The sequence below is a fragment of the Poecilia latipinna genome, unplaced genomic scaffold, assembly GCF_001443285.1.
Source record: "Poecilia latipinna isolate Pla-1442-1.1 unplaced genomic scaffold, P_latipinna-1.0 Scaffold603, whole genome shotgun sequence".
Classification (NCBI taxonomy): Eukaryota; Metazoa; Chordata; class Actinopteri; order Cyprinodontiformes; family Poeciliidae; genus Poecilia; species Poecilia latipinna.
The window spans coordinates 229,022-297,272 of NW_015113219.1; the positions used below are offsets into that span (position 1 = coordinate 229,022).

General features: G+C 39.0%; 7 protein-coding genes and 1 long non-coding RNA gene across 10 annotated transcripts in view; 6 read left to right on the forward strand and 2 right to left on the reverse strand.

Annotated features, from left to right (window-relative positions):
- The window catches only part of ints13 (integrator complex subunit 13), a 10,575-nt gene extending 8,147 nt beyond the window's left edge, over nucleotides 1–2,428 (reverse strand). The window contains exons 1-7 of one of the 3 annotated variants that reach the window (XM_015042835.1): nucleotides 2,042–2,428; nucleotides 1,549–1,782; nucleotides 1,327–1,401; nucleotides 1,027–1,229; nucleotides 609–689; nucleotides 412–502; nucleotides 144–272 (exon numbers count right to left, since the gene is read on the reverse strand). In XM_015042835.1, coding sequence (XP_014898321.1) covers nucleotides 144–272; nucleotides 412–502; nucleotides 609–689; nucleotides 1,027–1,229; nucleotides 1,327–1,401; nucleotides 1,549–1,773 — 804 coding nt within the window. In that variant the 5' untranslated portion in view covers nucleotides 1,774–1,782; nucleotides 2,042–2,428. Of the gene's footprint in view, nucleotides 1–143; nucleotides 273–411; nucleotides 503–608; nucleotides 690–1,026; nucleotides 1,230–1,326; nucleotides 1,402–1,548; nucleotides 1,791–2,039 lie in introns of all 3 variants that reach the window. The other 2 variants (XM_015042836.1, XM_015042837.1) reach the window with 2 other exon arrangements.
- A 2,102-nt stretch (nucleotides 2,429–4,530) lies between these two features.
- ano6 (anoctamin 6) lies at nucleotides 4,531–18,767 on the forward strand. Its single transcript, XM_015042834.1, has 20 exons — nucleotides 4,531–4,838; nucleotides 8,834–8,904; nucleotides 9,652–9,780; nucleotides 11,474–11,539; nucleotides 11,614–11,901; nucleotides 12,764–12,877; nucleotides 12,993–13,108; nucleotides 13,675–13,809; nucleotides 13,942–14,044; nucleotides 14,777–14,837; nucleotides 14,949–15,094; nucleotides 15,192–15,269; nucleotides 15,448–15,679; nucleotides 15,764–15,933; nucleotides 16,087–16,184; nucleotides 16,418–16,551; nucleotides 16,670–16,875; nucleotides 17,016–17,212; nucleotides 17,659–17,764; nucleotides 17,851–18,767. Exons 1-20 carry the CDS (start codon nucleotides 4,757–4,759, stop codon nucleotides 18,073–18,075), a joined length of 2,757 nt encoding a protein of 918 aa, XP_014898320.1. The 5' UTR covers nucleotides 4,531–4,756; the 3' UTR covers nucleotides 18,076–18,767.
- A 1,476-nt stretch (nucleotides 18,768–20,243) lies between these two features.
- Nucleotides 20,244–24,994, forward strand: pwp1 (PWP1 homolog, endonuclein). Its single transcript, XM_015042838.1, has 15 exons — nucleotides 20,244–20,416; nucleotides 20,678–20,736; nucleotides 20,818–20,993; nucleotides 21,753–21,838; nucleotides 21,931–22,027; nucleotides 22,245–22,355; nucleotides 22,489–22,619; nucleotides 22,774–22,844; nucleotides 23,056–23,152; nucleotides 23,243–23,304; nucleotides 23,383–23,494; nucleotides 23,606–23,696; nucleotides 23,788–23,909; nucleotides 24,032–24,137; nucleotides 24,224–24,994. Exons 1-15 carry the CDS (start codon nucleotides 20,351–20,353, stop codon nucleotides 24,316–24,318), a joined length of 1,482 nt encoding a protein of 493 aa, XP_014898324.1. The 5' UTR covers nucleotides 20,244–20,350; the 3' UTR covers nucleotides 24,319–24,994.
- Nucleotides 24,995–25,300: 306 nt separating this feature from the next.
- mrpl42 (mitochondrial ribosomal protein L42) lies at nucleotides 25,301–27,525 on the forward strand. The gene is made up of 5 exons (XM_015042839.1): nucleotides 25,301–25,449; nucleotides 25,837–25,900; nucleotides 26,170–26,254; nucleotides 26,439–26,602; nucleotides 27,313–27,525. Exons 1-5 carry the CDS (start codon nucleotides 25,371–25,373, stop codon nucleotides 27,356–27,358), a joined length of 438 nt encoding a protein of 145 aa, XP_014898325.1. The 5' UTR covers nucleotides 25,301–25,370; the 3' UTR covers nucleotides 27,359–27,525.
- Nucleotides 27,526–29,114: 1,589 nt separating this feature from the next.
- On the forward strand, nucleotides 29,115–34,586 carry ube2nb (ubiquitin-conjugating enzyme E2Nb). Its single transcript, XM_015042842.1, has 4 exons — nucleotides 29,115–29,253; nucleotides 30,902–31,148; nucleotides 32,255–32,395; nucleotides 34,399–34,586. Exons 1-4 carry the CDS (start codon nucleotides 29,224–29,226, stop codon nucleotides 34,440–34,442), a joined length of 462 nt encoding a protein of 153 aa, XP_014898328.1. The 5' UTR covers nucleotides 29,115–29,223; the 3' UTR covers nucleotides 34,443–34,586.
- A 14,009-nt stretch (nucleotides 34,587–48,595) lies between these two features.
- On the forward strand, nucleotides 48,596–61,514 carry nudt4b (nudix (nucleoside diphosphate linked moiety X)-type motif 4b). The gene is made up of 5 exons (XM_015042840.1): nucleotides 48,596–49,028; nucleotides 55,379–55,489; nucleotides 57,135–57,179; nucleotides 57,357–57,444; nucleotides 57,810–61,514. Exons 1-5 carry the CDS (start codon nucleotides 48,933–48,935, stop codon nucleotides 58,028–58,030), a joined length of 561 nt encoding a protein of 186 aa, XP_014898326.1. The 5' UTR covers nucleotides 48,596–48,932; the 3' UTR covers nucleotides 58,031–61,514.
- Nucleotides 61,515–62,247: 733 nt separating this feature from the next.
- Nucleotides 62,248–68,251, forward strand: part of LOC106953804 (plakophilin-1-like) — a 12,715-nt gene continuing 6,711 nt past the window's right edge. Inside the window, exons 1-7 of the mRNA XM_015042843.1 lie at nucleotides 62,248–62,549; nucleotides 64,297–64,355; nucleotides 65,361–65,845; nucleotides 65,937–66,075; nucleotides 66,208–66,415; nucleotides 66,946–67,123; nucleotides 68,035–68,149. Of these exons, the coding sequence (XP_014898329.1) occupies nucleotides 62,396–62,549; nucleotides 64,297–64,355; nucleotides 65,361–65,845; nucleotides 65,937–66,075; nucleotides 66,208–66,415; nucleotides 66,946–67,123; nucleotides 68,035–68,149 (1,338 nt within the window). The 5' untranslated portion in view covers nucleotides 62,248–62,395. The remainder of the gene's footprint in view (nucleotides 62,550–64,296; nucleotides 64,356–65,360; nucleotides 65,846–65,936; nucleotides 66,076–66,207; nucleotides 66,416–66,945; nucleotides 67,124–68,034; nucleotides 68,150–68,251) is intronic.
- Nucleotides 63,189–63,785, reverse strand: LOC106953805 (uncharacterized). The gene is made up of 2 exons (XR_001426258.1): nucleotides 63,535–63,785; nucleotides 63,189–63,433 (listed from the first exon to the last, which is right to left on the reverse strand). It is a non-coding gene; the product is annotated as an uncharacterized LOC106953805 (long non-coding RNA).

The following is a 68,251-nucleotide window of genomic DNA, read 5'->3' on the forward strand; positions in this document are numbered from 1 at the left end:
AAAAAAAAAACAAGCACAGGGATTTTAAGTTTTTTTTTTTTTTTTTTTTTTTTTTTTTCTAGAAGCAAGAACAAAACACGTCAAAGTTTTATGTTGGTGAACAAAAAGTACACACAAAAAGGAATCAGAAGCAGGTCCCTTACCTTCATGGGGATGTTTGTTATGGTGGTGGAGGCCAAGTCAAAGTGCTGCTGGACCAAAATGTTGAGTTTAGAAGCCAGATGTCTCCCAGCACGCACGCTGTGAACTTCACTTGTGAGAAGTGGGGAGATCTGGAGACACGGTACAGTGTGGTGTTATAATACTAGCAGATGAGCAGTTTGGGTGTGTGTGTGCGTGTGTGTGTGTGTGTGTGTGTGTGTGTGTGCGCGTGTGTGATTTGCACACTTAGCCACCCGGGGTCTCACCCACCTCTTTCTTGGGTCGGTCTGACACCAATGTTTCCTCGCCCTGTGGGTAGATGTGAACTAGCACCAGATCACACTGCTGGATGGCCATCAATCTGAAACCCACACGGATAAAACAGACCAGGATCCCATTTGGGTAAAACTGACTTAACCGCAAATGTAAAGCTAATTTAGCCAAATTAAGCTTGCTGGCTTACAGACCTGTCGGAGCCGGCTGCCAGCTTGTTTTGTTCTGAAATGGTTTCCTGGATGCAGTCCTCCAACATCCGCACATGAGTATCACTGACAGAGCAAGAAACAGAGGTGACAAATGACCAGAAAACTACTTTGTAGCAATTCTGGTCTTCCATGTCTCATTTTTGACTTCCCATCATCATGTTTTGTTTCTTTGCATTTGGCGTTGTTCCAATAGTGAAGATTTTTGCGTTTTTTTGTTTTTTTTTTTCTGATCAAATTTTTTCTTTTTTTAAAAACGCATGTCACATGGGTTGAGGATCATTTGTTATCGAGCACAAACCTTAGTTATTCAGGTAATTATTTGAGTCTGTCCAAATTTAAATGTGCACTTGTACAAGGAAGTAGCTCTATAGAACCTTGGCAGTGTCTACTGCTATTTTACCTTTTAGCATTAGTTAAGCAGATAATTCGCCCTCTGTTGGCCACTCTCTCCGCTGTGTCCATTAAAGCCGTGCGCTTCTCATGCTGCAGCTCCGTGATCTTGCACAACGCCTCCACGGCAGCGACCAGGCCGTGCAAGATGCTGCAGCACTCCGGGTCCTCGCGCGGGTTTGGTGGCCCGACGGCTGCCAGAGCCGACATTAGCTGGAAATCAAAAGAAGAGATTCACTTTTACGTTTTTTTTTTTTTTTTTGAAGATGTGACAATGTTCAAAATAGCCCATTCACGTAGAGATGCCTACTTCGTGGGTGCTCTGATCTTCTCGCCTCCACGTGTTTAATATGTGGAACTCTGAATCGCTCACTATGTAATTCACCTGGAAAAGATAGCAACACGAGTTCTTTAAACATAGTTTGCCTCACCAAATTTCATAAAAGTTTTTCCATCGGGAGAAAGAATTGCTACTGCAGAAAAGAATGGACTCGGCTATTATACAAAATGAACAAATAAGAAAGGGTCCAACCAGCTTGTCCTTCGGGTAAACATCGAAGAGGATCCTGCAGTACTCCATGGAGCACTCCACGGCGCAGGTCCACAGGGACTTGGACACGGGGGCCAGAGGAATGACCCCTTGGGCTCGGCTCTTCGTTAGCACGTCACACTCCACCTGCTGACGACTGGACTCGGCCATGTAGGGACAGTGGTCCACCACGAAAACCGTCTTGTGTGCTACTGAAAACATCTTCATTTTGCAAATCTGAAAAACACAAGACAATTTAGTGAGATAAAAGCGTAAATAAAGCAGAGCCAATTTTACTCTAGTTTATAGAAACCTTAACAAATTGAATGTGTTAGCATGACATTAGAGATTTCTTTTCAGACCCATATCAATCATTTTTCTCATCTTGCTTTGCATAAAAGACGGGAGTTAGTTATCGCATTCAGTACCATAGCATATGTATGTAGTTGAGACTGATAGGTTAAACAAAACATGACCTGTTGCCCAATTATCTCACCTGGTCAGGAAACTGTCTGGTCTGGAAATCAGATGTGTCTATAAATGGTTATAGCTTTCTATTTGGGTGACACTCAGTCTCAGGACATGTTTATAACGGATAACGACGAACTAAATGTCAACCGACGTGCTAAAGCAACCGCTGCGTTAGCATGTAAGCTAACAGCAGGCGGATTGTTTTATAGCGTTCAGCAGTTCAGGCAACTACACATTGGGTCAGTTGTAAAATACTTATATGTGGGTCTTCAGAGCAATCCATTAACATATGGTCCGTTTTTAGATGTTTGCTAAAGCCAAGAACAGACAATACACTTCAGGTCCATTCGGGCTAGCAGTTTTGTTATTAGCGGAAGTAGTTTCACTGGTGTTCCGTCGCTCTTTTGAGTCCCCTCGTTGATGAGATGAACATGTTCCTATTTCCGATCGATGCGATGTCCAAAGTGAATGATCTGAGTGAAAGGAACCCCATTTTCGCCACTTAATTTGTTCACGTTTATGACATTATCGGATTCAACCTTATAGATGTAGAGAAAAATAAATCATATGCTTTTTCTAACGCAACTGGATTTTCAGTTCGTTTATGATGAATGTAAAGACAAAGGTTCGAGGACTATTTCTCAATGAAGTTAATTTACTTCAGTACAACTTTTTTTAAAAAAAAATTACGTAGATTAATTACACAGCAGAATATTTGTTTAAAGTGTTTATTTATTTCTGTTAACTTGGATGACCATGACTTCACTTTTTATTGTGTGAAAGGCAAAAAGTGCTACAGGAAAACATGCAAGCAGACATGGCCACAGCCATTGTAAAGGTTGGGGTTGTCTTTGTTAATTCTGCACTTGCACTCGGTGCTTAAAGACCAACCACACACAGGTGTGTCTGGGACATGCCAGAGCCGTTCCATTCCTGGTCTTAAACCATTACCAAATACGTGACAATATCATAAGGGTCTTCTTACTTGAGTTAAGAAGAAAAAAAAATTGGACTGTTCCCAAGCCTGACTTTCAGAAGAAAGACAGATTTGCATTTATTTGGAAATAAAGGTCTAAGAATCTTGTGGAAGAGTGGAGAGACACATACTCTAAGCTTTTTGAGTTCCAACGATTCGTTTCCCCAGTTGATTTGAGAAGCCACGTCATCTGCTGGTGATCTTCGAAGTTTTTTTTTTTTTTTTTCAAATTATGCAGGAATGTGCAGGAAGCTGAGTCACGCTTTAAACCCGCACTGATGCATCTCTTGCTGTTTCATTTTCCAGCAGGGCTTGGCACCTGCAAAAACAATTAATACCAGTACTAATGTGCATTACACCAGTGTTCTTGATGTGCCAGAAAATCTTAATCTCATTGATAATGTAAAATGAAGGATGCAGAACCAACAACACAGATGAACCAATGGCTGGTATTAAAGAAACCAGAGCTTCCTTTAAACTTTGGAGTGTCACAAACTAGTCTTCCCAAAGTACTGAGTGGTTATACTGTCTAGCACATGGGAAAAAAGCAGGGGACATCATGTATTTCATGTATTTTACAAGCACATAGTGCGATTTTATACCACAATCAAGTAGCTATTAATTTACCTTCAGTTGCTATGAAAATGCTGTATATGTCAGAAATTTGACTTTACACATTATAGCTAAAGCAAAATCAATTTTGCTTAATAATCTCCAGTTAATTTTTTCTTTGTAAATCTCCCCAAAATTCTCAAATGGGCCTTACTTCATATTCCTCTCGAGTCAATGCTGGTGGATCTATGTCCACCACATTTTTTCCTTCCACTCAACTTTCCTATATAACAGTGTGCTTATTCTTAATAAACAAATATAAAAAGTTTAGATCTGCGGTTTGTGTTCAAATTCAAGCATTCATGGAAGACTCTTGAGGTTTGGGGGGTTTTAAGCAGCAGTTTGTCTTTCACTCTATGTGTTTGTGACTTCCACTCTTTATAGGGAGTCTTGCTTGCTGGAAAACTGACAGTCTAGCATAGCCTTTGTGCATTGAAAATATCTCATAATTGTCATATAGTAGCCAGTTCTAGTCTTCTAAGAAACAGCTATTTGGATTTTGTTTTAGCTGTGACAAATTTTTGACAAAAATTGTCATGAATTAAATGCATCTACTAAATCACCCTGTCTCTTTCAGTCAACTTAATATGTAAGTTTTACAGTTTGATTCTAATCATGTTTTCTTAGAATATTTTGGCGAACTTGTATGAGTTATATCGTAATATCCTGAGCTAAGTAACAGTAACCATTACCTTCGAAACCCTTTTCTTACTCAACACATATGGCAGAGTATAACTTGAATTTGGACCTTTTCAAATTCAAGTTGTGCTCTATGTCGAGTAAAAACAAGTAACACTGACGATCCACGGGTTCGGAAACGTTGGGTAAAACTTTAACGTACCTAAAGATTCCCGTCTGACGTGATCAAATCTCGCTTCGACACTCTAACATCCTCCTCCTCCATCGCCGCCGCCTCCTTCTCTACCCCACCCTATTGTATCATTTTCATTTTGTCAAGCTTCAACTTGACCAAGTTTTTTTTTTTTTGTTCAACTGATAGTGTGTTGAAACTATGCAGGAATGTGCAGGAGGCTGAGTCGCGCTTTAAACCCGCACCAGCCCATCTCTTGCTGTTAAAAGAGTACATTTGTGGATTCGTGTTTGTTTCAGCTGTTGTTAAAGGAGGTCCCTCCCGACTCGCTGTTAAGGACCATGGACGACAATATACTCGAGATGGACTCGGACAATGACGACTTCGATGAATCGAGACTGGGCATGATACAAGAGGAAGTTGGTGAGAGCGCCACTTTTTCTTTCGCAAGAGACCTTTTAAGTCCTGGTGTGCTTATTGTGTCTGCCCAGGTTACTTATGGGTTTATCGCGGCCGACATGTGGTATCTTTAATTCTCCATAACTGCCCGGTAATTCTGCTACACTTCAAACAGCATGCTTCTTTTTTTCTTTTGTGGTGTAACTCTAAAACCGCCAAGAGATACCAACATTTCTCCTTATGATTTTTAATCTATTATAACTTTAACTTGATGACATTCAAGTTATAACTTATTTTATTGTTACTCAAGTTTTTACGTGCTTATTTGAAACCCACTGTGTTGTCACTAGCTAGTTGATAATAATGTAAAAACTTAGTGTTAATGTTCAAAATATGCAAACTGGGTTCAGTGGAAACAACTGTTCAGCTGTGGGCGTGACGTTCCCACATCTCGGAAAAGCCCCTTTGCACCATTCCATCTGGACTACATAAAAATAGACAAATGTTTGGAGTTCAAAATGTGCCAAGATGTAATGACATTAATTCATGGTAATATCTACAATTATTATTTTTTGACTACCTCATCCTCTGATATAAAGCTCGCAAGACATTTGGGTTTAACATTTTAAAAAAAAAAGTTACTTCTTTAGCGTTTTTCATTGTTGTTAGTTCGGTGTACAGGAATCCAAAAGTCCCAAAAGTCTGAAATGTCTGCACTTGTTCGTAAGTGTAATTACCTGTGCCTGCTGCCTTGTCTGTGTAAAGCTGAACATGCCAATACATTTGACTATATATTTATATTCAAGTCTCCCGTTCAACCCACAATTATTTATACCACTGACAGATATTGTCTAGGATTTGGAAAGTATCCAGTTCAGGAGCATCATTTACTTTCCTTGACACTGATTGGCTGTACCTACAAGAGCGAAAATAAGGAAGACTGTAGATGTTAGCTTTGGCAAAAGATGTATTTTGTGTTTTAACTATTAAGTGGTTCTAAATTATTTTAGAGGGGCCTCAAGTATTTGCGAATTCTGGCTATGCACAGGTGGCAGATGAGAAGGCGTATGTATATTTTTGGTATGTTTTGAATCCCATATACCTGAATGACAATACTACAGAACTACAGACAAGTTGAACTGAGAAATGAATGTGACTTGAATGGTTTTTAACTTACATATTCATTCAGCAGTTAAGTCGTTTTATACTTGTGCAACACTCATTAACGTATGTGATATATATTTTTGGTATGTTTGGATCTCGTAGTGACGGAGCCTATCATGACATTTGGCTGTAATGTTTCAATTCAGCCTCATTTCTATCATTCTGGTGTATAGGTTCTCAAAAGTACCTATCATATATGTACATGTTCTTGTGTACATTGTACTTGGTTGGTTTACTTTTAGATCCTCATATATTTTTTCTGTGTAGTTCTGATTTCTCTGAGAAACTAACAAGAAGCTTGAAGGAATTTCGTTTGTTGATACTCATTTGATTTAACTTTCCAGATTCTTATTACAAAGTGATGACATAATTCATGACAAAGTATAACAAAGAGCGTTTAAGGTGACAAATGGTCTATGGAAATCATGCCGAAATTTTATTGAAGGAAAGTCATATTAGGTTCTTTAAAACATCTTTACAAATGAAAATCTAAAAGGTGTGGTAGGTGTTTTATGTTTAACCTGCCATTATTGCAGCTAATGTTACAAAGTCCAAGAGGTATGGATACATTTCCGAGATTTTGTATGAGCTTATTTATGTCTTATTTAGCTTCATTACCTATCATGAACACCATGTTGTGTGTATTTTGTGTATTTTTGTTATTAGTAATCAGCAGTGGTTGTGTGGTTGGGAAAATCCAACCACACAAAGCATCTAGACTGGACCTTAAAGTGGTTCTCAATAGACTGTGTGTTCTATTGTCATTAATTGTTAATGTATTCATTGATTATGTTCAGCTGAATACATAGGCTTACAGCTAGTTGTAATTGCTCTGTTTGCCATTGATCTGATACTTAATCTAATTTGGCACTTGAATATAAAATGTTTTGCAAAGCAAAAGTGCTTCATTATTGTTTTCTTTAGAAAATAAACATTTCTAAGGTGACACAATGTATTTGTCATATGAAGCACTGCTCACGCTTAAGTAAGATCTTTGAGCTGATTATTGTCATGGAGATGGCTCTGTAGTGAATTACAGATGTTACGACTGTCCAAATGCAGAAGGCTATTTCCTGTCAGTAAAACAGGCAGAAGAGCCTTCCTTATCTGATTCACTGGTTTAAATAGTAATCATGCACTGTAAAAAGGTGCTGCAAGTAAAGGTACGATGTTGTTTTCCTGTTTAGTTGCGCCATTTTTGCTTTGCGTGCTGATAGGAGGATGTTCACTTGAGAGGAAGTTAGCATGTGCTCTGTGGGTTGTGGCATAAAAGCAGATTTTTTTTTTTTTTTTCAGCCGACTGCATCTGTTAGTGGCAGATGTTTTTACTAGAGTCCAACTTAATGTAAAATATTTTCAGTACAGTAGAAAGACTAATTGCGACATCTTAGCTTTCATGTCAGAGCAAACATGCGGCAGCGCAGCAATGAAGATGAAACCGGTTTATCTTGAGGGATTTATGTGAAACTCACATTGAAGCAGTGTTCATTTCATCAATATAAATAGTGATTCCGCTGTTATTTTCCCAGCCAGTTGCTATGGCCAGTAAAAACAACATCTGTCTTTAGTTATTGCTCCGCTTCACGTGCCAAGAAGGCAAGACTTTCCATATTAAAAGCTGTGTCATCTTCTTGCCGTCAACAATTAGCTGTAGTGTACATTCTTAGCCCTCAGATGTGAGTTACGGCGCTGCGTTAAAGTATTTGCGCCCCACAAAGTTCACTTGTTTTTGCTTTTTCTGTGTTCTAGCAGTATTTCAAATAACAGATGATAATGTCAGGATTCCTCAAAAACTTTGAAAAGCCCCTTGGTTTAGTTGCTAGTTTGAAGCATCGTTAGCTAGGGGATATTTTCTGTCAGCGCTTACGTTTGATAATGACACAGAAGAACACTGTCTATTGACTGGGTATGCAAATAAGCAATAGAAAATGAATTTAAAGTGCAGCAGACATCATGTTTTTCCTCAAGTGTTCACGCTATTCTATACACTATATCCTGGAACCTGAAAGGTGTGTGATACCACCCATATATATATAGTATATATATATTCGCAAAAAAAAAAAAAATCTGTCTATAATTATGACTGAGCATACAGTCTTTCGTTGCTTACTGTTCTCAATAAGTTGTGGAGGAGTAGGTCCAGAATTTGGAGAAACACAACTAAACGCTGAATCAACTTTCACCGCTGCAGTGAGAAATTTTAGTCTACAAAGTTAAAACGTTTCAATGACAGTTAAATGCTAAAGAAAAAGGAACGACATATGCAGAACAGAAACGCTGTCCTGTTCACTTTTCCCACAGCAGATTCAAACTAAGGGATGCAAACTGTCAAATCAGCAGCAGCTCCCCTGGTGACAAATGCTGATTAAATAAAGAGTCTTGTTGTCGTTTACAAATAACTTTTTTCATTTCTGTTTCAGTCATGTGCCTGCACAGTGTCCTCCACCCTTATTAGCACCTCTTGTGAACCTGTCTAAAAAGCCTTCAGTTCCATTTCAGTTCTTATTGCAGTAGCATAACCTTTAATTTAAGTAAAAGAAAAATTGTGTACTTTAGAGACATTGCGTTTTATTTGTATCATATTAAATGTTTATCAGGTTATTATGGCCTAAGTCTGTTGAAAATCCCCAAATCTAAAAGAAAAAAAATAAATTCTATATAATGTACAGGATGTGCATTCATTGCATGACTTTGGTTTTTATATACTTAATGCATCTCCACTTTTTTTAAAATTAAAACTAAGATGAACACTTTTTTGTTCTGCTAAAGATTTGGATGGAACTAGTACATTCTTTATTTTTGCTATATGTGTTTATTGTTTTATTTAAGTCTGTGTCATCATTTCCCTCTTTCAGTGTACCCTGAGGAGTTTTTACCCACGTATTACGCTATTAAAGCAGAAGTGTCAGCAAAAAAAGCAAATCTGGTGAGTCCCTGTCCTTGGATGTGAGTCAAATACAATCACTGTGTTCAGTACTGTAAATATATTTGTACCTTTAAAAATGTCTCTCTTTTTTTTTTCCTTTTAGCCACCGTAAATGTTTGATTGTTTAATTTATTGTATTACTATTATTATTATTACTATTATTATTATGAATTTGGTGCACTCATGAAAACATAATGTCTTTTCCAATTGTTGCCTGTTTGGTGTTTTCTTCATAACTTTGTCATTTCCTGTTTTTATTATGTAAAGCGCATTGAACCGCCTTGCTGCTGAAATGAGCTATTATATTCAAATAAATGTGAAAAATGCGTCACCTCCTTTTTAAATCACGATTTAACAATTTTTAATGAAAAAAAAAATAACAGTGGCTGTTATTGTTATGCAAATTGACCGGCATTAAACTTTTTGTTTCATACATTTCTAAGGCAAATTACACAGAGTTTACACAAGATAGACATTTAAATAGCTCTACCGTGACAGAAGTCTCATTGTGCGGAGAGAGGGAGACAGAGGGCGGGTATTCTTGGGTTTGTTGACTCTTCCCGTTTTTCCCTTCATGGCATCACAAATGAAATTAGCTCACCAGGGGAAGCAACTACCTGCCGCACAAAAGGTCCTTTTTGACCCGTCATTCTCTCCAACATGTATGAAGTTATGGAGGAAGACTCGTACGAGTTTCGGGACGTCGACTTACCCGACTTACCCGATGGGCATTGTTTCCCCAATCAGGTTGAGTACAACAACCAGCCGGACTCATTGTTCTTCAACGACGGTGTGAGGAGTGTGGACTTCATCCTGGTGTACGAAGATGAGGATACGAAGCCGTTTGACAAGAAGTTCACATGCAAAAGACGCAAGGTGAGGTCCTCATTTCTTACACGTACCCGTTTGTCTGACGTAGTTATGCAAAGTATTCTTAATTAATGAGATAAATGACACCAGCAATGCTTAAAGCACTGTATTAGAAACATATGTGCTGATAATAACAACCGAAACCTTCGCTTAGATTGTACTATTCTTTCTTTTACGAGAAAACCGAGCTATTTTTCTAATAAATTAAGTTCCGTACACACAATAAAAACTCAAGAATCGCAGAAAAACACTTATTATGAAGACGTCATTGACTGACAAATTAATACGTTTCTTTAAAAAATGCATCAAAGACTTACAGTAGGAGACATACTTAATTCCTCTGAGGAATTGTATTGCTGTCAGTCCATTATTTGCACCAGGATGAACGCCTCTGTTGTCTGTGTGTACACAATATCACTTACCGCTTTACCTTTGACGTGGCTGGGGAAGCTATAATTACAGGTCGGGCCACTAAAAAAAAAAAACACAATTCGTGCACTTAAAAACTTTGACGTCCCGGCTGGATTCAAGTCAAACTGAATTTAATCTTAAAGTTTGTCCAGCATTGTTATTTTAAATTAGTGCATCCAGTTGGTTTGGGAATAAAATGAACATTAAAATAGCTTGAACAGGGCACACCCATGTATGTTTGTCACCTTAATGTCTTTCAAAAGAGGCTTAACATATTGTTTGTTTTGAAAACACCGCACAGTGTGCAACGCACGCCCTTAGATTTTTTTTAGATTAGGTAATTAAAGAAGTGACATTATGGCCTTAATTCTATTAAAGAAGATTCCCTTCAGGGTTCTGATATAGGGATGTTTTTTTTTTGGTTTTTTTTTTTGCTTTTTCTGGGCTACTATGGGCAATGAGTGGCGACTGCAAACATGCCCCGAAACTCAAGTCTCAAAGCTGATCAGCCTGTTCCAGACAGTTCCTTAGAAAGCTCGTAGAGCTACTCAAAAGAGGCGTGAGCATTTATTGCACAGTAGATGCACTGAAGCAATTTATCTGTCATAATGTTCCCAAACACACATACTCGGTTTGCCCATTCTGTTTCTGCTGTAACTCTGGGTGCTGGAGAGCCGAATGCCAATAAAGACGGTTTTAACTGATCACTGTTACGTATAAAACATACAAAACCAGGTTTTTATTCGATCACATGATGGATTATTTAGTTTTCATGTAGTTCTTTTTGAGAAAAACAGGAAGAGCGATGAATTCAGTTTATTTCCTTTCCTGTTTTTCTTGGAAATGAAGCACAGCTTGTTATGAAAAAAGAAAAGAAGGAAGCGGCAACAATGGTGCTGCAGGTGATAACAGAAATATTGGCACAGAGACATTCCAATTTAAATCCACCTGGAATGACTCACTTATTTCATAAGATACTCATCCTGATTTAGCAGAATAACTTGGGTGGAAATTTTATTTTTGCTATGTTTCGTCTGTCGCAAGGCTTTAAAATAAAAAAATTAAAAAAAAAAACCGCTTGGTGCGCTTTTTAGATGTTCCCTTCGGCTAACCCCGCAGATTTTCTGCAGAATTCATCAGGACAGAGATGGTTAGCAGACAGGTGAAACAAGCCTCAATGTGACGCCATAATGACACCAGGAAGTTGTGGGTTACTATTTAAAAGTCCCTAGTTAGGAGTTTCAGTTGTCTAGACGACCGAAACTCCAAACATTTTTTTTCACCGTAGAAACGGCGAGAGTACTTTGAGGGCTGCCTGATGAAGATGGGCCTGGAGCTGGAAGCCACGCCATCTGTAAGTGGAAGCCGCCGTTTTCAGTCATGTCCCCCCCACTCCTGCTTGAAACTAACTCTCATTGCCTTCTGCAGGTCCACAACGACAACCTCATGTATGTGAAAGTTCACGTGCCGTGGGAGGTGCAGCGCACATACGCCGAAGTCCTGCACATCAAGATTCCCATAGAGGTCAACGATCACGTCGACCGTTCCCCCATCTGGGACCTTTTCGACTGGATCACCAAGCACTTTAAACCCAACGAGAAACTGATAAAGAAGGAAGTAGACCACTACACCGCGCCCTATCAGAAGCACCATCATGAATGCTTCCTGAAGATGGACAAGGAAAGATTCTTCACTCCATCCATGAGGAGCAGAATGGCGAGTTGTTTGCGTGTTTTACAGCTTTCGATCTCTATGCATTTTTGAAACCACCTGTGCCGAGTCACCTTCGTTTTTATGCCACGTCACGCCGATCGGTATTTTCATTTCATTACATTGCTGTTGTCAGGAACAAGATAAATAATAACGCTCTGGCCAGGGCTGCACCGATTGCAGTTTTCTGGCCGATCGCCGATTACCGATCTTTTAAATAGCCTAACTTACCGATTCCGATTGAGGCCGATACCATTTTTTTGTCTGAAATTTTGCTCCGTATATCAAGAAAGTTGCTGAATTGGCAACAATGGGGTGACTATTGCTAACTGTAAATGTGCAGACATGATCTGGTCGGCCGGTTTGCCAGCCAAGCGTCTCCTACGGGGTAAAAGAAAAGGACGGTGGTTGATTTTTAGACCTTTGCCGAGGTTGATAACATCGGTGGATAAGATCGGCTTCACATGTAAAAATCAACTGATCACCAATCTCCCAAAATTAAGGAAATCAGCACTGATAAATTGATTCACCCCTAACTCTGGCTGTACTTTGTGCTGTATCTGAGCAAATTTCTGCACTTGATAAGCCAAGCTTTCTTTTTTTACTCCAAATATACTAATCTTAATCTCTTAAAGAGCTTTTAAAGCAACAGGGGGATTTTTTAAAGTCATATTTGTTATATATAGCATTTTTTTAACAACTGAAGTTATCATAATTGCTTGATTGTGCTATAAATTGGCATTTTGTGCCTGAAAAAAAAAAACAGTGCTGGCCCTTTAAGAGCATTCTATCTGTCCTAACCTGATCTTAATGTTGATGGCATGATTTATGCAGGAGATAACTTTTTAAGCTCTTCTTCTTATCACAGGCAAACTTCATCATGTGCAGAGCTCCTTATGAAATCAGAGGAAATGTTAAAAAGTTTGGTATCACCAAACTGCTGAATACTGGAGTTTACAAAGCTGCCTACCCTCCACATGACGTAAGTGTTTTTGTTTGTTTGTTTGTATTTTTGCTGCATACATCAGTGTAAATATGTGAAATGCTTCTCCAGTGTGTAAAATGCTTCTGATTTTTTATTTTATTTTATTTTTTAGTCCAGATTCAACGTCAAATCCACAGTCGAAAGCTGTCCCAACGAGAGATATCTGCTCTACAAGGAGTGGGCTCATCCCAAGAACTTCTACAAGACGCAACCACTGGACCTCATAAGGTTTGCAAACTCATTTTATGATTTGGTTTTATATTCCAGGTTTTACTGGAGTTACACTTTCAAGTGTGCTAAAATAAATGATTAAGTAAATAAAGTGCATTTAAATTGTTTTCTCAGTTCGAGAGAAACATTTTTAGAAAATATATAGCAGAAGAGGAGACATGAGTCAGTTGATCCAATGCATCACGTACTATTTTTTTACTTTAAAATGTAAAAAACACAAATGAGAGATAGATTTAGTCTGTAAATCAAATCTAAGGTGTGAAACGTTACTCTATGGTTAAGAAAAAAAAACCCTGGTGCACCCGTAGCTGAAAGACAAAAACAAGTAAAACAACAAATTCATGGACAACTCCCCGAGTAAGCATATGGTGCCATTAACAGTACATCTCTACTTTGTGTCATTGTTAGAATCAGGATAAAATTTCCACATCTTTTTTTTTTCTAGTATTTTCATATTTTATTTAATTTGAAGAAAAAAAAAAAAAAAAATCCAACTAGTAATTTAAAGTATTTTTTTTGTCTTTTGTTACACTTGCACAAAGAGTTTGATTTCCTTCCTACAGAAAGTACTACGGGGAGAAGATCGGCATTTACTTCGCCTGGCTGGGTTTCTACACCAAGATGCTGGCTTTTGCTTCTGTGGTGGGACTGGCCTGTTTCTTTTATGGATACCACATTCAAGAAAACAGCACATGGAGGTATTTCAGATAAGTGACCTATGAGATGTAGGTTGAGTTTGTTCGTTTTCCTGTCGGATGTGAACTTGTTTGGTAGACATGCTTTTCTTTCTGTTGATTTCTTTTCTGTCTGTTCTGTTTAAAATAACGCAGCAAAGAGGTGTGTGACCCCGACATCGGAGGAAAGATTGTAATGTGTCCTCAGTGTGACCTCTGCAACTATTGGATCTTAAACAGCACCTGTGACACTTCAAAGGTGAGCGTTTTGACAAAAACTGTATTTCACTCTATTTAAAGTATTTGTCTCCTTGAGCGCTTTATTCTCTTTTATTGCTTTTTCAAATCAATCATAATTTTTTTCTTTCTTTTCCACAAAAAACTAGAAAAAAACGTTAATGTTGAAGCTAAAACTGGTTTCTACAAAACAATGACAAGTAAATAAAACATGTGACATAAAATAAATGATTTCATTAACATTCACCTCCAAGTCCGGCAGCGGTTTCTCAATCAGATTGAGGTCTGTGCTTTGACTGGGCCACTCCAGAACATCCACCTTGTTGTCTTCAGCCATTTCTGTGTAGCTTTAGCTGGATTCTTTCAGGTCATTGTCTTGCTGGAAGATAAATGTTCTTCAACGCTGTAGTTTCCTAGCAGATAGAAACAAATTGTCCACCAGGATAGTAATTTGCGACAGGACGGTTTAAAAAAATTTAAAAAATACACATACAGAAAAAAACTTGAGAGGTAACAAAGAAGAACTCCAAGTCTAAACTGATAGTATGCTTTGTTTAATAAATCAGAATCAGTTTAAAGAGAGAAACCTGAAATCATGTAAAATTATGGATGTTTTTACTGTATGATCCCATTGGAATTACGGTATATTGAAGACGTTACGATTAAGCAATTGCTAACATCGTATCTTAATTCTGTGTAGTAAACCTTTTTGTAGTTCACTTTTGCAATTCATTTGCTGCTGTTCTCTTTTCAGACCCTGACTATATTTGATCATTTTGGAACGCTGGTGTTTGCTGTTTTCATGGCAGTGTGGGGTGAGTTTGTGTCAACGTGTTGTGTTAACATTCCTATTTTTCAGCCTTTACCACCGACTTTCTTTCCCCTAATTGCTCTTCCTCTGCTGTTCTGGCGGTTCTGCGCCGCAGTTACGGTGTTCCTGGAGTTCTGGAAGCGCTACCAGTCGCAGTTGGAGTTCGAATGGGACACGGTGGAGTTTCTGGAGCAGCAAGAACCGTCTCGCCCCGAATATGATGCCGCGTGTGTTTATGACACGATCAATCCTGTCACAGGGGTAAAATAAATAAATAAATAAATAAATAAATAAAACATTTTGAATGACAGCTGGCGATATTGACCCTATCGTACTAAAGTGTGTCTATGTGATGTAGGTCCAAGAGAAGGTGCCGTTTACATTCTGTGGACGATGTTTTCGAATCTCAATAGGAATTGGGACAGTGCTGTTCTGGGTAATCTAATTAAACGTATTGCTACTTCATTTTTAACAGTGCCTGTAGTGTTTAAAATATAATAAATGATTCACCCTGATTGTACTGGAAACAGACGTTTATGTATGTGTTTTATGCTTGTCGTTGAAACTTCTACACCTGATGATGTACAATAATCTATTTGCTTGTCGTCCTCCAGATCGTGCTGATCCTGGCGTCCATCGTGGCCATCATTATCTACCGACTAGCTGTTTTCTTCTCCCTGTCAATCAAGCTAAAGAACCCAGGCAATTTTACGACTCTAGAGCCACTAAAAGAGTACGTAACGCCGCAGATGGCCACCTCCGTCACAGCCGGCCTCATCAACTTCGTTGTGATCATGATCCTCAATACTCTTTACGAGCGGGTTGCAATCTGGATCACGGATTTCGGTGAGTCTGTCCTGTACTTGTGCTTTTGTTCCCCCCGCCCCCGATTCGAACTCGTTTTTAATTCAGTCTTCCACGCGTCGACAGAGCTTCCTCGGACCAGAACAGACTACGAGAACAGCTTGACGCTGAAGATGTTCCTCTTCCAGTTCGTCAACTACTACTCCTCGTGCTTCTACATTGCTTTTGTGAAAGGAAAGATAGTCGGCCACCCCGGGCAACCTGTTTATATCCTGGGAAAATATCGGAACGAGGAGGTGATGTTCAGTTTCTTGGAAAAATTTTCATTTTTTTTGTTGTTGTTGTTGTTGTTTCAATGAGACTAGATGCAAAACAGCTCTGTTCATGTGAAGTTAAAAATGTTTTCCTCACTTTTGCTGTGGCTTGTCCTGGGTGTCTGACTCCTGCAGTGTGATCCCGGTGGCTGTCTGATTGAGCTGACCACTCAGCTTGCCATCATCATGGGAGGGAAAGCAATCTGGAACAACATCCAAGAGGTCTTGCTGCCGTAAGTAATCGCATTAAACCAACTCCTTTCTTACAGCTATCGGAAACCATAGACGCTGACGTAACGTCGCTGACGTAGCCCTATGGCTACCATCTTGGAATTTCCGTCGTATTCCCTACGCCTGAGCAACCAATACTCTTTTATTAGGCCTGTGTCGAAAACAATCTGCCTCTTTATCTGGCAGCAACATGCTGCAACATTTTTTACGTTCAGACATTGTCGGTCCTCCACAGGTGGGTTAAGAATCTGATCTTCCGCTACTGCACCCGGGTGACCCCTAAGAAGGTGGAGCCGCCTCGCTGGGAGCAAGACTTTGAGCTTCAGCCCTTCACAAAACTCGGGCTCTTCTATGAATATCTCGAGATGGGTAAAAAAAAATGCCTCAGTATTATCTACCGTGGATCTGTACCTTGTGGGCTTGTGGACATGCAGCCAGTTTAGTCGCTACAGGATCTCGATCTCGTCGTGTCTTTCGTTCTCCCCAGTGATCCAGTTTGGCTTCGTGACGCTGTTCGTGGCCTCTTTCCCTCTGGCTCCGTTTCTGGCTCTCGTCAACAACATTATCGAGATCCGAGTCGACGCTTGGAAAATGACGACTCAGTTTCGACGCATACTGCCCGAGAAAGCCCGGGACATTGGAGCTTGGCAGCCCATTCTTCAATGGATCGCCATATTGGCAGTCGCGACAAATGTAGGTTGGATTTTAGAACTTTTTGATTATGACGTGAAATATTGTGAAGAAAAAAAAACAAACATTTACAATAATTGAATGCAGAGACAAACGACCACCTTCTTTCATTTAACTTGCATGCTGCTTTGGTGTCTCTACAGGCCATGATCATTGCGTTTACATCCGACATAATCCCACGGCTGGTTTACTACTGGTCATTTTCTGTGGAGGAAGGTTACGGTAACCACAGCATGAGCGGCTTCATCAACAGCTCCCTGTCTTATTTCAACACCGATGATTTCAGTAAGGCTACAGTCACCGACGCAGTGGAGCGACCACCAAACATCACCATTTGCAGGTGCGGGGTCTGTTTCTTACACTCTCATTGGCTCCTCTGGTAAATGACCTGTACTAAAATAAAACTTTTATAAAGTAATCTTTTCTAACACTAGCTTAATCTCATACTGAAAAATTTGGCAAAATCCAACCTATGTTTCAACACTTTTATTCCGCAGTGAAAATTATCCAAAACTTAGAAATAATAGTTTTTGCTTACTTATTGGCACTTACTTATAATATTTCTTTATTTATTAGATTATATTTTTTTTTGCCCAAAAGGGATTGTACAAATAAGTAAATTTTTCAGTGTGAGATGCTTGAGTAAAAGCCGCATTAATGCTCTTTTGTAAATTCTTCGCCAGGGGAACCAATATACTAAATGTGAGAGATGCTGATGCACAAGAAATATCCAAAACTAATTGTTTCGCTCTGAAGAGCAAACTAAAATATATTTTTCCTCTTAAGGTATCGAGACTTTCGGTTTCCTCCTGGACACCCCAGACAATATCAGTACAACATGCACTACTGGCATGTGATTGCTGCCAAAATGGCTTTTATAATTGTTGTAGAGGTGAGACATACACACAAAAACAAACACATGTTCCTTATTATGAAAGCTCTGGACAAAAGTACTTACTCTTTATCTGGTCTTCACAGCACGTTGCGTACCTCACCAAGTTCATCCTCGCCTCCGTAATCCCAGACATCTCGCACACCACCAGAGAACACCTCAAACGAGAGAGGTACCTGACCCAAGCAATCATTCACGAGGTTAGACTGAACCTGGTGTCCAAACGCTTGAAACCGGTTAAAGATGACCTGTCAAGTCACATGGCAAGGAACGACAACGACAACGATGAACTCGAACTCTCAGAATACTGACGGAAACACAGTGCAGAGGACACTTTGGTTCACTTTGGTTTACTGGCTTTTTGTTCCGACAATCCTTGGCATCCTGTGAAAAGTTAATAATCGAAAGCTATCCCTGGATTATTTTGTGCTTATTTTCTCTGAAGGAAAATGCATTTGTCTGAAAAGCGTCAAGAAAAAAAAAAAAGAAACAGAGGAAGTCCTGTCTTCCTCCACCTCTAAAAACATAAACACAACATTTGGTTTATGTTGGCCACGATGGTTATTTTTGAGCCAGTATGTAAGGGGAATGTTATAAAATAACTGATAACAAAGAGTGGTTAGTTTCAAACCAGTTTTCCTCAGATGAATTCTTAGCATCTTGTGCCTTTAACTATTTGACTGGTAGATTTTTGATTAAGTTGAGTCCCAGTAGTTTTGTGCTACATTTTAAGAGCTTTATCAAAGCACATGTTAACATAGAAGGGTTACCCATACTTTGCTCAAATGGTGTCATATAATTGTCAGTATTGCATTAAAAATAACATGCAACAGCATTTGAGCTCTCCATAATTTTTGTTTGTTTGTTTTCTTGTCATTTTTATACTCGATTTAAAGGCCAAGGTGATCTGTGAAACATTATTGTATGTCACAAACATAAAGCTACCCAAGTGTTTATATTTACAAAATTACATTTCTTAAGCTGGTTTGATATGGCCAAATGTAAAAAAAACAAAACAAAAAAAAAACACAAAAAAAAAACACAAGCTTCCACTTTGATTGCTGACAATTGTAAATTTGTAAATGTACACCAACGGTCTATGCATCCCGTCAAATGGGTTACATTTTTTTGTAAACCTTTGTTGTGAGAATAATCTCTCTTTCTGTTGCTGTATTTTTGAATATTTCACTTTTTTACTGCTTAAAATTACTTTACTTTGCTAATCATCAATTGCGTGTTACATTCTCGAATAAGAAATAATGCACTTAATCTTTAGTTGTGCAATTGTGTATAAGTCAAAGCTGTATTATTACCTGTGTTGATCAGCGGTACTGCATCCATTATATATGCAAACATTACCGTTTCAGTAAGATTTTATATATTTTTGTATTGTCACTCATGTGCTGTTATTAAACTGTTTTTTTTGTTTGTTTTTGTTTTTTAATTTAACAAGAAGTAAAGATTTGTTTTATTCCATTAACTTTTACTCTGTGCTTCACTTGCATCTTTTGGACACAAAAAATTGCATTTTGAACTCGTCTCAAAATAATTTTATATTACTTTTCTAAATACCATTATCAGCTTCAGTCATCACCATAACATATAATGACTAACGTTTTATTTGTTTTCGTCTTTTAAAACTTATTTTAAACAATTGTATTACATTTTATTATGATATGTAGCAACATTAATTTTGTTTTTCTTTATGTAGCCTAGATAAATTGCTCCATCTTCGTCTACTGTAAGCAAATGTTTTTTTTTTCTTTCTTAAATGTATCAACATATTTCTGTTTTATTTTGTTCCATAATTTTCACACCATCCTATTACATTGTCCTTACCATACATATAGTTGTTGGGGGGGGGTTAACCATATTTAGATACTAAGGTGTCTTATGTTGTCTTTATTTTAAGAATATCAAAAGCAGATAGCTTGTTAGCTACCATCTACAAAAAAAAGTAAAAAAAAAAGAGAAAAGTTCAACAACTTCTCCAAGATTTTTTTTTAGCATACACGCTTCTAAGTTAATAGTTACACTGCCGTAAGAGGAGGTTATAGATGTTTAAGTCCAAGTTATTAAAGTTTTTTACGTTTTAGTGGGAAATGGCAACTTGACGGTTTCTAAACCATAGATATAAATACTACGCCCTAAACCCAAGCACAGTGTTGTGCTCCCTTTAGTTTTCCCGTTTACATATCCATCTTCGGTGTATTCAGCTTGATGACAAGATTAAATACAACACCCTTTTCTCACATAGCCGCCGATGGAGTTCCAGTATGTGTTGACGACCGAGATTCGCTAAATTATGAAATCCAGTTTTACTTTCTGATTTTTGACAGGCTTGAAAATTTTACTTCAGCTTTTTGTAAGGCATTTCGTAAGTAATTCGGTCCTTTTCTGAGTCTTTGACGGAATTTTAGTCAGGCAGCTTTTTGAACGCCCTAAGTAGGAGCGGTCCTAATTGCTCACATGTACCACTGTGTGCATGCCTAAGGTGAAACAGTTTGAGAGGGGGTAAAAAAAACAAAAAAAACAACGCACATTTTATTATATTTACTGCTGTTGGTCTACAAGTATTTTTACATTATGAGCTCCCAGATTACGTGTGTCGGGTGGGTGAAACGTGGCGTTGCCAAGGAAACCCCTGACAAGGTAGGGAACGTAAATATACTGAAGAAATCTGTCAACACGGCACTTTAAAGCCTTCGTGATCATACTTTAGGTGCTTTTACTGACATTTTAAAACTTCAGTCCGTCTAAAAGAAATGTATAGACTAACAGACGGCATACTTTGTCCTCCACCAGGACTTCAACAAATATCACATATAAGAATCACTTGAAGTTAAATATACATTTGTATCTCACCTTTATTTATCACGTGTACAAAAAGGTTTCTGTTTTATTTTCTCTCAGGTCGAGCTGAGTCAGGAGGAGCTTCAACGCATCATTACCGAAGCTAGAGAAGATCTGGGGTAATCGCTGCAAATGCGAAGACAAACACTGATTAGATTTTGATGGCAAGCGATAAATGCCCTTCTTGTCATTGAACCCAGGGACGTAGCAGATGAAGATGAGGAGGAAGATGAAGGTATTCCACGTGATGACGATCCATCTGGAGAAACAGTAGAAGATGATGATGACTTGGGTCTAAAGACTGGGAATGATGAAGAGGAGGAAGACGATGAACTGGCGGAATATGGGCTGGACAAGTATGATGAGGACGATGCAGGTAAAGGGCAGAGGGTTTGTGTTTTCATTTGTTACTCCTCTTCTAAGCACCAAATAAAATCTTTTGCAAAAATATTTACACAATCTTAAAAGTTTTTTTTATGCTTCTAGTTGGGTTTCTAATGCATCATATTTTAGAGACAAGAACAAAGTAGCCTTCAATTGTGAAGTGGAAGGACGCTAGAAAAATGTTTTCCAAAGGTTTCCAAAAAAAGTCTGACCTGCATCCGCATTCCCCCCATTTATTCTGATACCCCTTACTAAAACCCAGTTTGAAGTACAAAATTATACAGCACATCGCCTAAGCAGAAAGTAGTATTCATTGAAATATTGCGGAGATAGCATCATGGTGGGGAAGGAAGCGGAATAATAGAGTAGAAAATTGGTAATAATAAAAAAATTAAATAAACTTTACAGTAGTGTCACATATATAATCTAAAAAAGTATACAGCTAAAAATAAATGCATGCAGATTCTACAAAATGAGAGTATTAAAAAAAACTCATTAAATGTAAAATTAGAGCTAAATAATTGTTAGTACATTCACCATCAAACAAATACTTTACCAACATACGGACAGGCAATTACTAATACAGTTGATTCTGTATTTATGTTATTTCCCTTCCCCTTCACACCTATGCTATTTTGTATTGGCCTATCACATACAATACCAACAAAATGCAGTTGCTTTTTTGTTTATAACTTTACAAAATGTAGAAAAATTCAAGGATATTTAAAACATTTCACTGAATCCAATTCAGCTACTGCTAACCTTGGCGACAGTCTAGCCGGGCTCACAGTGTTCAGCTCTAATGACGAGGATCCCTACGTCACCATCAAAGACACAGTGAGTATCTGCTCAGATTGGGCCTGTCGGCTCTTGTTTGTCCCAAATAATGTCCCACCTGTGTAGTTCTGTTTGCTCACCCCACCGTCTAGGACCAGTATGAGCGAGAAGACTTCCAAATCAAACCCACTGACAACCTCATCCTGGCTGGCAAAACGGAGAAGGACTGCTGCAACTTAGAGATCTATAGTAAATATATCCTTTTTCATTATGATAAGTGTGTTTGATGATTGGAAAACTGGAACAATCTGTTATTGCACGAGCACTTATCTGATCAAATGAATCAGAATCGCGACTCTGTGGAAGTGTGTAGGAACCCTGTTTTAATATTTCATAATTGAAGTTAAGTGCATTCTTTTTTTCTTTGACGAAAGAGCATTTATAAACATGTTGTGTAACTTCCCAGTTTATAACTCGGAGGAGGAATCCATGTATGTCCATCATGACATCCTGCTGCCAGCCTATCCATTGTGTGTGGAATGGCTGGACTTCGACCCCAACCCACAGGAAGGACGAGGTAACGAAGCCTTCAGTCAAGAATAATAGTAATAAAAAAAAAAAACAACAACCCTCCAGTTATTTGATAAGTCATGTTTCAAGCTATCATAAAAAGAAATCAAAATAATGTTCCTTGTGCGTCCACTCTGCAGCTAACTACGTCGCCGTGGGCAACATGACTCCACAGATAGACGTGTGGGATCTGGATGTGGTGGACTGTTTGGAGCCAGTCTTCTCCCTCGGGAGCAAAAAGGCCACCAAGAAGAAAAAGAAAAGCAAAAAGGTGCAAAAATCCCTATTGACGTCACACAACTAGCCGCTCATGCCGAGGAGGATTCATTTCATATTTTGTTGCCGTCATTGTGGCGTAATAACTTATTAAAAGCTTGTTTTGGTGGCAAAAGTTTTTGAACGTATCACTGCGTGCTGTGCGGCAGGGTGCAGCAGCGGAGCCTGTGGAGGGACACACAGATGCAGTGTTGGATTTATCCTGGAACAAGCTGGTCAGGTCAGTGATTTTTACTCCAATCTTAGTTTTGGAAAAGTCTTAAAACATTTACTAGGTCTGGGTGAGCATGAGAGATGACATCAAAGCAAAGAAAAACAATTGTATTTCCAGACTGCTGTTTAAATCACCTGTCCGTCCCTCACCTGTCTGTCTGCAATAATCAACCCGATATGATTTACATGTTTTATTTCCAACATTTGCTCCTTTTAAGGAACGTGCTGGCCAGTGGATCTGCAGACGACACAGTCGTCCTGTGGGACCTGGCTCAAGGCAAGCCGGCCACAACTCTGCGGAAGCATACAGACAAGGTAACCTGCCACGCTGAAATGTTCAGGATTTGCTTTCTCAGATTGGGCAGCCGTTAGCCGCTGTTAAACAACCGACTTCTTATGTTCCAGGTCCAGACGTTAAGATTTCATCCCTTCGAGGCACAGACCTTGATATCTGGATCGTACGACAAGTAAGCATGATGTTCACCGCGTCTTTGCCGACAGATCTTTGTAATGGTTTGGCATTAACGTCGTGCTTTCGTCTTTAGGACAGCCGTCCTTTACGACTGCCGGAATCCAGACAGCAACTTCAGAACCTGGAGGTTTAGTGGGCAAGTGGAGCGGCTGGTCTGGAACCACTTTTCACCCTTCAACTTCCTGGTGAATACTCAGAACTTCAAGCATACTCATTTACAGTAACTTGCTGCAGTATTTGTCTGTTAGTATTTATCTCTCTGTGTGTGTGTGTGTGTGTGTGTGTGTGTATTTCAGGCCAGCACGGAGGACGGTTTCGTCTACTGTCTAGATGCCCGCACTGATAAACCATTGTTCACGCTAAAGGCACACGACGAAGAAGTGTCAGGTTTGTCAGATGCTGACGGAAAACTTTTTCGTCTTGTCTGCCTGTGACGCTTACGGCGGAACGAGATGACGTTTTTCTTGAACCTTTGCAGGTTTAGACCTCAGCAGCCAGATCAAAGGATGTCTCGTCACGTCGTCTGCTGACAAACACGTAAAGATTTGGGACATTTTAAGCAACAAGCCCAGCCTGGTGCACTCTCGAGACATGAAAATGGTGAGAAGTTGCACATGCTATTTTGCAGTCGAGGGTTGAATAGTTTTAGATAGAGCCGTAGCTGTTGAATATCTTTTAGGTTTTTGGGTGGTAAAATGAGATTTATTTGGTGGTGTGAACAGGGGGTGCTGTTCTGTGCTTCGTGCTGCCCTGATCTGCCCTTCGTCTACGCCTTCGGAGGACAGAAGGACGGCTTGCGGATTTGGGACATCAGTGACGTTGCAGCTGGTACGTCTAATCCCTCTGAGTTTTTCTTTTCCTATAACTTTCTTAACTCTTGTCATACAACTTCCTCTTTTGCCGTTTGCTTTTAGTGAGCGAGGTGTTCGGCAGCCGAGAGCGGATGACGGTGAACCCGGGAAGCCAGGCTTCATCGTCTGCAGCCACAGCAGACATGGAAGTCTCCTAGTGATCTACTGGATTGTCTGTAATCATAAATTAGTTGGATTGCCATGGAAACCCAGCAGGCTTCCCTGTTGTGCCTTGCTGCGAGAAGGGCAGAACTAGATTAATTTCAACTCAGTATTTAATAAAGACTGACCAACATGTGTCTAAAAAGACTGGAACACAAACTTGTTAATAAAATGAAAATCACAATAATTAGATGAGATTATCTGATGGAGGCAGAAATGCTATTGTTTTATAACGTACTCATTTTCTCAGATCTTTGTCCGAATGCCTCTCTCTGTGCATTACAAGTACAACTCAATATTAAGAGTAGTAGGACTGATTTACCTGTTCACACAAAATAAATCGGTTAAAGTGTTTTATAGTAATTACAAATGTAAAGTTACCAGATTTGTTGCTGTTGATTCTGATTTTTTTTAATGTGGGTCCTAATATAATTGGTCTTTTTTTTGTTCTAATTGGTCTTTTTTTGGCGTTCAGTTGTAAAACGAACATTTTGTTTAAAGTAGATCAAATATACTATAAATTGCTTAGAGATATGGCTCCATGGCTTCTGGTTGCATGCACTATATATTTAGCATCTTTTTTTGCTGAGGTTTTGGTTCCTGTTCATAAATAACATTAGCGCCATTTAAATCTGTTTAAAGCAATTAAAAACTGTCACTGTGGGCTATAATGAATAGAAGTGGGTTTTGGATACATTTTGTTGCAATATAGTGGAAGAATACAATCATTTCTACTGAAGTACCAAAGAGACTGGTATTTTACGATTATGACTTTGGGTTGGTCTGTCAACATTTCAGTAAGATTCCATGAAAAAACAGAAGCAAAGTTCATAGTATCTGAGTTGTTTATTACCAAAGTACCTGTACTTAAGGTCCAGACTAGCATATTTAAGCTACTGGGGAAAGTAACGTTTTTAACTTTTAAGATTTTTAACTTAAAAATAAAGTCGTTATTTCTTCAGGTAGTTAGTTAGTAGTATAGAGGAACCTTTGATCGGATTGCTTAGTCGGAACTATTATTTTGACCCACACTCCATAATAACCGAGCATGGCGTCGGGTCACTTGTGCAAGCTGCACATCGCTGCATCTCGACTTTTATACGGTGCTACGCTTCGAAATGTGCATAGTAAGTGTGGTTTTTACTGAGAGCGAACCCATAACAGTGTTATAGTTGCTGAGTTTCCCATTTAAAGCGCCTTTAACACTGACGATAGCTGCTAAGGCTAACAGTGAGGCTAACCTTGACGTCTGTTCAGCTCTAAAACATTTTTATTTAGTACACCGTCGATGTTAATACAGGTTTCTCTGTCTGAAATACAGAAAATATTTTAATTTAAATACTGTATTAAATATTTTAATGCGTTATCTTTTCAATATAATAACTGTATCTTACTTATTTTTTCGGAAATGTATAACGTGCTCCTGTAGTCAGTTTAAAGTAGTTTTTGTGACACCTTCACTGGACCGTGATATTGTACTAATGAGTTATATCCCTGCTTTTTTCCCTTTGCAGCGTGTTTGGTGCCACTTCGACAGAAGTCCAGTGTTAATCCCTCATTAATTCAAGGCCATAACTGGTGTGTTACTTTGAATGTGTCTCTACGTCTAATTACACTTTAGGCAGTGGTATCCTAAAGCTTTGAGACTGGCAGAAATTTTGTTTTGATCAATCCTGGAGCCATTTCTCAGTTAAAAATTGACAGATTTGATCCTGTGAGATATGCATAATTTTTGTAGAAAAAAAAAACGTAATCAAAATTTTAATTTAGTTGCATGAAGTAAAACAAAAATACTTAAATTGTTGAGCTACATCTTGGACATTAACTTCTTAATTTCTATCACTTAGTGAGGTGGAAATAGGTGTTACGTCTGATGGGAAAACCATAGTATGCTACCATCCTGCTGTTGACGTTCCATATGAGCTCACTCAGGTAAGCTCACCTACTCTGTGCTCAGGCCAAACAGTTTCACATAGAGAGAAGTGTAACATTATTTTTTGACTAGTTAAACTCATTAAGTTGTTCATACACCACAATGTCACACTATATGTGCGACAGGATAAGCTATATAAGTGTGTGCATAAAAAAACCCTGTCATGTGTGCGTACCTCTGCAGCCCATAGAGCGACCAGACCCTCTGACCAACCAAGCAGAAACCCACGATCAAGTTTTGAAAGCCCACCTCAGCAAAGAGGTGCTGGACGGCAAAGAGGGGCCGACTATAGAGGAGCTGAGCAAGATGTTCTTCACCACCAAACACCGCTTTTATCCAAAAGGACAGTAAGTACACAGATACAACAACGTTTAAACAAGCAGTGTCTTACAAAAGTATTGTACACCTTGGAGTTTTTACATTTCAACCAAACTTCACTGTGGTTTATTGGGATTTTATGAGACAAGCAAACACGGAGGGGTGCCTCAATGTGAGTTGCAGCAAATATGATGGATGTTTTTATTTAAATGCTTTACGGAAGAAATCTGATGTTATTTCCACCGTGAAACACGTTGGTGGTGGCATTGTGCTTTGGGGTTTACGTTTCGACAGGAGAGATGGGAAAGCTGTCCTGAGCTAAGATTTTGAGTGGGGGGGAAAAAAAAGATAAAGGTTCTGCCCCACTGCGAAATATTTGCAGCTAAAGTTAGCTCAAGAAACTCAAGAGGGCTTAATACACACACATCACATTTCTGAAAACCTATATATCTTTTCTCCTCTTCCCAGTTTTATTACTTTGCTTGAAATATTGCTTAAAATCCCATTGAACACGAGAGTAAAAATGCTTTTTGCTCTTTGTGGTTTGTGTAAGATAAAACTAAAACGGTGTTTTATACCAGATGATCATCCATTTTTTTTCTACTTTTCTCACATTAACAACACTGTTCTGTTCCTATTTATATGTCTACTGTATAGACCAGGCCTAGCTCATTTTTATTTCTCTACTATCTGAGATTGTTTTTTGCAAATACTAAGCAATCCTTTTCACTGTCCACAGGTACGTCTCGAGACGCATCAATAAAAACCCCCCTAAGGACAGATAATCAACATGCATACACTGACCACTGACGTTTGACTTGTAAAAACATTGTATAATAAACTGGTGAATGTTCAGTCTGTTTTCCTTTACCTGCCCCCCCCTCCCCCCCCATCATCATCAACTGATGTATAATGCTGGTTTGAAAAAGATTTAAAAATTTGTTGAAAGAAAGTAGCTGCAGTCCAGACATTTTATTCTAACAACACAAATATAGAATGATCAGGAAAACCTGATTATTTTATTTGGTGAAACAAATCAAACTGACCTCATATAGAACTTTTAAACCTTTTTTTTTAATTGTTCTAATGTTTTACACTTCCTTCTTTAGACACTCAAGGATTTATATGTAATGGCTTGTGCATATTAGTTTATAGATCTAAGATTTGTTTTTTGTTTTTTTCCTAAATATTTTTCATGAAACCTTTGTCAGCATATTCCTCACTGCTGGTTAGAAAACGTGGATCTTTCTGCGCCATGTTTTATAACGGTTCACATTTTAAGTATTGCTTTGTCTAAACATAAGAACTTGAGTTCTTAGTTGCTGTTTATCTAAATGGCATGCTCTTGTTTTCCCACAGTAAGAAATGTTATTCCATATTTATATTACAAACTGAAGTTCGTAGACACTTAAAACTGTAAAAAAAAAAAAGTTAAACAAAATCAATATCGTAATGTGGGATTGTTTTCCCCATTGGATTTGTGCTAATTTCAAAACAATTGTTTAAAATTTGATGATGAGACTAAACTTTTTTTTTTTTTCAGTTTTATATATTAAGATTGAAAATCTAAACATGTTTAAAACAAACATTTACCCCAATTTATATTTAGCATTTTGTGCAGATTGTGTAGTTTCCTTATTATGCTTATCTATGTATATTGTACTATAATTAAAAGAAAATATAGCCATTATGGAATGGCAAGAAAGAACTGTTTGCAGTTTGCAACACGTTCATGAAGAAGTTGCTGTGGTCAGATGAGACCAAAAATGTTACTTTTGAACCCAAATGCAAATCCCAAGACACGCTTCACTGTGAAACACGACGGAGAAGCCACAATACTGCTATTGGAATGTTTTTTTTTTCTGTAGGTTCTGGGAAGTTGTCAGAAAAAAATGGAAAGACGGATGATACCTTATCCAGTCTTTGTCCTGACAAAAAACTTGGCAGTTAAGAAAGAAGTAATTCAAACTTTATTCATATAATACCTTTCAAGATAAAACAAAGTGCTTCAAAAGAAATTCAAACGAAAGGAATGGTTTCCTTTCCTGCTTCGAAAGAAGGAAACAACGTGATCTCAGTTCCAAAGCCTTGGGGGCACAGAAGACAAAAGAGAAAGAAAAGGATAGAAAAGACCTGAATAAATTTGGGAGCCAGTGCATATATGTTGGAATGGCCCAGTCAAAGTTATAATCAGTAGATTAGAATATGAGTTTATCGGATCAAAAGAACCTTTTGAAAAATAACCTTTAACAAGGTACTTTCATTAACCCCTAATTCGTGTGCTAAACTGATTAATTTATTGATCTGATATATTCTAATCTCAAATGTGTTTTCATAGCTCTAAGTGGAAAAATCCTAATCACAGAATAAAAAAGGCTGGAAAACATCAGTGTGTGTGTAATCAGTTTATATAATATATTTCACTTAGTGAAAGAGTTACTGACATAAAATAACTTTTAAATAGTACTCTAATCTAATTAATCTATGTGAACTTTTTAAATGTGTAGCTATGCTGCTGGATCCACACGTCGTTAGGTCATCATCTGAATGTACCGGAGGAGTGAGTTATCAGTCCCCGCCCCGGCACTTCGCTCAATCCAACCTGAAGACAGGGCGAGTCAGCGGCTACAAATATAACTGCTAACACAAGATGGCCGGTTTGCCTCGTAGGATTATAAAGGTACACCTGACAACGAATAGTGTGTGTGCACGCATATAAGACGATGTGAGAGTTTTCTAGGAATCGCTCGGTTATTATTTGGGAAATAAATTAACACCATGTCGCTTGTAGCCTCTCGTTAGCTTAGTTAGCCTCTGCCTTGCTAGCTGTCGAGTTAACTCGCTTCACTGCAACTATTTGTCTGCCACTTCCGTTTACTCCATTCTCGTCTGCTTGTGCTTAAACTCGGATGAATTTTATTTGTTCTTTATTTCTTTTCTAATTAATCTCACTAACGAGCCAGTTATTGTAATTTCTCCCAGTGGCCATATGAATGAATTCGCTGTTCAAGCTAGGCTAGCTGCTGTAGCCCCTCTGGTTCCTACACATGCCTGGCGCTTTCTGTGAAACTATGCCCTTGTGCGGTCCTGAAGTGTTGAAATTGCCTTAATTTGAGAAAATGTACTGGCATTGCTTCTGTGTCATTGAACGAACCAAAAGAAAATGGTGTATTGCGAGTCCAGTTGCTCTGCGGTTTCCTCCCTTCGCCGCACCGCAGCCTCTTTTTGGGCCTGGCCCAGTGTTTTGCCGAAAAAAAACACCCCTGCCCTCCCTCACAGGAAGCGCATTTTAGTGTTCATTATACGCATTAAAAAAAATTGAACGAAAGTTGGCTATTCTCGCGTCTTTCTTTAGTAAGCTTATCAAATTTATTAACAGACAGCCTCATTTATAGCCACTTCCTTTAAGAATGTGTTTCAGTCAGCAAGGGGGCTTTTTTTCGGTACAACACCGGCAGTGAGCGCGATCAGCCTTTTCCGCCACGCCGAGCCTCAGGTTTGGCAGGTTTTCTCTGCCTGCTCCGTCAAGTTGACAAAGTGAAACCACTTCCAGGTTTCTGTTTTTTTTTTTTTTGTTTTTTTTTGTCGTTCCGCTTTTTTTTTCTTTCACCTTTACAACAGAGGCGTTTGTTTGAGTCGGATATAATCAGTTTCCTCTCATCTGATGGTACTTAAGCCTGCACCTGCTTGGTCAGTCATAAAAATCTTTCTTTTTTATTTTTAGTTTCTGAATAATTAAATTGGATTTTTGGGTATCTAGATGAGATTAGTTTATGAAAAAGGCTGCTTATTTATCAAAACTTTGGTAGCCAAATATAAGATCTAAAAGTAATTTGCATTTTTTTTTATTGCTAAGTGAAACCATCAAGAGCTTGGTGTCTACATATGATTTTCCAGCCTACACCCACTATCTCTGTGGTTTAACAGCAGCAGCTCCTAATATTAATTTCAGTGTGATTTAATGAGTCTCTGTCTGCCCTTTACGTCACACTTCTTAGTCGCAAAGCCAAACACTGCTGTGGGCGCTTTTTGATTTGCAGCCAATACAGATTAAACAAGACAAGAGAGCTGAGTAACAGAAAATGGAGATGGATGAATGCAAGAATCTAAACTCTTAAGATAAAGAGAAGCACGCCTTTTAGTAAAATTAGCTATCAGTTAGTGATTAGTCATGTTGTTTCCACGCCGGACTCCTGGAATGTGGTCTCGCAAGTGCGCGGTCGAAGGCAGCCTCTTGTCATCTGTCACCTACTTGAAAGGAACACTTTGCATGTTTATTTTAATAAAAGTCAACAAGCGTGCGTGCCTGTCTTCCCGATCACACGCAGGAGACACAGCGGTTGATGGCAGAGCCCGTCCCGGGGATCACGGCTACGCCCGACGAGGGGAACGCACGCTACTTCCATGTGGTCATCGCAGGGCCTCAGGACTCTCCGTTCGAGGGAGGCACGTTTAAACTTGAACTATTTCTTCCAGAAGAGTATCCCATGGCAGCTCCCAAAGTGCGATTCATGACCAAAATCTATCACCCCAACGTCGACAAACTGGGAAGAATATGTTTAGACATTTTGAAAGGTGAGAGTCTCTCGTTTGCTTTTCCTTCACATTAGCTCAAGGTATTTTAATAAAAAAAAACAAAAAAACATTTCGCTGCAATCTGAGTTTACATCTTAAACATTAAAATGTTTTTCATTTAGCTTTTACCGAAAGAAAACTAATTTCTACCTGACAGTCTAAAGTCATTAGTTTTGATTAAAAATTAAGAAAAAACTTTTAATAATATTTTGTGTTCGGTTGTGTCTGAAGGAATACCGACACTCTGTGTGTTTGAACTTTTAAGATCAATGTCAACATTTACACATAAAACCGAGCCTTTAATTCAAGCAACAAATAATCCAGTTTACTTGGGAAGTGAAACTTTCTCTTATATTAAGTTTCAATGCGTTAAAGTAAAATAGAATTTAAAAGCTTAAAGAGAAACATCCATTTTAATTCTCTGTTATTTAAAACGGCATGGAGTGTCGCATTTATTTATAGCATTGATTTAATCTGAATACATTATTAGTCTAGACTAATTATTAGTCTACTTGTGTTTAATTTAATCTAAATGCAGCTTAGTTTCATTGGGATAATAATAAATAAACGTGTTTGATCTATTTTATTCAGCCTGTCTCATGAGAGCATCAATAAATATTAATGTTTGAAAATATTACTTAATTTAATGTATTTGCTTTTTATTGGGTGAATTGCACAACATTATATAACTGGTTGTACTGAAGTAGTTCTAATAGTTTTAATTGTTTAGAGGACACTTTCTTCAGAAGAGATGACGCCGTCTACCTGATGGACGTTCCCAAAATGTTAACACAAACTGGATTTGTGGGTCTCAGTGCATTTATTAGGTTTTAAAAGTAACTAATTTTGAAAATCAGACATTTTTTTAAAATTTCATAAGTATGCACTATGTGTTCTTGCAAATAAAATACATTGTGTCTTGCTGTTGTATCCGTTTTGTATTGAAATGCATCGTCTCGATTCGTTGCTTCTCCCCGCTATTGGAATAATTTCGCCCGGCTTCTGCTCTCCAGCGGATCCGTGTCGTCTTTCTGTCGGCCGTTTTCTTTGTTTTGCATGTTTTGCATCGTTATCAATAGTTCTCTCTTCTGCATCTTTTCCAACAGACAAGTGGTCTCCAGCCCTGCAGATCCGCACAGTGTTGCTATCTATCCAGGCATTATTAAGTGCTCCCAACCCAGACGACCCCCTGGCAAACGACGTCGCCGAGCAGTGGAAGAAAAACGAAAGCCATGCCATCGAGACAGGTCGGTGTTGAGATTTATCTGTGTTGATTCGATCTGATGCGAAAACAAGGGGATGAGAGCAGCCAAACCGCACTGCAGCTCCTTCAGGTTGTCGCCGGCTCGCAGTTGGAGAAATGCTTTGACAGATGGCTGGAAATATTAGCTGAATTCCAGATCTTTGAAATTCCACCCACACCCGAAGCTTTGCGATGGTTTTACAGGCTGCAGTAGAACCACTAACCGGCGCTAACTCTGCCTGCGGCTTCGTAGGAGGGACAGCATTAACATAATCAGACGACAAATGCAGACAATAGACGGAGAGGTGAAAGGAATTCCTGAATCCTCCGGGGCGTACCTGCCTTTCTCCCACTAGCGCTGGAGCTAGGCTAACCTTGTTAGGATGAGCGAGTGTAGATGATGGATGGATGTTGTGAGTTGTTTGGAGGCAGAAAATGCAAATAGCCTGCAGCCACTTGACTATATGTACAGATGAATCCATCAGACTTTTCGTTTTTAAGAATAAAAATGCGCTGCATGTTGTTTTACAGAGGCAGCCATTTTGAATGCAACATAAAATGAAGAAATTATTCTCACTCACACCACAGTTTATTAATTTTTTTTTTTTTTTTTTTTTTTTTTAATTAAACCTTAAAGCGCATTAGTTTACATAATGTGCTCATTGATCAAAACATGGGAGTCTTCTGGTGTCAGTCTCAGAAAAAGCAAGTTTGCCTCTTTCTTTTTTTTTTTTTTTTTACTGCAAAGTACAAAATAAAGCTGGGAAAACACAGCTCTCTAAAAATATGAATATAAAATAAAATTGAAATATGAGATTAAGCTAAGAAATGGATATAAATAGCTCTCAGTGCAGTCATGAGTCCAACCCCTTGTATTTATTCGCCCTATTTTATAGGAGTTTTTCCTACATCGTACATTCCTGTATTTTCAGAACAAGTTTTTGACAATCGTCAAAACGTTTTGGTTTCATTTAGATGATTGACCTGGGTGCACATGACCACATAAGACGTGCTAATCAGTCAGACGTCAGTCTGAAAGTTAAAAAGCTGGAAACATGCCAGAGAGACAACTTGTCTAACCTCATTTTAGACTGAGGATTTTATTTTAAGAAACTCCTGTTGGCAGAATCCTAGAAAGTGATTAGACAACTTCTGCCTGGGAAAACTTTAAAAACATCAGTGTACATTGCGAATCTATCACAATTTCACAATATTCTTGTTGCAGTGGACTGCAAAAAAGTCAAACCTGACTGTATAAGGGCTAGGCATTTATGCTCTTTATGTTTATGATATATTTGGTCACATTTGCTGTCATTTGTCGTAGTTGTCAAAAATATAATCTCATGAAATATTACAGGATTGGTCGTTGATGATGTCATCAGCAAAACAAAAACCAGAAAGTCCTGATCAGTGCATCTGCACTTTATTTTATAATAAAACCCTTAACACAGCATCTTATGCGCAAATGTATCCGGAAAATACTCAGTTTGCTCGCTCCTAACTTTTTCTTTTATTTTTATGGTGTTTTGTCATTTATTATGGTTTATTACCAAAGGTCTGCTCCGTCATCAGTTTCGCTTCCTTAGAAATGTCAGTGAAGCACATCTGCGCTGTTAAATCTTACGGCCTTATCTCGGAGGCCGTTTTTACGAGCTCCAACAGAGGAGCTACCGAAGGCCGGCTGAGCCGAACAGCACGAGCGCAGAACGACTTCGCTCCGTTTCCACGCGGAGTAAAACCGCTGCCCGTTCCAAGATTAAATGGTTTTTTAATTCTCTCTCAGAAGAGCTTCACTTTATATTTAATTTGAAGTCGGAGTGTAGCAGTCCAGTCCCTGCTGGATCGCAGAGAAAGCAACTCTACAGTCTCGAGGCTTTCTGTAAATAATCCTCAGTACTCTGGAGCACTGACAGATGATTCAGATCGGTCCAACAATCGTTTCACCGCCTTTGCTCGACATCACAAGCTTCCTGTTTCTCTCCCCTCCCCTCCTCTCCCCTCCTGCAGCCCGAACATGGACCAGGCTCTACGCGAGCAACACTGAAGTATAGAGGAACCGAGAAGAGGCGTCTGAATGTGATCCACAAAATGTACTCCTATACTGTCAACCTTTGAATTTAATGGACACATACAAAAGAAAAAAAAAAAAAAAAAAAAAAAAAAAAAAAAAAAAAGAAATAAGTCCAAATATATTTGAAAGAAATGATGAGAATTACTGCTGCAGACCCCTGGGTGACTTATTTTCCTCTCTTAAGACGCGTTAAGTGTGTGTTAGCCTTTTGTTTTTCTTTTTAATTTTTTTTTTTTTTCTGTGTTGCTATTTAAATGCTTGGACAACCATCAACACCCTCCCCATGTCTTAAAAGTACATGCGACATGTTGTCCTGAGCTAGTCACAGACTGGTACGTTTGCAGAAATATTCATTCATTAAAGTTTTTTTCTTTTAACAAACCCATCATTTGTCAACACATCTTTGTCTTTTTTTTTGTTTGTTTGTTTTTTTTTTGTTCAAGCAGCAGATGGAAAGTATTTGTTTTCCCTCTAGGAGTAGTGAAATGAGGGAATATGAATTTTATGTCCTAAAAAAGCAAGAGGATTTTGAGGTTAATAAAAGATTTTAGTAAAAGTTGGTAAATCTAAACAAATTAACATAAAAAAAAAATTGTGTTCTCTCGCATTCTTTCAGCTAAGTGAGACAAATCGTCCGTCAATTCAGAACAGTTCACGTTACGATTTACATATTTGCTAAATTAGTTTTATTCTGGAACATAAAACATCATCATTTTTTATCTCCATGCATTTTTTCGAGTTTCTGTGATCAAATCAGGTATTTGAACATCTGCAAAAGCTGGATAATGAAAGGAAGTTATTACAGAACCAGAGGCAACGTTGTTTTCTTTTCTTTGTTGTTTTTTTCTTTTCTTTTCGTGTCGGGAATATTTTTGGACCCTTTGGGGAGGGTGAGCAGAGTACATTTACACGCTTAAAGTCATTTCCCAACACGTCTAGAATGATCTCAGTCTGCAAATAAAGAAGGTTTAGAAGTGCTGAAAATGACTTTTGCTTTAGCTGCCTGTCCATCTTTTGATTTTAAGAACAATAAATAAAGGCATTCATCAGACCAAAGCTGATCAGAGCAACACAAACTGGTTCATATGGGTGTCCATTTTCTTTTTTTTTTTTCTTTTTTTTTTTTTTGAGTCAGTCACGCTTATGTTCCAACTGTCTGTAACAATTATGCAAGTGCATTTACTTGACTCCAGAGGGGGGAATAAGGTCAGTTTGGTGGCAGAAAGAAAAGGTGATGTTACAAAATAAAACATTTCCTCAATTCCTACAGGATTTTGTGTTGGATGGAAGAAAGCTGTCAACATCTACTAGCGTGGGAGGCTGAAGGATGATTTCTGTGGCCAGATTCGTGTCTCAACAGACTATTGCCTCAGTATCTGGGTTAGGACTTAACATGTTGTAAAATACATTTTTGTTGGGGTCGGGAGGAGGGTTATTGTCCTCTAGTTGTCACTTAGATTTGTCATCCAGTTACTAACTGCTATGTTTTCTCTAGCTTAAACCCTAAAGGATGGCCATAAATCTTTAATTTATTGTTTTCCAGCAGGAGTTTATGGCAGGAAGTGGTTTGGAGCAGCTAGATGGAAATAATTTGAGATCAAACTGATGAAACCAGCTCCCCATGTGTACTGGAAAAAAAAGAAAGAAGCAATTCTGTCAATGATTTGAGTACATTTGCTTACATGGCTCTTCAAACATGCTGTAAATAAACTGAGTTGAGTAAGTAAGAGGAGTCTCCTCTGTTTTTTTTTAAATTATTATTATTTTCAAGGTGTGCAGCGTGAATCATTAAAGTTTAGCGTCTCTTTGAAAAAGCCCACATAGAGTTGCACCTGAAATTATTCACCCTCATTGCAAATTTTTGCAAAACTCAAGTCGTTTTCTGTAAAAAAAAAAAAATAAAAAATTGCTTATCTTTCAAACCTTAATGAACTGGAGGCCTTTGGGCAAAACATTCCACCGGAGTGATAAAAGAGGCGTAGTCTGGTTATGAATCACATCTGCAGCAGGTCAGAACAAATGCTTGTAAACATGCCGAGTAGTTTTCAGACTGCAGTGGGTGTTACAAGTTTAGTGTTTTGTTGAATCTAGAGAAACTGCTAAATCGTTCTGGTTTAATTTGTTAATGGTGTGTACATTTGACCTCATTTCCGCTGGAGTTCGGAGTTCATGTGGTGAAGTTGCTGACCAGTTATCTCCACAAGGGGGAGCTGTTCACACATTTACGATTGGTTTCAAAGGAAAGTCGTTAAACTAAACCAAATATTGTTTTCTTGATAACTGAAACACCAAAATAACAAAAATTATTCCACATACAAATAGATACAGGTTGCGAATTCATCGAAATGACTTGATGTATTCAAAAACAAACTTAATCAATGTTAAGTTACTCTTCAGAGTAATTCTGCCCCAGGAAATGTAGGTAAAACTAATTTCAAGAATAACATATGTTGCTGTACGTTGGACATATTTTGTCATCCACAGACATGAGTGTGTTTTATCGAAATATAAGTTTAACAAAGACTGAGTAAGGCTTAACTGTGAAGCAGAAAAGAAAAATGCTTTCAAGTGTTTTACTAATATCTGAAAATTCTGCCCATTTGAATTTGGTTTTATTTATTGTGATTCCCTTAAATAAAGACCAGTGCCATCAGTTACCTCAGAGGTCGCGTAACTAGTAGACATGAGAGTGTAATTTAACCTCATTAAAACCCGTTTGTTCTGTGGCGACCCAATGTGGAACATTGAAAACACAGCAAAAGAGGTCAGGAATGAAGTTGTGGAGAAGTTCAGAGCGACGTTACATTTTCAAACAATGGTTCAAGCTGTGAACATTTAACAGAGCAGCTCGTCTTTTAAAATGGGAACAGTGTGACAGTGCTGCCACAAAACAGCTGTGGTGGAAGAATCTGTGAACAGCACAAGTGTTGGACGTGAACTTCATAAACCTAAACTCCACGAGAGAGAGCCAAGAAGAAAGCCATAGGAAGTCCAGCTTGTAGTTCGCCACAAATCATGATGGGAATGCAACAAACATGGAAGAATGTATTCTGGTCAGGTAAGACCAAATTTTTTCCTTTGCTTTTTACATAAGTTTACTGTTCGTCATCTCGGTTTCCAGTAATATTATGACCACTAAAATATGAAGCAAATAACATTGATTTGAAATGTATCAAGCTTCAAGCTAACGTTTTGCTCTCAAGGTTGGTTTACGAGCAGGAAAATGGATATTTGTTGTAAACCTTACGGGTTATTTCTTCCTGAGGCCACCAGGGGGCACTGCAGGCAGAAAATAATTATCGAATCAATCACTGCTCTTCAAAATGTATACAAACAAGTTGAGTTATTTAAATTGTCATTTATTCCTCCAGTTTAGACTTTTACATATGATCTGATTAAAATAGTCTTTCTATTTTCGGAGTTTAAATCTATTCCTCTGAAAGAAAGGTGACTTTTCTGGTGACCAGCCGTCTGTTTAAAAGAAGCTCAGTGTTTTATGGTCATACTTTGGTTTTTATGGCAACAGTGAGTCATTGAGGCTCGATCTTTGGTTGGAAGTGCAGGAAACGATTCTCCAGTCACTATCTGCAACAATCTGAGAAAACATTAACCAGCCTGTGAGGCCACTGCCTCTGCAAAGGGCTTTGTTGTTGCGGCGGTCAGCCGCAGCTAAGCAAAGTGATATTTCCTACAGTTAGTCAGTCCCTGACGCACAACGACCTTAGATATATCTGGAAAACTATAAACGGAAAACATGTAATTACCGGCCACAAGAACATGTTTTTGTATTACAGGTTTGCGGGTCAAAACAGATTCTGTCAACTGTGTTTTGATTGATTTATTTAGTTGCATTATTTTAATTCTGAGCAAAGGTCATATAATCAAGCAGATTGATTTAGAAAAGAGAATTTTCCATTAAATCTTACTATACCTATAAAATAGATCAAATTTTAAAATAATTTAATACATAAAACAGATTTCCTTGTGGGTCAGGTCAGGGAGATCCAAAATATTAACAGGGAAAATATACTAATTAAAAAAAAAAATCACAACAAACTACAAATATCTTTGGCCAAACACAAAGCATGAAAAGGCACCTCAGATACTGTTAAGTATGGTGGAATATCTGTGATGCTGTGGGCTTGTTCCACCTGAAAAGGTTCTGAAAACCTGAAAATTTAGAAACTTAAAATCCAGTTGAAAACTTTGGAGATTACACAGAATTATGGACGACTTTGAACAATTTATTCAACGATTTCTTTTTTTTTTTTACTAGATCTATTAAAGATGGAGGATGGCTTAGGTGGGGCAAAAAAAAAAAAGATGTAGGATTTTCAGTTTAGAGGGTTTCCATCAAAATGTACATTGTTACTAAATTTTCATTCTGACATTATTAGGTTTGCACGTTTTTTTCTGATGTTTTTATATGAAGACCCGTCTCCAGAGTGAGGATCCTAAACATAGGCCTTCTCCTCTGACACAGCGGATCGTCTCTCTGCTGACTGCAGGTAAAAACATTCCCGTCACATTCTGCCGTTGATAAACTGTCGGATGACGCCGGATTTACTGGGCGTACCTGATTTAAACCCGCTGGTTGCTGGGGAATATGAGGGAGCTTCTATGACCAGAGAGGATATCTATCTGTTATGAAACCTAATGGTTTTATATAACCTTCAGTCTGCCCCCCCCCCTTCCCTTCTTCCCTTCTATTTTCTCTGATTTACCCACTTTTTTTTATCTCCTTCATCTTCCTTGTGTTTTTCATCAACACTCTTTTCTTAACTTTTCATCCCCTTTTCTCGTCCTCTTCCCTGTCCCACTGCAGATAAACCACAGGGGCACTGCAGTCCAAACCTTCTCACCTCACCCCCTCCCCTCGTTACATAACCACCCTAATTATCCTCCCATGCGTAAAACCAAAATTCAGCAAGCCAAAAGGGAATCCCTTGTGGAGGCTGCAGCAGGTACCCCAGGCTCTCAATATTTGAAGAGATTTAGGGTTGCACAAGACAGCTGCAGTGAGATTTTACTGCAGGCAGTGATTTTTTTCCCCACTTAGTTTTGATCCATCCTTTCGCTCTGCTGACCTGTTCCTTTGAAGTCCCCAAGTCTTTAACCTCTCGATGCTGCTGCTCTATGTTTTTTTTATATATATATTAAAAAAACAGCTGCAGCACACCTTAGTGAATGAGGCATCCTGGTAAAATGCACAACAGAGGTTCTATGCATGTTAAAGCAGGCGTCATGCACAAAAAATAAAAAATCCTAGTCCTTACAAGTGAAAAACAAAAACAAAAAAATCATTATTACTTCCTGATATATTTAGCAAGAGTATATTTAGTAAGAGCAAAACCAAACAAGATCCACATAGGAAAAAAAAAAGCCATACGCATGCAACTTTGGGTTTGTGTGTGGAACGTAATAGGAGGGATTCCTCCTCTGCGCCTGAGTTTTTCATGAGTCGTAAGAACAGGCTGTCCTGAGCCATCCTTCTACTTCACTCTCTATATATAACAACACTGCAGACAAGGACACAAGAGCAAATTTGTGTGTGTGTGTGTGTGTGAGTGCGTTTGTGTGTGTGCCTTTAAATTCTTGCCAAATCCCCTGGATGCTGTTGGACTTTAGCAGATAATTTACACAAGTTGTCAGTACTTTGCTAAATGACGGTTTGACCTTGTATGAATTTCCCCCCTGCTCAAACGTAAACAAACAAATCGCTTTGATGTTGAAGACGAGTGATTTGAATACATTTTGCCAGGACCTAACGCTATAAACCACATAAAGTATAAACGCACAAAGCAGAAGAACAAAAAGATGGATTTCGAATGTTTTAACAAATAAAAGCTTAAAAAGTGCGTCCTGTATTTGCATTCAGCCGTCTTTATGCGGTGCAACCTACTGCGTTCTGACGTCACCTGTTTTTAGAGAACATTAAAGAACTGATAGCATCATGCAGACCGATGAGGAAATGTTTAAAGTTATTAGCTGTTAAAGCTATTCAAACAAATTCACAGACGTTGAACACAACCAGTATCTGAAGCTGGAAGAAAACCATGGGAAGTCATTTTGAAAAAAAAAAAAAGACTTTGTTTTGCCTGTAAACAAACCACTGTGCATGGCAGGAAATGTACAATTCTCCTAACCCATTATGAAGCACAGTGGTGGCAGAATTGTGCCATGATAGAGGCTGAGGAAGACTTTTACAACTGGGGCAAAAGTTTACTTCTTAACAGGTTAATAACAACTAAAAAGCCAGAATTACATCTATTATTCAGATAAAAGCGTATACATGTGTCAGAAAGGCCTAGTTAAAGTCCTAAATTCAGTTGAGAATCTGTTGGTCTATTACATATAATGTAAAAAAGCCTGTGGTTCAGAGTAAATCACTGCCTTGATTTTTCATTTTGTTTCCATGTTGTTTGTCACAAATAATGGTGGATTCATGCTGTACTTTTTTTTTTTTTAATGTCTTTAAAAGGGCTTGATGTCAGTTTACACCACATATTGTGGAGTAATCCAGTTGGAGCATGAGTCTTGTCACACACCCACACAAAATACTGCAAACACACACAGGCAGCGGTCCGGCACTCGTCTTGTGCTGCCGTGTTTAATGTAAATAATTAACAGCCTCCATTCAGCGTCTCTGACCGGGAGCCACCACACGACGCGTAAACAAACCCACCACGACTCTGTGCCGCTGCTTCCGAGGGAGCCGTGCTGACGCTGATCGACAGCCTGTCCAGCAGCGAGTCGCCGTTCTGTGTCGATTAGTTTCCACGGAAAGTTTGAGGTTGGAACCGGATAACAACTACGGAGGCACAAAGCTGAAGCTGTCGATTTCCAGAGCAAATTCCACCTCTTTCTGATTGGTAGCTCTCTCTAATCTCTGATTGGATTATTAAAACAAACTCTACTCTGACCTGCAAGTGTCAGTCGTGCTGATGTGTCCCAGACAGGTCGACACATGACCTTTGATGCTTCATATGAAGCAATAAGTGGATGGGGGTGGGGGATGCAGGATTTAATTAATGTGGAAATGATCATTAAGAATGGCAATTTAATCATTCTGCAATCGTGCCAAGTTTAATCTACGATGCTGTTGTTCTGTAATTAAGTGATTCAATCAAAGGGCTTTTGCTGGCTGCAGCTAAATTGTTTCTGAATCTGTGTCAGAGATGTGGAAGGTCCAGTGGGAGGATGTAGAAATGTCTGAGTTACATCATATCTTAGCTCGCTCTCCCTCCAAGATGTGTTGGAGGGTTTCCAAGCAGCACCAAAATCAGATTTAAGTCCAGACTTTTACTAGACCATTCCAAAATGTATTTATTTTTTTTGTAGTGGATTGTTTATGCTCAAATGTGCCTGAGCTTAAAGTAAAGATGTCTGACTGTAGGCATGAAACTCTGTTTAAAAATATTCCAGTTCTGGTTCTTCAGTACACATTTTTTGGGGTTATCATCAAGATTGTTTTTGGTAAATGTGAGACAAGTCTTTGTGTTCTTTTGGTCAAAAGTGGAGTTTTTTTTTTTTTTTCTAGCCTACTTTGTGCTGCCAGACGGGTTCTGTTTAGTGGATCCAACTGTATTTTTCACATAGATACAGGAGAGTTTGGATAGCTTTTAACCCTTAGTGAATAATATCGCAGTTTGGAAATTGCCACTCATGATTGTGTCGAGTTGACATTTGTGTGACGATCTGAAAACCGGAAGAAAGATATTTGTTTTTCACAGCACCGCATCTGCCTTGGCGACGCAAGACGTAAAAAAGATATACAAAACGTCTTCCGGTTGTTGCTAGGAGGAGTTTGACCTTGACCCGCCTTAGCAAACGCTCATAAATCTCCAACTTTACTTGTGCTTTCAAACACAACAGTTCTTATAACAAAACAAACAAAAAAAAAAGTACTGAGCAGAAAAACAGTTGCGATGTAGGTGTCAACAAGCACAAAGAAAATGAGTCAGGATTCCTTTTCACAGGAAGATGATGTTACTCGAGTTGCAGGAGCGGAGCCTCCTCCGTCATCCTCCCCCCTCCTCCCTCCCTTCATCTTTTGGTCTGTCTGTATTCAGGTCACTGTTTCTTGCATAACGACTCATTCATAAAACAGCACCACACCTCGGGGAAAGGGATGTGGAAAAGAGACTCCAGACGTTTAGGAAATGTCTACGCAAGGAGAATTTTTGCTGCAGCATAAATAGTCGTCATGCCGTTTCAGAAGGCAGCTCATGTGCTGTGGCTGTCAAGAAACGAAAACCTAGACGGCTTAGAAGAGGCGTGGCACTTCATTTAAAAAAAATAAAATTAAATAAAATTCCTATTCTAAGAGTATCTGTTTTGGGTTGAGAAAAGGTTTCATCAATACTAAGAGTTACTGAGCACTTTCTGGCTTACACGTCAAAAGTTATTCCAATGACGGACCACATGAAACATAGCGAAAGAGACAAACTTGCTAATTCGGTCCTGCGTATATCACGATACGAATTCAGCTCATGATAAAATGTTGCTCATTTAAACTTTGCTGTTGAATCCGAGGCAATTGCGTCGAGCCATTGACCTTTCTACCCTAAGAGATCTAAAAACTAAACTATTTTCCTCTACTGTTCTAATCTTTAAACCGAATAATTCGATCGATTCTGGTAGAATGACTGTGGTTGTGTCGCACCACAATTTGGTCCGACACCAAAAGGAAACGTGAAAGAGCCTAAATCAAGTTTTCTTCATCTATGAAAACCAGCAGCATTAATGGGAATAAATGATGATAAATGATGCTGTATGTCTCAAAGGTTAACATGTTTACAGTCGTCATTTATGTATGATATGGTGTTGATATACTTTCCAATGGATATGCGTGCATGCACGCTAGTAAATGTGTTGTTTTGTTTCTTCCTCTGCTGCATTTTTTTATATTCAACCTTTAGTCGTCAGCCATGTTCACAGACTGGTGCCGTTGTTGGGCGACTCTCCCGGACACCAGACAAAGTGACCGGCCCGAGTCGCTGTCCTGCCTTTCGATAGCACTCGGCAAAGCCTGTTGCGAACAGCTCGGCCTGTTTTGCACTCATTAGGGGATGTGCAGGAGATATGGCAGACGTTAATGTTTGATCGAGCGAAAAGCAAGTTGCCGGAGGGATTTCACGTGAACTGCCAGCTGCTGGCTCTGTTTTCCCGCCTTTGCACCTGCGAGGGCAAAACAAGACCTGTCAGGTCACTCATTACTGCCACTAATTTTAGCTAAGAGTTTGTTGGCACATCATGACACACATCCAAAGCTTGATTCTAGGTTTTTGTGTGTGTGTCACCAGAAGACCTTTATTTGCACTCAACACATGTTACTTGTGTTTTTTTTTTTGTTTTTTTTCTCCAACTATTTAGTGACAAGATGTGTTTAAGGTATCCTCGCCTATTCGGTTGGAAAGCCCTTAACTTTTTAAACTCGCTTTTTCAACTCTGTTGACCTTTGACACTTTAAACTGAGAGTATGAGCTCGTCGTGGAAATGTAGTTTTGCTTGACTCAATGCAAAAAAAACAAACAAAAAAAACAAACAATATGGCAAAAAGTAAGGTGCAGAGCTTAATGAGATCGGAAAAGTAAAGCCGATTAGAAAATATTAAAAATACTGCATTTCTTAAATGTTTTTATTTATTTGGACGTTAAGTTACATTTTTAACTTAAGCTGCAGGAAAGGTCGCAGATCCTCACGTGGGACAAATTTTTTTGCCCACATGGTAGAGCAGGTTTAGTGGGTTTTCAATTGAGTTTGTGACATTACTTGTATTCTAAGAGCAGAAAAGCGGAAAACATCATTTTACAAAAACGTGACGCAATGAAATAAATATTTCAGAGACACTGGAGACCAAAGATGTTTCTTTAATTGTCATTAGTTTATTGTTTAAAAACCTCGAACTACATGGCCTAAAAGTAGAGCATGGAGAATCTCAATTAAAAGACCTGAATGTCATCATCATCATCATCATCATCATCATCATCATCATCATCATCATCATCATCATCATCATCATCGCTGCTGTGTGGGTTTGTTTCAGACAACTTTCCCACACCCGATCACACTGTCTGGCTTTGTTAATGCTCCTTAAATCTCAACCTTCCCATGATTACACAGTGCCAGTGTTTTTGTTCTCAAACAGACAAAGGCATCATTTTTATCAGCAGCTAACAAGGGCATTACACAGTTCTCCTTCCCCCCCAAAAAGCTTTATCTACAAGATGTCATATATTCTTTATATATATATATATATATATATAACGCCTAATTAAGCTAATCTGCTGTCCAGAAACAAAACACATGCTCTGTTCACTCTGAGAAATTCATCTACAGTAATGTTTCTTCCCACTGAGCCAGGATTATCCACAGCTATCATTATGATATATCTCAGTATGTGGCAACAAGAGGCCAATGTGCCCATCAAACCTCACAAACACATTATTATCAGTGATCCACCACCAGCAGCTTCATATGTTGTCACATTTTCAGAGTGTTGTGCAAGGATTTCATGTAATAAATCAAACCAAAAGGGGATGCGTGCTTTTTAAAGCAGCCCTCTTTTACTCTCACGCCACTTAATAAACCCCCAGAGGATCTTCAGAAGGTGGTGGAGACCAAAAAAATTTATCAGTGATTTATCAGTTGTCAGAAATGACGGGATGCTCTCGGTTCTCGGCTGCTGGTTTAGCGGGGGGGAAACACCTTTACTCGAGTCATAATCCATTTAAAAGAAGACGCACCATCTGTGTCCAACATCTGACGAGTCAGGTCTATTTCGGCAGCCGTGACAGGCCACTTCATCGCCGGCTGAGTTTCACCCTCCTCCCGAGAACATCCGTCCAGTTTCCCAATGCCAGATGGTCCAACTTTGGTTGTAGCTGAAAATTTGTGGAGAAGGACGAGTTTGCCAACCGAAGTGTCGATGTGAGAGCAGAGATCGGATTAATATTTAAAGCTTGCCCAGCGTCCAAGAACTTAAGAGTTAGGAGGTGTTCAATTATTATTTTTTGAGTAATTTACGTCGGCGGGTGATGCCCTCACATGGCTCCTGCTCGGTGATGAGGTCAAAGAAGAGACTTATGGCTCAGCTAATCAGCTCAGGATTTTACTACTCAGAGTTGATCACGGGCGAACGAACAAGGGGATTAGACTCTTTAAGTGTGGGAGCTCGAACATCTGTGTGTGCGTTTCGTGCTCTTTGTGCGGAGGGGTCTGTGATGTTTGGCGTTTGTCAGACAGCAGACGTCGTCTGACGGCAGTGACAAAGTCAAGGCTGACGTTCACCCCCCCCCACCCCCCTCTCCATCTGTCGAAACAGTTTGAGGAAACCGGACCCTCCACTCTTCCCCCTTCCGTCTAATACCTCGGTTAAAAGAGGAACTCCTTGCTGCTCTCCTTTGCCATGCGGGAGGATGGTGATAAGATGATCTAAGTATATGATGACAGCTTTATTTCCCCCGCAGGCGGATGTTTATCAGATTATGCCATCTGTTGCTATATTTGCGGATAGGATTGACTTCAGCAGGTTAGATTCTAATTTTAGTCTCTGACGGCGCGCGTAGTATAAATCGCATTGCGATGTTTATACGGCATTATTCTAAATTTTCCCCTCTCGGTGGTAAAGTTTTTTTCCATCAAGTCTCCCTCACGTCACAGTACAAAACGAGCTCCCAGTATACTTTTAGCGATTACACCAGCGTGGAAGCAATATGTATCTCTCAGCAAAACTGGATTTTTATTTTTTTATTTTTTATTTTGCATCCATGTTTTGTGCGTACAAGTGAAATAAAAAGGGGGGGGGGGATTTTATTTTAGTCATTTAGAGTTGGTCCTATATGACATCTTGCGATGAGCTCATCAGTCGGTTCTGCAATCCCAAAACCACTTCCGCTGAGTTTCTAACCCTATGTATCAGGTTTTAGTGTAAAGGGTTCCCTTTACAAGGCCTGGACGCTTTATTGCTCAAAACCTTAAAACACATGCTTCACTCGTTTCTAGAAATCCAACCTTTAATTTGAGTACATTTATTTAGAAGAAGAAGAAAAAAACAGTAATAACTCTCGTATTCATCGTATTCATATTTGATCCCTATGGTGGTGGAAATCCAAATGATGAATTATTTTTATTTTTCTGGGAGAATCAGCCAGATTTCCATTTATACTGACCTCATTTTAATGTGATTCTTTGAATAATTTTCAGCTACATTTAGCTTCAAGAAAGATCAAATTTCACTTGATTGCTTTTAATAATCGCGTCCCTTGGTTAAGTAAAGGGAGCCTGCATTGATTTGACCTTATTAATTACCATGGTTTCATCACTCATATATAATTTACAAGTGAAGGAGCCGGCTGCAGAACTGTGTGAAAGATTTGTCTTTGATTTTTATTGTGCCGTCACATACGCTCTGCAATTTGATTATCTGCTCCGGTTACAAATGAGATCTGGCTAACAGCGTCAGCTGATAAGTTATGGCTTTTCACTGTGCATTAGCAGTTTTTTTTTTGTTTTAACTCCACCTGTTTATAGTGTAACATTTTATGAGTTTGACTTGAAATACAGTGGGAGTGGCGCAAAACACAGTTTTGCAACAGAGACCCACAGTTTTCTTTTCTTTTTTTTTCTTTCTTTTTTTTTTTTTTACAAACGTCGTAGAACTTTGGACCATCAGCTTAAATGATTGAGCAAACACTTCTTCCCCCTTTTGGATCTGCTTTAGTTAAAAAGAACAACACGTCATTAAAAGGTCCAAAAGTGACCAAAGTTAAAGACATGGAAAACAATGGAAGGAGGGAGTCACTGATTTGTTTCCCAATACATCAGACTTGGCTTTACACGTAAGTGACCAAGTATGAAAATGTAATATAAATCAAAACCCCAGATTGGTGTGGACGATTATGAAAAAGTAGAACCTGAAAAGTGGAACTTGCAGAAGTGAAATGATAAAACTGCAGTAAAACAGACATAGTGATTTGTAGTAAATAAATGAGGCTGGACTTTAAGTGGAGGTTTGGTAGTGACTGACAGTCGTTTGATCTGCCTTTTTTTTTTTTTGCAGATGCTTTGCAAATTTTTTTAATCCAGGGCTGGAAAATCCAGGACTGAGCATTATGTCTGATTCAATCAAGCTGCAGCCAGACTTCTACCAATATAAGGATTTGTTTTCACAGAAGCCAAAGTGCAATTGTTATCCCTGACGTCAAAACTAAAGCTGTTGGGGAATATTTATTTCTGCACAGTCATCTAAATTATCCAAACACAAAAGTGATAGTTTTTGTAGACTTTACTTTATAAATCACTTGTTTAGGAAAAAATAATTGGTAAAAAAAGAAAAAAAAAGTTTTCTCCCCCTCTTTCATATGTTTTTAATGACTTAATCTCATGACATCTAAATAAGTTTTTTTAAGATGTTTTCAAAGTATCCTAGCTACGGTTTGGTTCATCGTAAAGCCGTCAGCTTCATAAATACTGATCTATTTTTGTTTTATGAGGTATGCTTGTCACTGACATCAACAGGAGCACTCTGTTTTATATAACACTTTTGCCGGGGCTGATTATGTTCCATATGCTGCATAATTACAGCATATGGTGTAACTCTTAGACAAACAAAAAACAAACAAGTATTTTAAACCAGAATATTACAAAAGTAACAATAACCCTTAATTTTTTTTCCCCCACATTTTTTATGTTACAACCAATCACTTCAGTGTTATTTGTTTGGATTTTATGTGTTGGACCAATACAAAGTGAAGTGAACTGTGAAGCAAAAGCTTTTACCAGTAAAACATTCCTAACAGTGTGTTTTTATTCATCCCCTTTACTTTCTGTTGTAAACATTGTTTATACATCCATGCTGGAACAATAGATCATTTACACACAGAAAGTAGAATGTAAATGAGCAACATCAGCTTTTAATTAGAAATACAAAAAGGAAAAACTCCTAAATGTGTCGTAAGACCTTTTTTTTTGTCCCCATCGGGGACTGCACACACTGTCAGCCACAGGTCATCATGTGACCTGCTCCTGCTGCACTGCTAGAACATGTCAGCATTGTTTTGAGCAGCAGCGTAGCTCCGCCCACTGACAGGCGCTCAGCCAATGAGCTCCTCGCCTCCTCAGAACCCCTGCATGTATGGATCCAGAGGAGGGCTGAGGAGGTGTAGTCTTCATAAGATCTGTCCCTGTGGGAACTTACACATTTACCGCTGGCTTGAGCTCATTGTGCTTTTTCATTTTTTTGACGGGAGTTTGGAGGTAAGCTGAATCACAGGGTTGTACGACTGGGACATCTCTTACATATACCTCGTCACCCAGCTGATGACAGATAATCTCGGACCTTGGATGCAAAGGCAAGCGGCGATGCGTTGGCACCGCTCTTAACTCTTTGGACACAAACTGAGCTGAAGCTTGTTTTTTGCTGGTTGCTATCTTCAAGAAGGGCAGAGGAAATCTGGAATCCACGATAATGAAGCTGAAACCGAACCAGACCAGGACGTACGACGGAGAGGGTTTTAAGAAAAGAGCGGCGTGTCTGTGCTTCAAGAATGAACGGGAGGAGGAGGTATGAGACCCCGCAGTGTGCTAATCTATTACATTTTCAGCGGGTGTGTTGTGAATCTCTGGCCTGGCTGCTGCTCGTCATTCAGGGTGCGCGGGTGTGGGGCGGTCACAGACAAAACTAGCCAAATTCGTTTATTCTACAAATTGGCTTTGATTTCTGGTTTCACTTTTGCGGTATTTGTGTCTGTTTGTGTTCCGTAACGCCTCGACTTGAGCCTGCTCTGTAGCCACCGCTGCTGATGCGCCCGGGGCCAGCCAGTTTGGGCTAGTTTGAGGAGTACGACGTAGAGAAAAGGCGCCTACGTCAAGTCATGTATTTAAACAACTGAACAAATGACCGATTCTTGCAAAATAAAATCCCCAAGTTGAAGTGCACTTTTGAAAGTACGCCATTACAACCAAAAAGCTTTTATTTTGAAGGTTAACATTTGACACATCCTGCTAGCTGTCTGCTAGCTTGAGTGAAGTAGCGAACCGCGAGGGCGAGGCTTTCGGTGTTTTAAAACAGTTTATCGTCCCGCATTTAGTTAGGGGACAAGGATATGAACCATGAATCTTTTTTCTAAATGTAGAAATCACATACAGCTTCATACAATAACTCTGAAGTGGCGTCAGCATCTATGATGGAGAGGTAGTCATTCATGAAAGCCGCTGCATCCCGCCGGCCTTCAGAAACCAGCTGCGTAACAGGCATGTTCACAAGTTCTTAAAGGGACAGTAACGTATATAAAAACAGATATTACAGTAATACTCTCTCTAAAAAAAACTAATAAAAATGTAAAAAAAATAATGTTTATTTTGGCTAATCATCACACCATGGACATCTTGCTTATGAAAGCTTTTTGGCACTGGGAAGTTACAGAAATTTTTGTTTTGATAAATCTTTAAGATATTAAAGTTAAATTGATCTAATCTGGCTCTAATCAAAAAAGCAGTGAAATAGTCTTTTACTAGACTACCATGTTGGAAGTCAACTTCAATAATGTTTTTTTCCACGATATGTGGAATATACAGATAATTAAAACAAGCTAGCTAAATATTTCATTATGTGGTGTGCGGAGTGTTATTAAAAATTCCAGAATAGTGATGAAAGTTTTTCTGACATAGTAGGAAATATTAAAAAGATAAAATACACCCACCTCAACGTGATAAAGGATTACTTTCAATGGGGTTCTACGTGTTTCTAAGAGATTACACAGAAAAACAACAAAAGTCAAGGCAAGTTTTTGACATGCATGACTATTTTTTTATAAAGAGGAAAAGCAACACGAATTAACTGTACACAACTAAAATACAGGTGATCTAACATTTCCTTTGCTTCCTTCACTGTTTGTCTCCTGCGTGTTTTGTTTTTAGTAACCCTGAGGTTCACATTCATGACATGTTGTATAAATTTTTCAGTCATATTCACGTCTGTATGTCAAACCCAATATCCTGCATATTCCCGTTGGTGTGTAATTTTAGCCCTCTCTGACCATGGCACAACAAAGTTTTACACCATGTGCAGTTATTAATGTCTGCAGAGGGGCGGCCACTGCCTGGACGTTCCAGTGGTTTGGCTTTACAACACTGCCAGCTTCTGTGTAACCACACATGCTCACACCCTGCACCTCTGCTTGGATCTGCAAGTGCGAATATAAGGTTGAAATTTGTTGGAGAAATCAGTCAAGACATCTGGATGTAGTATGTGTTTATTCACGGAACAGCTTTAGACTTGCTGCAACTCTTTCTGTCTGCAGTCTCACCTAGCTTTTCTTAGAACATACAAAGCGTCTTGTTTTTTTTTATTGTCTTCTCCAAATTTTCGGAACAACGTTTAGCTGAAAGAAACTTCAGAGAAAACTTATCACAACACGAGCATTTCTCAGAAATGTCAGGTTGTGACAGGCGTGTGTAGTTGTGCAAATCATTTGGCGATCCAGTAAGAGAACCGGCTGGATGCTTTGATTGTAACCGAGCTTTGCGTCTGATATCCGGTTCCCTTAAACACGCGACGCAATCAATTCTTCTCAGACACATGACACCTGCCTGTTGTTTAGTCGGAGCTGCGCACGCCGTCAGGTAGTTTTGTTATGGAGAGGAAAAGGAGAAAGTGGAGCCCCTAAGTCACGAAACCCTGTGACAGCAAGTGAGCAAACCTATAAGAAGTTGGACAATGCAGAAGGACAGCAGTGACAGTTTAATTGCATGGAACCTCTGTTATTATTTTATATTGTAAACACCCAGCGTTGGGTGAAAGAAAGCTTTTTTTACTATTTCAGGGTTTCCCCCAGTGTATTATCAGCCTGGCGGGCCTCCTGGCATTACTTATGCCCCCACCAGGCTAAGCATTGCTTATTTATGCAAGTCTTTTTAAAATGTTTGCATTTTTTAAGGTTTTATAGTTGGTATTCAGGTGCTAATCCTCCAATCTTTCAAAAACACATAATTATCAAGTGATATTTTCAAATTTCCTGTCAACTTTAAACATTTGTTAACTCGGAAAACACGACGGGCCGTGTTTTTGAATAAATGCTCTAGCATCCAACCACCGGGTTTAGCAAGTTTTCTGGGGGGAAACTTTGCTATTTGTTTTATACTGTCCATTTCTAGAAAACTAAATTAATGTTTTCTTGGGTTTTCCAAATGGATGATTCAAGCTCTGTGTCAGTCTGCAGCTGACTAACATGTACAGTGATAATCATGAAATGTCCTCAGTTAAACCCACAATAAGTAGTCCACATCAGAACATGCTCTGTGTGTCTTTATAGGACTTGTCGATAGCAGCGTCGAAAAAAAAAAAACCAACGAGAAAGAATTTCCATTTATTGTTGTTACCATAAATTCCAATTAATAATGTTTAAAACCTCCCTAAACTTTTCATAATGCTGGGATTTATTTTGCCTAATCATCACACCATGGATATCTTGCTTATGAAAACTTTTTGGCACTGGGAAGTTACAGAAATTCTTGTTTTGATAAATCTTTAAGATATTAAAGTTAAATTGATCTAATCTGGCTCTTATCAAAAAAGCAGTGAAATAGAATGGAGATCCTCCGAGTGGAGAGCTGTTCACTGACCAGAGAAAAAAAAAAAGAGAGATTTTTTCAGTTTCAAACCGCTTGATCACTGGTCTCTGCTGTTTTGAAACTCATCCGATTGCAGTCGCCGGCAGTTTTTCTTTATTTCTTTTTGTTCGTCTTTGAAGCATTTTAAAAGTTGAATCCCATCAGTTGAACAGTAAATGGGATCTGTCCCAATTTAAGGTTGAATGTAACTCCTACATTCCTGCATTTAAAATCATATAATTACAACTTTTCATTGAAATAATAGAGTTTTATCTTGGTAAACTGAAGGTAATCATCCAACAGATGGATGTCTAGCCCTTATTATGTCGACCAAATTACAGCCTAGAGGGTGAGCGCTGCAGCAGGTTGTCAATAAAGTCATCCTGGGACAATTAAAAGGACATAATCAGCGTTTCCTCACACATTTAATGTAACCCGAAACATTTATTATGTGCATTAGTGGCTTTACTCCCATTTTAGCAGCTCCGATTTTGCACTTCCCATCAGTCCCTCCTCTTGGTGCCGTGCCCGCTCTGGCATTCAGAGCATCCTTTAGTTGACAGCTACCAGGCGTGCCTCTTTAGGGAGAAGCAGGACGTGTTTATGTCCGCCGGAGTATTCGTGCCGGTTGTCCGTTTTTGGCGCCGTCATCGCCTGGGTTTATTCATATATCCAGCTCTTCTCTTACTCTAAAGCCCCCGCGCGGGATTTAAATCATGTTCAGGACAATCTGGCTCGCCGGTGGTTTTTGATGAAACATCGTCATTCCTCTGAGGTTTCTCCTTCGTCTTCATCCTCTTTATGAACGCGTGTGGAGGTTTCAGCTGTCGGCCGACTGTTGACCCTGCTCTCATCATGATGCGAGTTATTTTGTTTTTGCACTTGGGCCCACTTTAAACCGCCGCCTGCGTAGTGTGAGCCACTGCTGCTTGGGAAAGCTCAGAGAAAGACAAATTCATTCTCTGGTAAAAATTGTTTTGCTGCATTCACATAAAAAAACAAAAAAAAAACAAAGTCTGAATAAATCCTGTGCTGCTGACCGATCTGACTCCCTCTCTGGTGACAACAAAAACATAAAAATGGAGCAGAAATCTCTTTTGTCCCCGCTGCCACCGGAAGCCGTCCGGCTTTTGTTTTGTATACATCCCCGCTGTCAGCTTGGAGCACGTCCCCTTTAAGCCCCGCTGGCTGCAGGTCAGCAGACTAACATTGTTGGACAGATAGGAATGAAAAAAAAACAATTTTATCTTGACACAGCTAAGCCAATAAAAAAACCTGAAGATTCAGTAATAAAGAAGAAGCTGTAGGCTCCTGAGGGGATGTTTAGCCAGTCTGGGAAAGAATAGAAAATGACTGACTTTCCATGTCCTGGTAAATAATGAAAACTGTCTCCTGTCATGTAAACTTAAGACGAGCACTTTACAAAAGAACTCAGACATTTTGAACCCTTCCACGTTTGGTCACTTTACAACTTCTTACTTTTTGGAGTTTTATGTCTGGGGAAACAAAACGGGGGATGGTTGTGGAGCAGAGAGAACATTAATGTCTTTGTTTTTTAACAAATAAAAACTGGGAAAGCATTGGAGTGCATTTCTGTTCAAGCCTTCCATCTGGAGGAGCTGAAGAAATCAGGTGGAGGAAACTGACAATAGGACAAGCATTAGTCGTAGCAGTCAGAGAGAACAACGCTGTTTGTTGAAGGCGAACCCGTTTGTAGCTTACAGCAAGCTTCGGACGAGATCCAGAATCGTATCATCCTCGTCCAAAATTGTGGTTTTTGTCCAACTTGCAAACAGGCATTTGTAGTAGAAAACTGTAGAAACCAGTGTGTAACATGGAGGTGGCAGCATCATGCTGTGAGGATGTTTAAACAAAAAAAACAAAAAAAAAAAAACAAAAGGTGACCCTGGAAGGAAATGTGTCACAGAATGGTGCAAAAAAAAAAAAAAAAGTAACTAGAGACTAGAGACTGTCCTTAAACATTCAGGACGGCTTTGATGAAAGTTTGAATTACATCTAGATTTGTGGCTGTAACGTGGCAAAATGTTAACTTTGTAAGGCTCTGCACCATACATATTGTCCATCTGTTTGCCTGCCGTTTATACGCTTGTCCTTTTTTTAAGTGTTTTTGTGCAGGTTTTATTTTCAAAGATTAGCCTTGATGGAAATGTCTGTATCAACGAATTGAGAGCATTTGAGTTTAAGCTCTGAAAACCAACCCGAGACCTACTGAAAACTTGCTGACCCCGGACTGGGTCGAATTTGGACGTGAAGTTGCACCTTGCACTTCTCACCTCCCTGAGAAGACGTCGTGTCCTGCTGTCGGCGAAAAACCACTTCCTTCCTTTAGCAAGTCCTCTAACTTAAATTAGGGAAGAGTTGCACCTACACCACAGCTTTTATTTTATTTATTTATTTATTTATTTTCAAAACCCATTCCTCTGCTTCTTCACCCTCTAACCTCCAACCTGCTTCTGGTGACACCGAAAGCCGGTGTCTGAGTTGGGCTTTTGCTGCACGTGCGGGAGGCGGCTTACGGTTGGGTTTTGGCCTCTCGGCCCCCGACTCAACCCCTGAGAGGAGCCTCATCCGAGGGCCTCCTGTGACTGCTGCCACAATCCCATTAGAGAATGTAAGGAAAGCTATGCGAAAGCCCCGTTTGGGTTTGGATTAAGTGACAACCTGACTCCTGCGGCAGATTACTGCCGATCAGCTGCTCGGTGGAGGTGGATTTCACCATCTGTTGCTCAAGCTGTCTGGTGCACGTTTCCGTCATTGACACACATCTACGCTCAACTGATGTGAATTATATCTTATTAAAAGTTGAAGCGCTTCATCTTCTTGAAACTTCTACGTTTCTTTTCCTCCACCCACCCTGCCCCCCCCTTTTTTTTTTTCTTAGTTAATATCGCTTCTGGCGATGCCAGGTGTTGACGTTTTGCCACCCAAGCCCCCTGTGGAAACATCGGCCGCGTTAACGGCGGAGCAAATGTGACGATGTTGACGGCAGATTCTCTCATGTTACAGTTTTGATTCCTAAGACGGATGCTGCCACGAAACCTGCACAGGCGGATCCGATCCATTCGGATCGGTGAACACTGCAACAGTAGTGTAATTCAAGCCTTTAACGAGGCCTCACGGGGGGGGGAACGCTGAGAATATCTTCGGTTTAGCTCACTTTGATCTGCGAGGAGCATCTTGGTTGTGTATTATTTCTGTCGCGTCAGTTTTGTACTTAAGTAGAGGTATAAAAAGAATAAGTAAACGTATTGTGATTAATCAACACGTTTTTGTTTTCGCCAGGTTCTGCTGGTCAGCAGCAGTCGGCACCCGGATCAGTGGATCGTTCCTGGAGGAGGGATGGAGCCCGAGGAGGAGCCGTGGGGCGCCGCGGTGCGAGAAGTCTTCGAGGAGGTCGGTAAACCCCGTGGCCTCGTTTTTTAATATCGCAGGGATCCGCGGTATGAGACGGTACAAAGCAGGGCTCAGAGTTCCTGCTAGATGGTTGTACACAGCTCTGTGTTTGAAAAAAAAACAAAAAAAAACACCCTCTACGTCTAATCAAACGCCTGGCGAAGATGTAAAAGTTTTAAAAATTCTGCCTTAAGTTATTATGTAAATATATTCTTTTGTTGTCGTCCTGTAAAATAAATTAAACTGAGAAGAGTCATTTGTATTTTTTTTTAGTAGATTTTAGGAACTTTAACTTTGTGTAGCATAAATGTGATTGGACCCATTTCTCTTGTAAGTGGAAAAGACAAAAAGAACATAAAAGATCTGTGTTGCCAGATGTTTTGTAGCCGTTATGCACTGTTGTCTTTCCCAGTTTGAAGAGTGTCTTAAAGACTTTATATGTCATATTTACATCTCAGAGAAACCGAAGGTCATAAATGTAGTTAAAAAGTCCCTTGCTTCTCTAATGAACTTTATAAAAGTAAAATATAAACTAATAGGAATGGTTTGGGTTGCAATTTTAGTGCTAGGTTATGCTTCTGCAATAAAAAATAAGTTTCTTAAAGAGTTTTTTTTATTTATATTTATTAAATATGCAGGGATCTGTGCTAAAACTGGAGACTTTTTCTTTCTTTTTTTTCTTTTAAATCGCACATTTTGAGTCGGAGGCCAGCTTTTGTCCCCAGTTTATTGCAAATTAAACAAACGTGACCCGAAGCTTTAGTCTCTCGATTACCTTTTGCGTGCTTTAGCTAGATTACCCGGTAAGGGGAGCCGATATGTTTGGGAGCATGACACACCCTGACGAAACGATTTCCAAGCTGCTGCAGTGCTCGGTCACTTGGAGGGTCGCCCGGCGTTTCTGAGACCCCCGTGTGGTTTCCGTCGCTGGACCCATCAGGGCACATCAGGAGACATTTGTCAAGCATGCTGAAAAGCGGGCAGGACTCATGTCCCGTATCCTGATAGCTATTTGATTTGTGTTAAGTACATCCTAGCTATTAAATGACCGTTAAGGAAGATATAATGGCCTTACTGCAATAAGAAGACGGCAGGGGTTCTACCAAGGCGATAAGACACTAGAAATGATAAATGTGGCTTTTATTATGTAATGTGCTCTATGTGGAACCCTCATTTAACATTGCGTACGGTCCTTTAGACATTATGGCCCCTGAAGAGGGACGAGCGATTGGAGCAACATCAAACACAGCCTGTGTGTTTGCACAGGGCCTTGCAAAAGTATCCATCCGTTTTTAAAATACATTTTATGATTTATGTGATGGACTAACACACGGTTGTAAATGATGACGTTTAAAGGACAACGATCCACGGTTTTCAGGCTTTCACACTAATGAAAAACGACACAAGTGTTAAAAATAAGATTCAGAGTCAGTTTGATGTGTTAATCTTATACAGAATCCCTATTGTTTTGACAAAAAAAAAACAATAATACTGGAGTGCTGCCTTTTTTTTCTTTTTTTTTTCTTCTTCTTGTCATGCTCTGTTTTTTTTGCATGACTGATTTTTTGCGGAGAGGCAGCTCACGCCACACGCAGAGGGAATCTGTCTCTTCAGCTGAAAGTAAAACCTTTCGTTTGTTCCCCAGGCCGGAGTGAAGGGCAAACTGGGACGCCTGCTCGGTGTGTTTGAGGTAAGCTGCTTCTCTACATTTGTAAAACGAACGACAAAATAATGCAACACTTTTTAGACAACAAAAGGATTCTAAAATCTGCTTTTATTTACGCAATAAACTCTGTGGTAATCCCTAAAACGTATCCTTATGATGTCTTTTTTTCTTCTTCTTCTTTTTTTTTCCTGTTACGTAAAGCAAAACCAGGACCGGAAACACCGGACGTACGTTTATGTTTTGACTGTGACGGAGACGCTGGAGGCCTGGGAGGACTCGGTTAACATAGGTACAGCTTTCCTTCTTATGCAACATACACAGCGTGGCTTGTATTTATGTGGAGGCCTGTATGCTGCTTGGAGACCGAATGGGGAAAGCAGTGATAACAGGTGACTGTGAATCTAGGCCATGGATGCAGTAAACCGCTACCGTCAGAGATGCAGACGGCAGCATTAGTGTGTCCAGAGAACACCTTCTGTCTCCGTAAACGGTGTTCTTTGTAGGAATAGAAGTCTAGTTCAAATGTACGCATCAAAACTGAAACATCCATCACGTTTTTTTTTTACTTCTTGCAGCTCAGTTTCTGTTTTTTTTTTGTTTTTTTTTCTCCGTTTAGCCTCCCAACGTATTTATGTCCTCTGTCTCCATCTGCAGGCCGGAAGCGGGAGTGGTTCACCGTGGACGAGGCCATCAAAGTGCTGCAGAGCCACAAACCGGTTCACGCCGAGTACCTGCGGAGACTCCAGCTCAGCTGCTCCCCCACCAACGGGAACTCCATCCTCCCGAGCCCGCCTCCGAACGACAACTACCCCCACTACGGCACCACCACCGGCGCCCCTTCGACGGGCGCCGTGCTGGGCTCCTCCTGCAGATAGGACCTCACCGCGCCGCCACCGCCTCGCCTGTCCCGGCTTGGACAGTTTACAGAAAGTCTGTACAGTCGCTTGCATGAAATCTAAAAGGCTTCTCAGAGCCTCGGCTCGCCTGTATTTATTATTTCTTCCCCCTCGCTTCGAGACTGACCAAAGCTGCTGGCAGGACTGTGATGAAAGACTGAAACGTCTCTTCTGCTGGCAAGATTCAGACTGCGGCGTTGGGGAGGGGGGAAAAAAACAAAACAAGGATGCTGGACACTGCTGGTGCGAATGAACTTTAATTATGGGATGCCTTATTGAAACTTTGTACGAATGTTTTAATTCACTAACCGTCACGGTTACCTTTTTAGCGGCGACTTGCGGGATGTGGGGAAAAACAAAACAAAACAAAAGAGTAGCTGGCTCCAGCAGCACATCGGTGTGCAGAATGTTTCCATGGTAATGTCATCAACATACGATGGTAACGGTAAATATATTACACATGAATATTTATTAAAAAGAAAACACCTTCAAGTTCACAAATCCCTTTGTTCCACTTTTTCTTTCTTTTTTCTTTTTTTAGATGCAAAATATAAAGATAAATTAGCTATCAAATCTGCTTTCCTGCATTGCTTTTCAAACATGAATGAAATTTAAAATGTACTTTTGGGAAGAAAAAAAAAAGCTTAAGTTTTCAATACGTTCTACCTCAGCAAACTTAAACTGGATACGACCGTCCTGTTCGGTAACCTCTTCTGACGCAATGCTACTAATTAAAATTCAGCCTGCAGCGTTACCTAACTAATGTGTGCACACCATCTTCTGTCTCAAGTGTTAAATCGAGCAGACTGCAGCCCTGGTTTTATCCCAGAGTGAATTGATATTTCTATATGATACTAAAGTGGAGATGCACTGATCAGTTGACCAGAGATCAAAATCAGACTCTATTTTGTATTTCTTCAGTGGTGCTGATCTGTGGTGAAATACCAAAATATCTGACTTTTTCTTTTTTCTTTGTCTTTTTTTTTTTTAAATCAAATGCATCAAAACTAATTATTTGTTAGGTAAGCACACCACTAGGATTTCATTTAGTTATTTTTCTGTGTTTGGATAAGTATGGGAAATGTTCTAAGTTTGTCCCTTGTTGCATTTTTTTTTTTTTAAAGAATCTGAATTTCTTAAAAATAAATATATATTATTAGTTGTCTTCTTAACATTTTTGTATTTGCATCAAATACTGAGATTCTGCTCAAGGTGCAAAAACTGTCATTTCACAACTTTGTTTTTTTTTTTTTGCTTGCATTTTGATTTAAACAGAGTAATCAAAGCATTTTTTTTTAACAAACAAAATTAATCAGAAATGACAAATTGTCCATTAAGGAATCTGTATTTACTGTTGCATAATTGAGTTTGCATTTGACAAATGGAGATGTTGTATAGATTGTAAAACGAGCCTGACCTAAATTACACCCAGATGCCAGAAAAGCTGTGAAATTTCCCTTTACCTCCCCGAGAGGAGAATCGGAGGCCATCTTAGGCACTGGGTAGTTTATTGTTGCTGTTAGGAAGCGTGAGGCATATTTGTTTTATTCCTTTAAAAAAAAAAAATCTGCATCTGTAGAGGCCAGGAAATGTCTGATCGGTGCATCTCTATATGAAACAGGAGGACTTGTATGAAATATCTTTAGCATGTTTGTTTGCTCTTTCAGTGTTTTTCCTCATACTTCAAAGCAGTGATTGAGTAAAAAAAAAAAAAAGGATCTCCCTGTATTTGATTACTGATTTTTTTTTTTAAAATGGCATTGGTTTCTCACAAAAAGAAAAAAGAATATATAAAAGTGAAAGAAAATACTCGTTTTAATTTGGTCTGAGAAAAAGTCGCCAAATGCTAACCCTCACATGATACCCTGAACTTAATTTCCCATAACATTGTCACCATGGATTTTTTTTTTTTGTACGTTTCTGGTGTCATTCTTGTTTAAAAGATTTTTTTTTTTTTTTACCCAATAATACCATAACTGAAGATTATTTGGCAGCGATTACAATGTAAAACAAATTGGTCCAGGTGCTTAAGACCCGCTAAGTGTGATTACTTCACAATTAGTAGAATCAAAGTTGGAGGAATCTTCCTCCAGCGGTTTGGGGTAAATGGAAATTTACTACCCCTCAGCCAGGATGTTTGTGGGAGTCGGCATATACAGTAATCATGTGTTATTCTGGTAAAAGCATTGGAAACGGAGGGGAGGCGCAATTGTCCTGGAAAGGTTCCTGCAGTCGAAACGCACCTATAGTTTGTGAAAACGCTTTCACAGTGTCAAATCCAGATTTATTATGAATTTTCTGCAACATGTAAATTGTAAACCGATGGAAAATCGAAAGAGGAAACATGACCTGTATGAAAATCGCCTCCCTACCTTTTGCGTCGACAGCTGAATGAACGCTCGGTGTGTGTAAATAACTTCAAGAGGCGTTGTAAAATGTGTTTTTAACCTGTACCTCTTTAATATTTTCTATATTTTTAAAATGATGCACAAACAGCTCGTGTACAGTGCGTGGGTGTTTATGATGTGAAGGCTTTGGAAAAGGAGAGTGTTGTCTCATTCGTAAGAAAACATGAGGTTATTTTTTAATTTGAGGACTTCTTTGATTTGATTTTATTTTATTTTAGTTTTTCATTCACTCACTCAAACAGCATACAATAGGAAGTCCCATCTTATGTTGAGGCTAAAATGATTGTTTTTAAAATTGAAAAAACAAAATTTTTTTTTTTTTTTGAGAAATTTTGAAAAAAATCTGATTTATATTTCTTCTTTTTTTTTTTTTAACTTTAAGTCTACAACCTGAAATGTGTTTGCGTTTCCAACACTGGCAGACCAAACCGTTTAATACGGTCAACTTTGGACTTGTTTTCCAGACATTTTCTTTCTTTTATGATCACTTTGTTCTGTTTTCATCACATAATCTTCTTTGTAAACATCACCCAGGTCGTCTGAGCTGTCATAAAGCTTTGGCTTCACCTACTGCTGTCTCTGTCCGTGCGTGTGTGTGTGTGTGTGTGTGTGTGTGTGTACATATTTATTACAAGGGGTGAATTTAAAATTAATTGTGCCAAATGTCAACATTTATGCTATACTAGGGAAAAAAAAATCAATATGTTGAAAATTAGATAATCATGATGAGTTTCTACAAAGTATTTAAAATGTTTCATGAAGGTTTATTTCTTAAAGACCAATTTTTTATATACATATATCTATAGCCTTTTAAGGCTGTATTCTTCACCATCTGATTGGTGGTTTAATTCTGCCCGAAGTCGGCTGCGTGCGCGGAAACGCCGTTGAATGTTTGAAGTCTTAGCCAGTTTCCATCTGGTCTCATTCTCCTGTCGAAAAGCTTTTAATCAAGGCAAATGAAAGTGTTCTTACTGTTTATCATGATGTTTTGTGAAGCTCAATGTGAAAGGGACCTGGGCTGGAAGGAAGAGATTGCATTAAAGGAAGAACAACTTAACTCCAACTGTTGAGTGTTCATTCATTTTGGAGGCTGTGTTGTGATATTAAACACTTAAAATCACTTTTTTTTAAAAAAAGAAATTTTCAAACTAAGCATTTAATTAAATATGTATATATATTTTTTTAAATTCTGAATATACTGTCTGTTCCTGAGCATGATGGAGCCATTGACCTAGCTTTTAAGCATAGTCTGGTTTGGTTTAAAAGCCTTGACTCGTCCAATCCAGACTTTTAAATAATATGTAGTTAAATAATAGAGCTGTGAAATTATTCAGTCATGTTATCGTTTTAGGGTTCATATCTCTGAAATCTAAATCTGGGGTGTCATCATTTCGTCACAGGTCAAACCTCTTTTTCTTTTTTTTTTTAACTTTATTTAGAACTTTACCTCTGTTGCATACGGAAGAGGATTACAGCCACTGAAAAAAAAATATTCTGACTTTAATCTGACATTAAAGTCAGAATTGTTAATATTATTTTTCTTTCAGTGACCCCAATCCTCTTCCTTAATTGTGGGTGAGCGACCTTGGAAAAAACATTGCACATCCAAAAAATCAAGACAATACACAGAACCCAAAAATAAACAAATTACAAAAACTAAAATAAAGAGAGAGGAAAAAAATACATAAATAAATGCGAGTTACAAAGTTAAATTCTATACATGTATATTTTGTTTGCTTTGTTTTCATAGCCGTTTTGTTTGTTTTATGGAGTGGCGACACCGGACACGTCAGGTGCGTGTTAAGCCCCGCCCACCGCACCGCCACCTGGCTGGTCTACTCAGGTGAGGTGGCACAACAAAGCAGAGCTCGTTAATCCAGCGAAGGTGCTCGTTATCCTGCATGAGGACTACAGGGAACACTGAAAGAGCTCCGTAATGGAAAAGAAGCTAAAGTTGAGGCGGTCTGAGATTCTCTCCCAGCAGCACACCAGCCTGGCTTCTCCGACCGAACCGACTCCGAAATCCAACATGACGGGAGCGGCTCGGAACCGGACTCAGCCTTCACTGCGAAAGAATGGTGTCTCCAATGGTAATATTGGCATTTTAAATTTCAGTTTAAACGTTTCATAGTAATATTTAAAAAAAACCAAAGGAAACACACAACAGACCTCTTTGTTTGAATTTAACAATGTTTGCCCTCGCTCCCCTGCGAAGCAGACAAAGCTAAATTTACCTCTCACCCTCTCTTTTTAAACTAAAAAATAAACTCCGACAACCTTTTTTTTCCCCCCGCAAACAAATCATTTAATGTTTCACATCCAAGCTGCACGGATATTTATGTATTATTCTTGTTAATTAGTCATTGTTTACCTCCTAATTGCGTTTAAATACATTCCTATTGTAACCTAGTGAAGGCTCAGGTAATTTATTTTTCTCCTGAGTGGAATACCTGCTGAACAGTAGGTCCCTTGTCCAACAGGTTCCTGCAGTTTCATCGATCCGCCTCAAGGCTGATAAAACCACAGGAAGTTTAGCCTACATTACACATAATTAAAGTGAACATTTTTTCCACTAATTGGGCATATTCTACGGAGCTTTATCTGGAGAAATGCACCTCATACTTTTAGATTGTGACAACTGACTCACCAGTGGGAGAAAAGGAAGCGAGTTTAGTGTTTATAAGCCTGCATCCAAATTCCCATCACTCAAATCGCAGCGATGCAAAAGAGCCATTGCCAGTTATCGTGGCCATTTGATGCTAGCTGTTGCTGCTAACAGCTAGCAAAGCCAGCTATTACGCATTTTGTTTACACACAGTCAGGTAGGTTTAAATACCTTCTTTATCTCAATAAATGAAATTACCAGTTCCTTTCTTGACTCTTCAAGCCAAGCTTCTTTTTCTTTTTTCTTTTTTTTTTTTTTTCGTTTTCACCGAGTTAAAGTCCACACAGAGTCAACAGTTGTGGAAACAAACTCAATTTGAAAGAACCTAGGTCATTTGGGCATTTTCTCTGGAACTAAAAGTCTGCAGGAATGTTTTACCTCATCCTATTGTACTGTGACAATTGACTCACCAGAGAGTCATGAAAGGAAACCCGCTCAGTTTCATAAACGTGAATCACAATTCACTCTTCCACCCGCTGAAACTAAATGCCACTTAAATTCCAGGTTAATTTGCAGATTCCTGTTGTTCTGCAGCAAATCCTATCATTAACTTTACTTTCCTGTCAGTTTCACTGTTTTCATTTACACACATTTTTAGTTTATGTTGTGGGTGTAGTCTTGAACCGTGATTTGTGTAAGAACAGTAAAGATTTTTTTTTTTCTCATGCATAAAAAAAACAATAAAAAAGGTGATTCTACGGTTTTCTGGGTATCTGAAAAGGACCAACAATAACGGTGAGATTATAGCACCCATCCATCATGAGCATTAATGTTACGTTACCATTGGTTTGAAAGACTCATTTGAACTTGTTTTCACAAGAGTGATAATACAACAGTTTTATTCATTTTTAAAAGCTTTTATACACACTCGTATGTGAAGAAATCATATAATACATATTCAAAATTTTATAAATAAAGTGTATGCTGAAAAAAGAGTCACAATGTTGAATACCTGCTCTTTTTTTTATTTAGTCACTACTGTTTCTTTTTATCTTTATGCCGACTGACATGATGTTTGTTTAGCAGCTTAAAAAGATTTTCTGAGCGAGGATTGATGAACTCGGGTTGGGGAAAAAAAAAATCACCCTGACTGGAGGAAGTGTTGCCATCGATTTGGTAAATACCATGTTGAACTGAATACTCTATAAAGGATTCTTTTGGACTTGTTTCAGGGGGAGACGACTCACAACATTCAATCAGGAGCTTGTATAGATCTCCTTCTTCCACAAAGGTAAAACACACCGTCACACCTCTGGCTAAAACACTTTTGTGACCTGTTCATAACAAGAATGAGCTATCTGAATTTGTAGCTACGCTTTACATGTTATACTCCTGAATTTGAATTTACACAAATCTGTGATGCTGCTGGGGTTTTGTTTTGTTTTTTACACTCACTTCCTGAAAGCCAATCCGACGAATCAGTGTTCTTACCTTCAGCTGCACACAGTACAATAACACAGGCAGACAGTCCAAGTGAGATTAAACAAGTGCATATAGTTTTTGTTTTCATCACCGTTATTGTATTGAAAACTCAACTCCTGTTTATAGGAAAATACAGAAACGAATGCTTGAACTTAAAGTGGATTTTAGTGCAAAAACTGTACACCATGTGTTTGTTTGTTTTTCAGTTATTGTTACCAAAAAAAATGTTAAGCGGTAAAGTCTTTTTTTTTTTTAAGCAGCAAAATTAATTTATGAGGTGAGAAATATCCAAACACATGCAAGAGACGCCTGTAATAAGACAAATTTAACTCCTACTATCTTTCCATCTTGGTTTTCATGACTCTTGTCTGATCCTAAATTTCTGGCACCTCCACAAAACAACTGGATCTGTACCAACATTTAGTTTCATGCCAGTAGATTGTATTTACTCATTGGCTGACTTCTAAGGGGAAGTTGCTTTTCTCTAGCTTTTGTATCAGAATAAAGGGGAAGTCGATGCAAATGCTCAGCAACATTTTACATTTTTAGTTTAAAAACCGTGTTTAAACCTTTTGATTCCTCCCTCCCCACTTCATGATTACACACCGTTCTGTGTTGTTCCCTCAAAATGCACTGATGTGACTGTTGTGCGTTTGGAAATGTATTACAAAAAAAAAAAAAAAAAAAACGCAACTGTTGAAATTTGAGTCTGGAAAAGTTATTTAAAAAAAAAAACAATTGGGAAAAAGGTAAATGCTTGGAAACTTTTGCTGTCTTAAACATTACTAATTGTGTAATTAATTTTGTTTTAAAGGGAAACGGGTATAATTTGGACAACCTCTCCTCAAAAAGCACCCAACCTCAGAAAATGTCCATGTCCCCAACAGCCGGTATGGACCAGATTGTATGTGTGCTGGTAGATTGGTCTGACCGCGTGCATCTACTGCACCAATCCGCTGTCTCTGAATCGTCCCCCAGCGCACCCACCCGAGCATCCACGCATCCACCTGGGAAGTCCAGAACCAACTCGCTCACTCCTCAGTCAGTAAGAACAAAGAATCCGTCTGGATCCGCGGCGGGACGGGACAGCCTTAGAAATGGACAGAGTCAGAAACACAGTTATGTTAAACCTGGTACACAAATGGTACAGTGGCTTAGATCCACCCACATGGACAGAGGTTTACCCCAACAGGCTCAAATATCCCAGAGATGGGAATCAGGCAGGTCCATCAGCACCAACAGGTTCACCAACAGGTTCACCAACAGACAGGATGTAAAGACAATGAAGAATCGAGCACAGTAAGATTTACTTTCACACCAAGCATTTTATGCCTGTCTTTTTGTGGAGCCGTCCCATAAAATAAGAAAAACAATGTGACCTCTCGCCTAGGCAATCAGCTGAAAAACTTCCAGAGATGACAATTAAAACGGCCGTAAAGCTTCTGGACAAGAAAAATGAGAAAGAGCTGATCAGTGCCGCCGCATACATTCAGAGCCAATGTTTTAAAAAAGACATAGCCAGATTTGAGGTAGGTTTACTCAGAATAAATAATCTGGGAACATTTTCTCCATCATCCGCCTGGCGAAGCTTTAGCAGCTTTAAGGAGGCGCAGTCTCTCCATGTCGACATTTGTTAGCTCATCGGGTTCTCTTGGTTTCAGGTTCGCTGGGCGCATGGGGCTAAAAAGCTCGTGCAGCTGCTCAAAAACGACAGCGAAGAGGTGCAGCGCGCCGCAGCAGCGGCCTTGCGTAATGTCGTCTACAAGGACAAAGGCAACAAGAAGGAGGTGACGGACGAGAATGGCCTCACCATCATCCTGAACTTACTGGACAAGACCCACGATAAGGAGACCGTATGCCAGCTTGCAGGTCAGGTTTTGGGATATTTACATTTCTCCCCATCAGGAATAGTTTATCACCACACCAACTGACCTTTTTGTATAGTTTTATTTTGAATTTGAACATATTAGTGAAATGTAATGCTGATGTGTTTGTGGATTTTCAGTAAAAACAGAAGCTATAGAAGTGTAAGGTTTTTTGGGGTTTTTTAAGATGCGAGAGCTGTTATAAAATTCCCCAATTATGCATCGTAAATTTAGATTTTATCAATTATATATAGAAATTATCAATGTTTTAAATTATGAAGACAACACTGTGAATGGTAATGCACCAATCTCTTGACTAATTTTCCTCATTGATTGTTATTGCCGATTAGCAGATCAAATGCTCTTTTTTTTTTTCCTCTTCAATAATTTAAAACAAATCTTTAAGAGATGTTTTATTTAAGAAAGACGTTTCACTGTGACCTAATGACTGGCAATAACAACAGACCTGATTATTAAAGGTTTGAATTCCAAGATGAACCCCATTAATGATATTTTTATGTCCCTTGCCTGCAGGTGTCTTGTGGAATCTGTCTTCAGTTGATGAGATCAAGGATCTTTTTAATGAAAATTTCCTTCATGTCCTCACCAAGGTGATTTTGGTGCCCTTCTCTCACATAAATGGAGAGGCAGAATGCAAGCATGATTTGATCGCTGATCCCAAAGCTTTCCTCTGCGCTACAGCCTGCCTACGGTAGGAAATTCAACCAGTTTTTTTTTTTTTTTTTTTTCTGGCTACTGGAGAGGACTCCTGCACAGTCACAGAAAACCTGGAAGTTGTGTTTCGGTATTTTCCAGGTCTGTGGAAAGAAAATGAGCACGGAAAAAGTTCCTGCTTCGAAATTTCCAACCCCTCCTTCATTTCTTCACTTATTCTGTTCTTTTCTTCCTTGAGCTCCCTCGTCTTCTATCCAATCAGCCTCCATATTTAAAGTCGTCTGCTGCAGAAACGCATGTCGTAAATTCATAGGAAACTTTAGTTGCTGTTTTTATTTTAATTATGTAAAGCACTTTGAAATGCCTTACTGCTGAAATGTGCTATACAAATAAAATTTGATTGATTTAAAATGATCTTAAAGGAAAGCGAACTCTAGAAAACCTGATTTTGAAAAGTGTAAGAATGCTGTTCACCTGGAGATGCCAAACGCGTTTACTTGGTAGCATCCTTCCTGCTGAGAATGGAGCAGGAAATACAGATCTGAATTCCAAAGAAATGTTGAGTACTATGTCACGGTTCTTGTGAAGTGACAAAACTTAATATGTCCCGTAAAGATCGTGACTCGTACTCGTTTTATTTGTTTAGACCTACGGCTTAGGAGTGCTTGCGAAGCAGGGGCCGTCTGAATTATTCAGAATTATTCTCTCACTGCTCCACTCAGCTGGACTGAAATCGTTCTGTCCTCTTGGAAATCAAGAGGACAGAATGCTCTGACCTTTTTGTTTAAAATGAAAAAAAAAAAAAAAAAAAAAAAAAAAAAAAAAAAACATCCACTGTTTTATGACTGCACAAAGATTCTGTTTTGCAGATTAAAAAAGCAAAGTGAAATAGTTTGTCACACTTACATGGATAGTCGCCATGACGATGATTTGTTTGTGTTGCTGCAGGAACCTGAGCTCCGACGATAACCACAGGAGGAACATGAGGAGTTGCGAAAATCTCATTGACTCGCTGGCTTCCTGTACTACAGAGGCTGCAACCAAACGGACCCCTGATGAAAATGTGGGAAGGAAAAACAAACATGTTTTTTTTTTTTTTTTTTTTTTTTTTTTTTTTTTAAAATTTTAATTTCGAGGTTGTGTAATATAAACATTGTTCTCAAAA

Bases quoted from the DNA above. Each gene is read 5' to 3' on its own strand.
- ano6 (XM_015042834.1), top strand. From the start codon at position 4,757: ATGGACGACAATATACTCGAGATGGACTCGGACAATGACGACTTCGAT. The intron at 12,878-12,992 runs GTAAGTGTTTTT...TTTATTTTTTAG, and splicing joins CTGCCTACCCTCCACATGAC to TCCAGATTCAACGTCAAATC. The intron at 15,680-15,763 runs GTGAGTCTGTCC...ACGCGTCGACAG, and splicing joins AATCTGGATCACGGATTTCG to AGCTTCCTCGGACCAGAACA.
- pwp1 (XM_015042838.1), top strand. From the start codon at position 20,351: ATGAGCTCCCAGATTACGTGTGTCGGGTGGGTGAAACGTGGCGTTGCC. The intron at 20,994-21,752 runs GTAAAGGGCAGA...AATCCAATTCAG, and splicing joins GTATGATGAGGACGATGCAG to CTACTGCTAACCTTGGCGAC. The intron at 22,620-22,773 runs GTGCAAAAATCC...GCTGTGCGGCAG, and splicing joins AGAAAAAGAAAAGCAAAAAG to GGTGCAGCAGCGGAGCCTGT.
- mrpl42 (XM_015042839.1), top strand. From the start codon at position 25,371: ATGGCGTCGGGTCACTTGTGCAAGCTGCACATCGCTGCATCTCGACTT. The intron at 25,450-25,836 runs GTAAGTGTGGTT...TTCCCTTTGCAG, and splicing joins TACGCTTCGAAATGTGCATA to CGTGTTTGGTGCCACTTCGA. The intron at 26,255-26,438 runs GTAAGCTCACCT...GTACCTCTGCAG, and splicing joins TTCCATATGAGCTCACTCAG to CCCATAGAGCGACCAGACCC.
- ube2nb (XM_015042842.1), top strand. From the start codon at position 29,224: ATGGCCGGTTTGCCTCGTAGGATTATAAAG. The intron at 29,254-30,901 runs GTACACCTGACA...GATCACACGCAG, and splicing joins TGCCTCGTAGGATTATAAAG to GAGACACAGCGGTTGATGGC. The intron at 31,149-32,254 runs GTGAGAGTCTCT...CTTTTCCAACAG, and splicing joins ATGTTTAGACATTTTGAAAG to ACAAGTGGTCTCCAGCCCTG.
- nudt4b (XM_015042840.1), top strand. From the start codon at position 48,933: ATGAAGCTGAAACCGAACCAGACCAGGACGTACGACGGAGAGGGTTTT. The intron at 55,490-57,134 runs GTCGGTAAACCC...TTTGTTCCCCAG, and splicing joins TGCGAGAAGTCTTCGAGGAG to GCCGGAGTGAAGGGCAAACT. The intron at 57,180-57,356 runs GTAAGCTGCTTC...TGTTACGTAAAG, and splicing joins GCCTGCTCGGTGTGTTTGAG to CAAAACCAGGACCGGAAACA.